The sequence below is a fragment of the Lactuca serriola genome, chromosome 9 (genome assembly GCF_051521515.1).
Source record: "Lactuca serriola cultivar US96UC23 chromosome 9, Lser_US96UC23_V15, whole genome shotgun sequence".
Taxonomy (NCBI): Eukaryota; Viridiplantae; Streptophyta; class Magnoliopsida; order Asterales; family Asteraceae; genus Lactuca; species Lactuca serriola.
The window spans coordinates 102277064-102349152 of record NC_136416.1 but is presented as its reverse complement, the minus strand read 5'-3'; the positions used below and the strand labels follow the sequence as shown (position 1 = coordinate 102349152).

At 38.3% G+C, this 72089-nt stretch overlaps 1 protein-coding gene across 1 annotated transcript; it reads left to right on the top strand.

The window, feature by feature from the left end:
- Window positions 1–50585: 50585 nt before the first annotated feature.
- LOC145074268 (DHHC-type zinc finger family protein) lies at window positions 50586–54045 on the top strand. The gene is made up of 7 exons (XM_079020676.1): window positions 50586–51010; window positions 51333–51425; window positions 51546–51647; window positions 51732–51803; window positions 51949–52047; window positions 52498–52593; window positions 53691–54045. Exons 1-7 carry the CDS (start codon window positions 50738–50740, stop codon window positions 53784–53786), a joined length of 831 nt encoding a protein of 276 aa, XP_078876802.1. The 5' UTR covers window positions 50586–50737; the 3' UTR covers window positions 53787–54045.
- Window positions 54046–72089: the final 18044 nt, after the last annotated feature.

The window sequence follows — 72089 nt, the reverse complement described above, 5'->3', positions numbered from 1 at the left end:
GTTCGGACTCCAAGTGGGGAGATGGGGAACTTACTATCTGAGGCGAGAGTATTGGAAATAATTCCACGTTTTGTTCTGCCTCAAGGGCCAAAAAATATCTACATCATGGGTGCGAGGTATTCTTATCCTACATCATGGAGAATGAGGGAACCTTGGTAAAAGTGCCAATAGTTTGTGAGTTCCCCGATGTATTTCCCAAGGACCTGCCTGGTGAGCCTCCAAAGCGTAAAGTATAATTTAGGATTGAATTAGTTCTGGTGCGGCACCTGTAGCCAAGGAACCTTATTGTCTTGCACCCCCATAGATGCAAATCGTCTAATCAGCTTCAAGAAATGATGGACAACGGTTTCATTCGACCAAGTAGTTCTCCGTGGGGAGCACCAATTTTGTTTGTTAAGAAAAAGGATGGGTCGCACAGGATGTGCATAGACTATAGAGATCTTAATAAAAATCACTGTGAATGAACATTATCCCTTACCTAGGATCGACGACTTATTAACCAGCTCCAAGGAGCATTGTGGTTTTCCAAGATAGACCTACATTCAGGATACCGCCAGATGCATGTAAAAGAAGAAGATATACCAAAGATTGCCTTCAAAACTCGGTAGGTCATTATGAGTTCGTAGTGATGCCTTTTGGGCACTGGAATGCACCCACCACATTCATGGACTTAATGAACCGAGTATATATACCTATGGTTGATCGATCATTAATCATGTTTATCGGCAAAATTTTGGTCTTTTTAAAGACCCAAGAGCAACATAACGAGCACATGAGGGAGGTACTCGAGGTTCTAAGAAAGGAGAAGTTTTATGAAAATTTCTCCAAGTGCTAGTTTTGGTTACGAGAGATCTAGTTCCTTAGGCATCTTTTCAACCAGGATGGTATTCTAGTAGACCCAGCCAAGATAAAGGCAGTAATGCAATGGCCGGTCCTAACTACTCCATCAAAAAATTGAAGCTTTCTCGGACTAGCCAAATATTATAGAAGATTCATTCAAGACATTTCCAAGATTGTTGTACTTATTGATAGATTATGCGCATAATATCATTCCTATGGTGTTCATGCAACCCTAATTACTTTGATCTAGGTTTTTCTAAGTAAACATACAACATTGAATACCAAAGAAAAAAACCCTAATTGACTAACATACAAATCTGAAAATCACATATAATTAAGGTTAGAAAGTTTACCTTGATTGTTATGTAGCAATAACAATCACAATCCTTCTTGATCTTGACTTCTGATATCCTAGTGCCTCAAATGTTGCACCTCTAATGGATTCACAAACACCACTAGCAACAAGATGACTTGGGAGAGGGAGGAGGAGGCACAAAATTCATCCTAGGGTTCTCTCTTAGAGGCAAGGGACAAATTTGGTGGCCTTTAGGGTTCCTTTTATAGTTAGGCTTCTAAGGTTATCAACTAGGAAACCCTAATCCAGTTGCTTAGTCCTTAAGCAGCCCAAAGATCCTTCCAGAAGGCCCCTTGGACGATTTCTATATGGACTCCCATATAGAATTCTTCCATTGCTTCCTTATGGATCTTAAGCCCAACTCTATAACTATCTTATAATTACAGTATCAGTCCCCTTGATTTAATTAATCTCTTTTAACTACAAAATTAATTCTAAATTAATTCTTTATCAATGTTAATTAAACAATATGATTTCTCTTTTAATTAATTATTCATATAATATATTACTAAATCATAATTAATCTTCTTTCTCCATTATTCATCCTATCAGTTGCTAAGGTGAAGGCAAACCAAAAGGGCCATGCTCATAATCGGGTCAAGTACATACCAAAATAGTTATGGGCTTATACACCTAATCCAACAGTCTCCCACTTGGATAAGCCTAATAACTATTTTGCAAGTATGACTTCAGAACCTGACTAGCAATCTTAGCTTTCAAAAGCCGTTGTCAACTCTGATCTTATCAGTAACAAGTCCTTTAGATTAGGTATCATATATTCCTCTATTCTAGATATCATATGAACTGAGACATGGATTTTAATCATACTCTTTGTTCATGTGTTGTTTCCCGATTTCCGATTTATGATAACTGACAACAGACTACAATTGAACACATCAACTTAGTCCAGGCTTGGCCAAGTGCTTAGGGTGTCATCATTAAATCATCGAGGAACCCAAAGATATCATTGTTATCCATCTTAGGGTAAAAGGAACGGATAAACTTCGACTCAAATGCTCGCTTGTACCTACTCATCAAATAACACACAACAATATGTTTTATAACACCAAGTTACTGGTGCGTTTACATATTATCAATGTGCAATCGACTTGCAAACTACAACCCACATGTCTCCGTTTCAAGAATATAAGATATTATCATCTCACTAATCACTTGTGATAAAATCCATGAAGTGATTCAAGTGAGCGTGGGTTTAATCCAATACTCAAATCTTATTTCAGGAGCACTCATGAACACTGCAGCAAACTTTTGCTATGTTTAAAACGCTTTAGACAATCTACAGTCGGATTCTTGACAGTCTTACCTCATTACCTACTTCCAAATTATGATCGACTGTGGATTGTTTGAATAACCTTATTATTCGGGAAGTCAAAACATGCAAAGTGCAACACAAGAATAATCGAATCCAATATGGTCTCAAACTTTTGAGTATAAATTAAACACTTTTATTTAATCACCATATTGATCGCACACTATTCATTGTATAATGTTTCGGATAATCAACTTATTACTTGAATTATAACAATAGTTGTCCCATGCTCCAAGCATGCACATTATGTTTCCCTATTGTCCTTACTTTGTGAAATAGATCAAATGAACACATTTCCAATGATGTTCATTTCACAATTCCTAATCCTTATCATAACTGTAAGAATACTAAATTCTTACCACTATTAGAATATGTTAGATTCTAACATTTTATGCAACGATCCTTTCGTAATGTCATAGCACCAAAGCCACCAAGACTTTAGAATAATATTATAAAGTGCTCTATGAAGTCTCACATTCAAAGTACATTCCTTTGAACAACCTTCTTGCATAAAAGTTTCTAATCTACATAGATTCTTAATATCCAACACCCATTATGGAAATATTTCCATATTTGCCATAAGACAACTCATTCTGAATAGAATCCTATTTCTTCATAATAATGTTGATATGGTCCATCCATTACAATACTTCCAACTGCCCACAAGTGACCAATCCTTGGCGAACCTTAGATAGTCTTCGACAGTTGTTTAATTAATTTTAGTCATATTCGGTTCTGGTCCTTTTCCCTCTTAATGCCCTAGGCATTTGGAAAATCAAAACGGACGAATATTATAGCGTATGCAATCGATCCTATAATCGAAGCGTATAGGATACGATACATAACGTCTTACATAAATACATGATACTTTACCAGTCTCTTGCTATCATATTGCCATATTTAGAATTTCCTTATGTTGAATCTTTTCAACATAACATTCATATATGTCCTTTGACTAAATTTAATTAAAATTTCTCAATCTAAGCTTTTAGATTTGAAAAAATGAAGTATAATATTCTCTCCCTTAATTATAGTAAACAACCTTTCAACCTCTACGACTTTGCGAATTGAAAATTTTGTTTTCTATAATTAATATTGCCAACTTGCAACACTTAACATAATAATCATGCTCCCACTAACATGATAATTATTTCCTTACCAGCATAACACTTATGCTCCTACTAGCTTCAACATGTATTCAGAAATCAGGTGGACTTCTTGAAATCAATACTTATTGACTTTCTTACCAAAGTTCATATTTCTGATACATGATGCTTCGGTAAGACTTTATCTAAGCTTCTCAAACTCATACACCTTTCCTTAGATAACTCATATGTATATCTAAACAATTCTAGAAATTACAAAAATAAGTCTTAATTGTTCAAATTAATTGCCAAATCTCACAATTCGAACTATGAATAGGGATGTCGTAATCATAATCGAATTTGAGAATACAATTAACACAATCACTATCTCCTTAAAATCTTCCTAGTGAAAGTGTTTCCTCACAATCAATTTCATGAAGCGGAGAGAAACCTTATCACTTAGATTTTTATGGTGTATGTGTCCTATTAATGTGTATTTTTCATAACCATAATCGTAAGACAATGTTTGTGACAAATCTAAACTCATATGACTGAACTTGTTCAATCTTAATTTCTTGCCACTCGACAGCACAAGGGCCTACAAGGTCTTCCAAGTTGTTCGGCAGCTCACCCATACAGATCAAAGTGCCTTCATTGATCAAGGTGTATTGCCTTTATGCATTCAAATGAGAACTCATAGAACTCACATGCATAGTCAACTCAACTGGAATGGCACAGAAAACAAGAATATGTCAACTAGTGATCAATCAATTCTTCAAGCTTTTCAAGATCATTAAGACTCCCACTGACCTCCTGACATATAAGATTCCCTTGTCAATAAAAATTTCTTGACAAAAAAATACTCAAGAGTTAGTGTGGATTCTTATCAAAACAACACTTCATACAATTGGTCTTAATCGGTCTTTGTCTTATCCAAGACATCACAACTTACCAATCTCAAATGTGCAGGAATAAGAAAACCTTTCCTACTCCACACTTGATGAGTGTTTTAAACTTACTAAAGACGTGTCACTCAATATCACAATATTGGAGTACAATTCTAAGACTTGATTTTGGAACGAAGTATGATTCACCTTTTGATTTAACCACTTCAACAATTCTTGATTCCTCTTCTTAGCCATACTAGTGCACTAAGATTTACTTAGAGGATCAATTGTGATATGGTTTCATAATCACTGAGACGATCATGAAACATGATACTAATGTACTCTCCCATCTTTTCAGATTGGAGAAACTTTTATCTTTCTACCCAATTGATTTTTCTTATTTGTTCTGCCATTCATTGAAGCTTTTCAATGATTCAAAATTACACTTAATCTTGTAAGCATAACCACATTTACTAGACTTTTAGTGAATCATGAAGAATCATCTTATTGTTATTTGTGGTGGACTTGACCAGTGTACAACATTGTGTTCTAGTCCTTTAGTCCTTCACTTAACTCACATACTTGTGTGATCAAGGAATTAGTCTTAATTTCCTAAGTACCAAGATTTCCATACATCACATGATTCAAATCATATGATTCCAAGGTTTTGTCTAAGTGACACTTGGGCGATGGGAATCTTTCCCTACTAAGAAGATTACGAAACTACCATAAATGACATAACTAAGAATCACATCCACTTAATAGTGCTTATAATAGAAACACACAAGCATCAATTTTCACAAATGACATTGCAAGGAGATATAAATAAGACAAAACTCAAAATTATTTTATTTATAAAAGGTGCAGAAAAATTGTCCTTACATTGTAAATTCAAATGAAAAATATGTTATCACATATTCCTAAGCAATCCATCATAACTCTAAGCAGCAGCTCAAAACTCCGATCATCGAATCATGCGATCAAAATCCATTTCTTCGCGATCAGACTCAGCTCACTTCTTCCTTTAAGCTTCCTTTCTTTTCTTCGATCCTACAACACATCAAAATGTAATCTTATCACATCATGTATTAAGAATCTACAAATAGGAACTTAATAGAGTTAGATAGTGGATTTTACCTGAAGCAGAGTCATACATCTTGACTCTCCCATCTCTTAGATCTCTCAGGTAGTTAGGGTAGCTTCGTAACCAATGCCCCTTCTCTTGGCAGTAGAAACATATGGACTCTTCTGGAATGGTACATGGGACTATCTCAGACTCAGCCCTCTTGCATAGAGAAAAATTTTCTGGACTTCTAATGTCGCCATTATCCATAGAAGGTTGGGACATTGATTTTCCAGAAAAATTTGCTTGACCAGCCCACCAAATCATTGTTGATTCAGCAGCAATAAGAAAATAGGTAAGATCAATGAGGGTCACATCATCGTCCATCATATAGTACTCTCTAATGAACTCACTATATGAGTCAGGAAGTGATTAAAGAACCCAGTCAACAGCTACCTTCCTTGAGACTTCGACACCCAACATTCCCAACCTGTCAATGTGTGACTTCATCTTTAAGACGTGTGCACACAAAGACTCTCCATCTTCATGTCTTTTTGCTAATAGGGCTTGAGTGACTTTGAACTTTTCAAGTCTTCGAACACGTGGGTCAAGGAGAATTATTGGAGGAGGTGGAGGAAGTGAAGCATGAATTCCATTTCCACAATCCAATCGTGGAACATCATCTTCATGTGGAAAACATTTTCCAAAGGATTCGGGAAGATCATAGTTGATATACTTTGACATCTACAAAATGGGAGAAATTCAAGTTAGTTGATTGAGTCCTTAATAAACACCCAAATGAGATATTAAGGCTAGGATCCAACACAATATTCTACAACTCGGAAGAGGGATACCCTAATCCAGTTGCAGAAAATTTGAAGGTAGTTAAATGACGATTTACCAATTTCCACCATAAAAAATGAAAAGGAAATTTAAGTTTTAAATGCATTGAAACTCTTAGATATTTTGAGATTCATTGAACTTTTCAATGGCATGTTTAATCTTGATTATGCCCTTCAAGTTTGTGACTGGGATGTCAAGGATCACAAACAAGGTATGGATAACCATGCAAATTAGCTTGGTACTCTCGGGGATGTATATCACCTAATCAATGTGTCGGTTAACCACACACGTTCCATTGATCTATGATAATCTACAAGCTACCCATTGCCATCCTTCATTGGTCCCATATTAATGTGTCGGTTAACCACACACGCTCCACTAACGACCAACAAGATGCAATGTGCAATTTCATGGATTAGCACCAACTCTACATTTTTTCTAAAGTAACTAAGATTTGGGAATTTATATAAAGTGTTTAGTTACTTCGTATTTCATTATACTTATAATGGAAGGTTGTGTCATATCCTACCGATTCGGCTAACGACCCTCCACTAGTCAAGAGTGTGGTGGGTAAGAGTGGATACCCATTCAATCGTCATTTTATAGGCAATTTCCTTAAACACCACCTATAGACCAACTTCGTGAATGAGGCCTACTAACGGTAAGACTGACTCTTTACTCATACATATATAATATTAGACATTTAATTTTATATACAGTATAAGGATGTATTTTACACTTTTAAAATACTATGTGGTTTTATCTATTAATAAATTAGACTTAAACCATATAATTATGGATTTATTAATTATCTCTTTCAATTAAACACTTAATTAATTTAATAAAACCATAAGGGTTTAATTTGAACTTTTTCAAAATACTAGGGTTTTAGAATTTAATATTTCAAAATTAAAATTTTTTAATTAAACTTTAAATTCCAAAACTTGAGGACAATTTTGGAACCTTTCAAAACATTAGGGTTTAGCTATTTAAATTTCAAAAACTAAAACCTTTAAGTTCAAATTTAAACTATAAAACCTAAGGGATGTAAATTGAAACTTTTCAAACTTACTAGGTCAAATATTTGACTCATAATAATCCTATATTATCCATATTTAACCAAATCCATTAATTTTGATAAGGATAATTATTCCAAGAATAAAAAAAAATCGATTTTAGGCAATAAAAATGAGTTTTGGTAATTATCCTTAACAAAATCTACTCAAAAAATCGAAAATCCCGGTAACAGCACCCTAGACTCATCGAGTCCACTGATGGACTCGCCAAGTCGGCTACGCAGACAACAAAAATTCAACTTTTTGATCCTTTGGTAGTTCACTTTTGCATCTATTCAACTAGAAAAATGACCTAGGCTCTAATACCATTGATAAATTATGCGCATAACATCATTCTTATGGTGTTCATGCAACCCTAATTACTTTGATCTAGGTTTTTCTAAGTAAACATACAACATTGAATACCAAAGAAAAAAACCCTAATTGACTAACATACAAATCTGAAAATCACATATAATTAAGGTTAGAAAGTTTACCTTGATTGTTATGTAGCAATAACAATCACAATCCTTCTTGATCTTGACTTCTGAAAGCCTAGTGCCTCAAATGTTGCACCTCTAATGGATTCACAAACACCACTAGCAACAAGATGACTTGGGAGAGGGAGGAGGAGGCACAAAATTCATCCTAGGGTTCTCTCTTAGAGGCAAAGGACAAATTTGGTGGCCCTAATGGTTCCTTTTATAGTTAGGCTTCTAGGGTTATCAACTAAGAAACTCTAATCCAGTTTCTTAGTCCTTAAGCAGCCCAAAAATCCTTCCAGAAGGCCCCTTGGACGATTTCTATATGGACTCCCATATAGAATTCGTCCATTGCTTCCTTATGGATCTTAAGCCCAACTCTATAACTATCTTATAATTACAGTATCGGTCCCCTTGATTTAATTAATCTCTTTTGACTACAAAATTAATTCTAAATTAATTCTTGATCAATATTAATTAAAAAAATATGATTTCTCTTTTAATATATTATTCATATAATATATTAATAAATCATAATTAATCCTCTTTCTCCATAATTCATCCTATCAATTGCTAAGGTGAAGGTAACCCAAAAGGACCATGCTCATAATCGGGTCAAGTACATACCAATATAGTTATGGGCTTAGACACCTAATCCAACACTTATGAGCCGTCTGAGGAAGAAAGTAGTTGCTTTTCATTGGGGACCTGAGCAACAGTTAGGATTCGAGACGTTAAGGAAAAAGTTATGCGGAGCTCCAGTGTTAGCCCTCGTAGAAGGTGTTGATGACATGGTAGTTTACTACGGTGCATAAATCATGGGTTTCGAAGCCATCCGCATGTAGGGAGGTCGAGTGCCTACAAGAGAATTGTAGGACATATCTTAGCTTTCGACATAGATGGTTGTGGGTTGTTGACTCTACATGGCAGAGTTTGGGTTCCATACTCGGGAGGAACTCAACAAATACTAATAGACGAGGTGCACAATTCCAAGTTCTTGATTCATCCAGGAGCTTCAAAGATGTACATGGACCTCAAACACAGTTATTAGTAGCCCTATATGAAAAGAGATGTACCATCGTATGTCGAAAGGGTTTTGAATTGTTAGAATGTCAAGGCTGAACACCAAATGCCACATAGAAAATTACAACCTCTTGATATCTTAATGTTGAAGTGGGAACAAATAATGATGGACTTCATCACCAAGCTGCCAAAGACTCCTCGTGTAATAGACACTCTATGGGTGATAGTGGATAGATTAACAAATAGTGCCCAGTTCGTGTATATCCAAGAAAGATCCTCAACTGAGAAGCTTGCAAAGATTTACGTTAAGGAAGTAATCCCTCAGCCCAGAGTACCAATCTCAATAGTCTCAGATAGAGATGTCTGTTTCACTTCCCGATTTTGGAGAAGGTTCCATGATAAGCTGGGCACCTAATTGCATATCAGTACATCTTATCACCCTCAAACCGATAGGCATAGTGAAAGGACTATTCAAACTCTTGAAGACATGCTAAAGGAATGTGTGCTTGATTTTAGTGGAATTTGGGATACATATTTACCATTAGCAGAATTCTCATATAATAGCAGGTACCATTCCAGTATTTGTAGACCTCCCTTCGAAAAGCTCCACGAAAGGAAGTTTCGGACGTTTATAAGATGGAGATAAGTTGGTCAACGAGTCATGGGGAGCACTGATGTTGTGATCAAGACCACCAAACTTATTCAATAAGTATGCAAGAGACTGCAGACCGCTCAAAGTCGGTAGAGATTTATGCAGATCGACAAAGGACAGAACTTAAATTCCTGGTAGGACATCTAGTACTACTTAAGTATTCACCATGAAAGGGTATCATCAGGTTCCAGAAGATGGGCAAGTTAGGCCCTATGTATGTCGGACATTTTCGAGTCATTACTCGAGTGGGCATGGTTGCCTATCATTTGGACCTCCTGGAAGAGCTCAGTCTGATCCATAACACCTTCCACGTCTCCCAATTCAGGAAGTGCATTATGGATGAATCGGCAATTGTACCTTTAGAAGACATTCACGAGACGAGTGTCTGAACTATGTGGAAAAACCATTGGCAATCTTGGATAAGAAGATGAAGACCTTGTGCAACAAGGTAATTAACATATTGAAGGTTCAATGGCAACCCCGGAAATGATTGGAATGGATGTGGGAGCCAGAAGAAGAGATGAGGAGCAACTACCCAGAGTTATTTAGTTAGATTTCAGGGAAGAAATCCTTGTAAGTGGGGGAGAGTTGTAACACACCATTTTACCATAGCTATAGATTGTAAGAAAACATGAAATAAAAATATAACACTCTTGTGTCAAAGTAATTATCATAAATACGTATGAAATGTCGATACAATTCTCCTAGATTTATAGAACATGTATATTCAACTTCGTAAGATGGAGTTATAATTCTTCGAAGTTTCATGATTAAACCGACACAAAACAGCGTATCGTAAAAAGTAAAATTTTGGTAACTTACTTTTTAGCCTAAGTGATCTAAACGGAAATCATAGCAGTTGTTAAACCGAGAGTGTGCATATAAAAAACATCTAAATTCGACTTCATTAGAGAAAGTTATGTTTTTCTAAGATTCGGCATAATAGTATGCTGCTCAAAAATTGAATTTTAGATCGGTCAATTTTTAGTCAAAACAATCTAAACAAGAATAGAAGATCTCGTTAATAAGAATTCAACAATATAAACACAGTCCAAAACGAACTCCATATAAGAAAGTTATGCTTTTTTAACGGGCTGTAACTGTCTAAGTTTGTGTGAAAAACATAAAGTAAATACTAGCCGACGGAGTCTAAATGAAAGTTGTAAATATCGTTGTGAGCTTTTTGTGGATATAAAGAACGTCAAAAAAAGCTCGTATGAAGAAGTCGTGCAAATTTGAAAATATGAAAAAGGTCTCGCGCGCACACACGTCGTATATAACTTGCGCCCGAAGATAGCCACGCTGCCCCACCCCTTTTTGGACATATGTCAATGAACCAGAGGATCCACCTCACCGTTATGCACGACATCCACATGGCCTTGAATGGCACGCATCCCAAGAAAATCTCCTATAAATAGGATTCAACTCTTCATTTGTTTTCCACACCCTCAGATCTCTCTCTCTCTCTCTCTCTCTCTCTCTCACGTTCTACCCTGTTTTAGCCTATTTTTCCTTCGTTTTTGGCCTACGACAATCTCCTATAAATACTTGTTGTGTTCTATATTAACATGCTTAATCCATGAATGATCTTACTATTCTAAAAGTTCATAGTGGCTTATAATTGTGAGAACAATTATGAAGTAATAGTAATATGAATTGGATTGGTTGACTCTCACTAAATGAAAATAGGCAATTGGTTGTAGCTAAGTTTCATAGATACTTGTCAAAGAATTAGTATTGAACGGACCCGCATCAAGATCAACTCATAAATTGTGGTTATAAGTGATACTTGATTAAAAGTTACTATCTTTGTATCCTTAACACCTAAAATACATAGTGGGACTTTAGTGTAGGGAGTGTTGTGCTTTGATATGGTCAAATATTAATCCTTAACTAGGCAAATATAAACGCCATATTCAGGTATGGTGTGAACTATGCAAGAGTCTTATGTAATCAAGATGGGATTTGTTCCTCTAATGTGTTGAGAGCTAGAAATCTAACACACATTACCCAAAGTTGAACACAATAAGAGATAGATTGCAATCAAAGTCTCATGTTTAAATGGATGTCCGTAACAAAGGGTAACTGATAAACTTACATTATACATCTATTGAAGCTTTGAGCTTTTGGGAATTGAATGATGATGAATGACATTCTTCGTCGTACGTTATTGGTGGAAGCGAAATGTTGCTAGACGTTCACCACTGTCAATATCAATCTGTGATGAGTCTTGTGCAAGTGAGAAATTGAAAGATATTATATGCCCAATATTTATTATACAATGATATTGCTAATAACATAGGATCATATATGGTCACACCTTATAGCAAGTTACCACTAATTTTATTCTGAATAAATATATCAACATTTGTATCTTAATTGGAAAAACATTATATTGGGAAATAATATTTTAGCAACATATTGGAAATTATTATTTCAATAAAATAATAATAAAAGGAACTAAACTAGTAATATATCATATGGTATGATTATTTATGTTATGTACAAAATATCAGACACTTTAAGTAACCAACTTAGTTCATATCCAACTACTAGTTAATGGATTGAGTGTAAGATACATCTTATGTCTATTTATCATCATCTGGAAGAAATTTGCTTATAATGGGCTTAAGATTATTTTTTTTCCATTAGTTTATTGTGTCTCCCATGCTTGCTAGACAAGTTATACCTCTTTTACTTTTTGGTCTTGGTTTTTTGTTACATGATTTGGTATTTAAAGAACACTAAACTAGTGAAAGGGTATGATTCTTCTTGCACTTCTTTTTCTTCTTCCTTTGGAGACCAAAACCGTGAGCTTGAAGAGCTCCTAAGGGCTGCCAAATTTCGAAGTTAAAAGCCTCCTCCTTCCCCTCTTCTGCTTTACAATTTTGTGCTACACGTGAATGATTAAATTGCTACTTCTCATTAAGCATATTTTGGAATATGTTTTAAAGCTTAAGAATAATATTTTACAACTGAATGACTAGCATCTAATGGTGATTTCATCTTGCTTGGTGGATATTTCTAGAGAGCTTCTTCGTTGGAGCTTAAAGTCATCTTCATCAACATCCCAATTGCCAAAATGAATCAAAGTCCTCAAAGAATTAGCAGTTTAAGGTCCCGATTAATACCTTAACCCCCCCCCCCCCCCCCCACACACACACACACACCATATTTTAATAATTTTAATAATTTGAAGAATTTCTATCTCAATAGAAACTATTTAAGGAATGATTATTGTTTTATTAATTCTATTAACCTATTTTAGTACTATATAAGTGATATTTACGAACTTTGTTATAATATTAGTCATATTTAATCTTTTAAAATTCAAAGAATTAGCAGTTTAAGGTCCCGATTAATACCTTAACCCCCCTCCCCCTAACACATACACCCACCCACCACCAAACTAGCTAACGTCAAACATTTTTTACAAACCTAAATAATTGTAAAAAATCTTCATAGCAAAACTAATACTCGATTATTTAATAAATTTTTTAAGATTATGCTTTTGGCAGGACCCGATTCGGGGGATAGAATGTTAAATTTATAATTTGTTAAAACTGTATAATAATTTTTAAACGATATAGAATATCTATTAATAATTCCTTGTGCGGTATGTAGTATATAATGAATAAGTAATTTATATTTTATATGTGGTCTAGATTATCTTATAATATTAATGAAGTATTTATTTGACATTATATCCCGAAATCGGGACTCGTAAAAAATATTACCTTAAAGAATTTATTAAATAACCAAGTATTAATTTATCAAATTTCTATTGTAAGTAGTTTTATTGTATTTAAAAAGTGTATTAAATTATGAGATTACTTAGTTGGATACAAAATGAAAAACAAAAACTTTTTAAAAGTATCTATATTTTTATCCTACTAATATATATATATATATATATATATATATATATATATATATATATATATATATATATATATATATATATATATATATAGGTTTAGGTTCATTTGAGATCATGTTAATTTTGTAAAACCGTAAAACGCAATCTAAAAAAAAATTTAAAATGCAAAATAGAAGGAAAAATCCAAAAAAAAAATTTGAATTATTATTTTCGTCATTTTCTATACCTTAAAAAGTTTAAAAAAAAAATAATTACCGTTTTTTTTTTCTGAAAAATACATGAAATATTCTAATAGAATATTACGCTGTAAATATTCCAATACGATTTTTAGAATATTAGAATATTCTAGTATTCTAGTAGATTTGTCAGATATGTAAAATATTCTGATATTCTACTAGAATATTTTATAAATATTTTTAAAAAATGGTAATTTTTTATTTTTTTATTTTTTGGATAAAAAAAAGTGACGAAAATAATATTATAAATTTTTTTTTCGAAATTTTACTATTATTTTGCGTTTTAAAAAAAAATTATCTACAAAATTAGTAGCTATGATTACATCTCTCCGTCTCACAAAATATAGTGGTTTCAAATGAACCTAACCCTATATATATATATATATATATATATATATATATATATATACACACACACACACACACGTCAAAAAAACTAATAAACAGAAACTTGAACCTTAGAGAAGTAGGGGTGAGGTGTAACAAGCCGAATCGAACTGAATATTGTCAAACATGAAGCTCAACTCGACTAAAATAGACCGAAGACTGATGCTGCTCATTTTTCTGTTCTTTCGGATTCTCAAATTCAATTCATCCTTACGCCTTTCTCCCGCGGGGAAATTAAACGGGCGGTTTGGGATTGTGGCTCCTCGAAAGCTCCCAGTCCTGATGGTTTTTCTTTTGGCTTCATTAAGAGGTATTGGTATCTTATTGCGGATGATGTGGTGGATTTTGTTGCTCATTTCTATTGCCATTCAGATATTCCATTGGGATCCAATGCCTCTTTTTTTACTGTCATCCCTAAAGTCAGAGATCCGAAGAATATCAAAGATTTTAGACCTATTAGTTTAATAGGTTGCCAATATAAAATTATTGGCAAACTATTGGCTAATGGGTTAGCTAAGGTTATCGGGTCGGTGGTGAGTTTGGAGCAGTCTGCCTTCATTAAGGGTAGACAAATTTTGGATGGGCCTTTTCTTCTTAATGAGTTGGTTTCTTGGTGCAAGGTTTCCTATCATTTGGACCTCCTGGAAGAGCTCAGTCTGATCCATAACACATTCCACGTCTCCCAATTTAGGAAGTGCATTATGGATGAATCGGCAATTGTACCTTTGGAAGACATTCATGAGACGAGTGTCTGAACTACGTCGAAAAATCAATGGAAATCTTGGATAAGAAGATGAAGACCTTCTGCAACAAGGTGAGTAACATAGTGAAGGTTCAATGGCAATCCCGAAATTGATTGGAATGGATGTGGGAGCCAGAAGAAGAGATGAGGAGCAACTACCCAGAGTTATTTAGTTAGATTTCAGGGAAGAAATCCTTGTAAGTGGGGGAGAGTTGTAACACACCATTTTACCATAGCTATAGATTGTAAGAAAACATGAAACAAAAATATAACACTCTTGAGTCAAAGTAATTATCATAAATACGTATGAAATGTCGATACAATTCTCCTAGATTTATAGAACATGTATATTCAACTTCGTAAGATGGAGTTATACTTCTTCGAAGTTTCATGATTAAACCGACACAAAACAGCGTATCGTAAAATGTAAAATTTTGGTAACTTACTTTTTAGCCTAAGTGATCTAAACAGAAATCATAGCAGTTGTTAAACCAAGAGTGTGCATATAAAAAACGTCTAAATTCGACTTCATTAGAGAAAGTTATGTTTTTCTAAGATTCGGCATAATAGTATGCTGCTCAAAAATTGAATTTTAGATCGGTCAATTTTTAGCCAAAACAATCTAAACAAGAATAGAAGATCTCGTTAATAAGAATTCAACAATATAAAGACAGTCCAAAACGAACTCCATATAAGAAAGTTACACTTTTTTAACGGGCTTTAACTATCTAAGTCTGTGTGAAAAACATAAAGTAAATACTAGCTAACGGAGTCTAAATGAAAGTTGTAAATATCGTCGTGAGCTTTCTGTGGATATAAAGAATGTCAAAAAAAATCTCTTATGAGGAAGTCGTGCAAATTTGATAATATGAAAAAGGCCTCGCGCCCACACACGTCGTATATAACTTGCGCCTGAAGATAGCCACGCTGCCCCACCTCTTTTCGGACACATGTCAACGAACCAGAGGATCCACCTCACCGATGTGCACGGCATCCACATGGCCTTGAATGGCGCGCATCCCAAGAAAATCTCCTATAAATAGGATTCAACTCCTCATTTGTTTCCACACCCTCAAATCCCCCCCCCCTCTGTCTCTCTCTCGTTCTACCCTGTTTTAGCCTATTTTTCCTTCGTTTTTGGCCTACGACAATCTCCTATAAATACTTGTTGTGTTCTATATTAACATGCTTAATGCATGAATGATCTTACTATTCTAAAAGTTCATAGTGGGTTATAATTGTGAGAACAATTATGAAGTAATAGTAATATGAATTGGATTGGATGACTCTCACTAAATGAAATAGGCAATTGGTTGTAACCAAGTTTCATACCCTTGAAGAAGAAGAAGAATTGGATCTCTCTTACTATGATCTAACTGGTGAAGAGTATGCCCTGATGGTTTCCAATCCAAGAAAGTTTATCAAAAGAAAGTTCCCAGCCAACAAGAACCGAAACTGGCAGGGAAGTTATAGTTCCGGAAAAGTGAAGGAGGAACCGAAGATGGGTTCAAAGTCAGAAGAATCCAAGAAGGAGAAGAAGATTGGTGGTGACTCAGGTTTTGATTGCCATTTTTGTGGAGGCAAGAATCACTTTGCCAAAGACTGCATGCTGAAGAAAAAGAATGAAAGAATTGATGAAGACGATGAGAAAGTGAACCTCCTGAGACGATTGGAGGAAATCAAGAAAAAGAAATCAGCAGCTAACAATAACACCATGAATGCTTTGATTGTACAGGATACAGGTGATAATGATGAATTTGGTGGAGTGCAGGTGTGGTCCACAGATTGAGAAGACGAAGAAGTGAGGAAACCCACTCATGGCAAGGTTCTGCTGGTGAAAGAAGAAAAGGTTAAGGGAAGATGTTTGATGGTGACGGAAGGTGTATCACAGATGCCAGGATACACAACAGATGGTGGGGTGGAAAATGAGAAGGAGCGAGAGGACAGGTGTTTCGCTGCGAAACCTGTCAGTGCACAGATCAACAAATGTGATGAGTTGATCAAGAATGTACAAAATATTCTAACTTCTCTGAAAATTCCTATTACTAACTATGAAAAGGACTGAATAGCTTAAAATCTAAATTTTCTAGTTTAAGTAGTAGTCTTACCCAAACTCGTGTCACAAACTCTAACCTGATTGATCAAATTAGCAGGATATCGTCGAAGAGTGAGGAAAGGAGGATCTAGATTGAGCAGAAGGTGAAAGAATTAATTAAGTCTAGGGATGAGTCAATCTATTTGCAACGATACAATCTTAAGATTTTAAAACAATGAAACATTTTTTGTTTGATTGCGAAAAGACTATATTTTAATATCACTCAGTTACATCTCGATTGTGAAATAGGAAAGAAGATACATCGCATGATTTTACCATTCCTTGAGTTAAAGGAGGATGAAGTCGATGCCGAAGCTTACAACTGTGAAAATGTTGTATCGTCTCACGAAATCTCTCCAGCCTACAAAATTGGTCTTGACAAAATAGAGTCCTACATAAAGTCAAAAGACCATAAGGACATGCTCAAAAATCTATTAGATGAAAATGATAAATTGAAACTAAGAACCGAAACTGTACATAAATTTGACTCGTTGAATGCCAAATTAAGTTCAGAAAATAAAATTGATGTTGAAAATGCATCTGAACTTAATGAGGATGATGACATGAGTGAAATCTCTGTATAGGACATGGTGGACTGTTCTGAATATGTCAAAAGAAAACCCGAACCTAATAAAAATATGATCTCTGAAAACTCTGTTGAGTTCACTCGCTCATCGACAGACAAAACCACAATCCTCAAGGCAAAAGCTGTTGTATATCAAAAGGTTCAAACCACTCCAAATCAAGTCTACACAGTTCAAGGAGTCACACCTCAACAAACAGCAGAACTGACAGCAATGGTAGAAGAAGATAATGCAAATGGATGTGAGGAGTTCTTCTGGTCAGCACCAATAGATAACGCTGATGAAACAAAAGGCCTATCTCAGAAAACCTCATGGAGAGTGAAAGGTAGGTATGTGTCGGAACCACTTAATGAACCTACAAGATATGATGTACCAAGCACAAGTGGTACCAAAACATCTTCGGGCGAACCAGTGATAACGTCCAGTGAGACGTGTTCGTCAAAGAGCAAAAGCCATGCTCAAGTACCGAAGAAAAAGGCCAATATTCATAAAAATCCAAAACAGGTGGTAGAACGAAAACACCAATGTAATATGAGATACAAGAAGAATCTCTCAGAAAGAAAACAGTTTTGGCGATCTCAGAATCCTCGTTACGTAAGGTATGAAAAGACACATAAGTCACGAGGGGAACCAAGAAGCAACCGAAAGGAAAGTTTCGGTCCTTGGCATGAAAGCAACCGAAAGGAGGGTTTCGGTCCTCAGTAGGTAAGCAACCGAAAGAAAGGTTTCGATCCTCAACATAATAGCTGCCGAAAGGATGGGTTCAGTACCAGGTTCAATCAGAAGAACCGAAGGGAAGAATGTTCCCGTTCTCAACCAAGGAAAAGAAATAATCGGCGATCCAATATTGCTTCTAAACCTTATTCTTCTCATTCTTATTCTATTTCTTCAAAAGATTCAAAAGGGAAAGGAAAGCTCTTTCCAGAAGACAACAAATGCCCAAAAGAGATCCAAAAGCATGCAGACGTCAAAATTTCAAATCCTACGTCTAAATCAAATGAATCTAAGTCAAACAAAATCAAAGTTTTTACAATAAAAAGAAAAGATGAAACAACTCTATTAAAAAGAGCTTATATGGTTGATGTTTCACTTACTATTCCCTGTCCTGGAAAAGGCTCACAAGGACCCAAGAAACTTTGGGTTCCTAAATTTGCTTGATATTTTGCAGGTTATACGTGACGAGCAGTATGACAAAGAATGGTACATTGATAGTGGTTGCTCGCGTCACATGACAGGACGAAGGGAAGAACTGAGGGAGTTTCGGTCTCTCAAGGATGGTGGAACAGTGAAGTATGGAAACAATTCATTTGGAACTATCAAAGGCTGTGGAATGATTACGAATGGTGATTTCTCAATCAGAAAGGTCGCATACATTGAAGGATTGCAGCACAACCTCATAAGTGTATCACAGCTAGTAGTTGGGACCGGATTGAAAGTATCCTTTGATGAAGAAGGCTCAGAGATTGTCGAAAAGAAGTCAAATAATATTTTGCTGAAGTCGAAGCGAAAGGGGGAAATGTACCCTTTAAATCTCAATCCAATTTGAGGGAAATCGGCAATTTGCTTGCTAACGAAGTCACACTCAGATGAAAGTTGGTTATGACATCGAAGGCTTTCTCATCTTAATTTCAAAGACATCAACAAGCTGGTACTTGGGGATCACGTTCGAGGTCTTCCATTTCTTAAATTCGACAAAGAACATCTATGTGCAGCTTGTGAAATGGGAAAGCAAAGCCGACAAAGTCATCCTTCTATTATCAACACAAAGGTGATAGAACCATTGGAGCTGTTACATATCGATCTATGTGGTCCCTCCTATATTGAAAGCATTGGTGGGAACAAGTACATTCTTGTCATAGTTGACGACTTCTCTCGCTTCACATGGGTATTTTTCTTGAAGCAAAAATCAGAGGCAACTCCTAAGCTCAAGCTCTTCATAAAGCAAGTAGAGGTTCAACTGCGAAAAGTGGTTCGCAACGTCTGAAGCGACAATGGCTTGGAATTCAAGAACAAGGATTTCGAAGATTTTCTAGCTGGGAAGGGAACGACTCACAATTTCTCTGCTCCATATACTCCACAGCATAATGGAATCATCGAAAGGCGAAACCGATCTTTGTGTGAAGCAGCTCGAACTATGCTAAGCTTCATTTCCTTGCCTTTATATTTCTGGCTCGATGCTATTGTTGCTGCGTGTTACACTCAGAATAGATCGTATCTAAACAAGCGATTCTCTGTCACTCCTTACGAGATCTTGAACAACCGCAAGCCTAATGTGAAGTTCTTTCACGTGTTCGGTTCAAGATGCTTCGTCTTCAACTCAAAGGAGAATCGAAACAAGTTTGATGTTAAGGCCGATGAAGGGATCTTTTTGGGCTACTCCTTGAACTCTAAGGCGTATAGAGTTCTGAATAAATTCTCAAAGAAGATTGAAGAGACATACTATGTCACTTTTGATGACAGTTATGTCAAGAAGTTGAAGACACCTGAAGGTGCAATGCAGGAAATCTTTCCAAAGTCTAGTCAAGTCACTGTGCCTATCTCAAATCTTTTTGAGCAATATATGCTTCTCTTTGATGAACCTGGAAAAGCTATTGATTCTGAATCCAAGGTTGAAGATAACAAAGTCGACAGTTTGAAGCAAATTATTGACGATGTTGCACAGAAGATGGCAGCTGAACAACCAAAGGCAAGCGAAAGGCCTGACTCAAGCGAACCTTCTGGTGACTGTTCTTCTATCCAGGGGGAGGTTTCGTCTCTACCAAATGATCAAGATTCATCAATTCAGAGGGAGAATTTATCGTCATAATCATCTAGCTCAAACGAAAGTCCAAACGAAGGGGAACGTTCTGATCCCGAAATTGAAATAGTGTCATCATTCGAGCGGGAGAATACAAATGTCAATGATGATGATACACAATCAAAATTGGAAGAAGAAGTCAATGCAGAATTGGATCCCTCTTGTGATCCAAATTACCCTCCTCTCATTAAATGGACCAAAGACCATCCTCAAAGTCAAATCATTGGGGAATCTTCAGAAAAAGGTATTAACTCGATCACAGATCAAAGCGAAACAAGCTGCACTATTCTCTCAAGTAGAATTTTACATGTTCAAGTCTTTTGTCTCCAAAGTTGAACCAAAGACCGTGAATTCAGCTCTTGACCATTCTGATTAGGTTCAAGCCATGCAAGACGAGTTGAACAAGTTTGAAAGAAACAAAGTATGGCGTCTAATTCCAACTCTAAAGGATGCTTCGGTTGTCGGTCTCAAATGGGTATTCAGAAATAAGATGGATAAGGAGGGGAATGTGATTCGTAACAAGGCTTGGTTGGTCGTAAAAGGATACTGACAAGAGGAAGGTATAGATTATGAAGAGACCTTCGCTCCAGTTGCAAGATTAGAGTCGGTTCAAATCTATCAAATGGATGTAAAGTGTGCCTTTCTCAACAGAGAACCTGAAGAAACTGTGTACGTTGAGCAACCGCCAAGCTTCGTGAACGAGAAGCATCCAGATCACTGCTACATTCTAGACAAAGCAGTATATGGCCTGAAGCAGGCTCCCAGAGCATGGTATGAAACTCTCACTCGATTCTTAAAAATGTCCAAATATAAACAAGGTTCGGTTGACCCAACCTTCTTTCGTAAGAGAGAGGGTAACCACCTTATGATTGTCCAAATTTATGTTGATGACATCATCTTCGGCTCCACGAATCCTAGCCTAACAGCTGAATTCAGGAAGTTGATGGAAACTAAATTTGAGATGAGCTCAATGGGTCCAATTAACTTTTTCCTTGGCTTAAATATTAGACAGGGACCCGAAGGCATTTTTATCAATCAGAAGGCATATACAAAGACATTGCTTTCCAAGTTTGGCATGATGGGAGACTCCAAGGTAAAAGTGCCTATGGCTTTTGGGACTAAGCTTACACCATCTTTGGAAAATCCAGCTGCTGACATGACGCTTTATCGTCAGATGATTGGGTCACTGATGTATCTCACAGCCAGCAGGCCAGACATCATGTTCTCAGTCTGCTATTGTGCCCAGTTCCAAGCTAACCCACGCAAACCTCACATGCTAGCCGTGAAAAACATATTTCGCTATCTGAAGAGAACTTCCTCTCTCGGTCTATGGTATCCAGCCAACTCAAGTTTCTTTGCCCAAGCATCCTCAGATGCTGACTTAGGTGGTTGTGGATTGGATCGTAAAAGCACTACTGGAGGATGCCAATTTCTTGATGGTAAATTGGTTAGCTAGAAATCAAAGAAACAAACATGTGTTTCTCTCTCCACGGCTTAAGCTGAATACATAGCCGCCGCCTCATGCACATCTCAGGTTGTTTGGATACAGAGTCAGCTTAGGGACTATGGGCCGAACATGAAGAAAATCCCACTATATTGCGACTCTGAAAGTGCAATTAGGATTTGTCATAACCCAGTGCAACACTCGAAGACAAAGCACATAGCACTGCGGTATCACTTCATCAAAGATCATGTGGAAGATGGTAATGTAGAAATTCATTTCGTTAGAACCACTAATCAACTAGCAGATATATTCACTAAGGCTTTACCTGAAGCAAGTTTCAACAAGATCTTACAAGGTCTAGGAATGATGGAGGCAGAATCAGTACCAAAATCGCCTTCGCTTAACTAAAGGTAAGAAGCGAAATAGAGCGAATGCTTGGTCTATTTCGGGTTCGGTTCACCCGACAACCGAAATAAACCGAACGCTCGGTCTATTTCGGGTGCGGTCCTTCTGAACTCGTTCGCTTCTTTTTCATTAAAAGGGATTTTGATTGTATTCTTTTGTATACTCTTCTCCATACTCTTTTTTATGTTTTTCTTTTCATTTTTTTATTCTTTTCATAAAATCCAAAAATATTTTTCTTTTTTGTTTTATTAAAAATTTTCCACAAAATACAAAAATATTTTTCCTTTTATTTCATTTTTCTCATGATTTTATTTGTGTAAATGCTACTCTCGATTGTGAAGCTCAAGCAGGTATAAATTCTTTTCGATGAATTAGTTATGTGTCCCTAGATGCATGTTGACCAAAGCCTCTACAGATTTTGAGTGAAGCTTTAATAATGTGATATATACAAATCATGTTTTCCCAAACTAGGTTGTTACATTCACTTTAATCATGAGCTACCTTATTATTCTCATATTGAGTTTAGAGTTTTCTGCTTGGTCCTTCTTTTATAGCAGAGGTACATTCGCTTCTTACACCACCTATATCATTTTTCTTCATTACACTTCATCTCATTAATGTAACCCTTGAGACTCTCAGCACTTACCACTGAGGTTTATGGTTACACAAAAATCTGTGTTCATGATCTTAGTCTCGTGTCACTACGTACTAAGTGAAACCCACAATTCAAAACCCTTAATGCATTGATGGTGAACCATTACCATGGTCTAGCTCTCATAAATGAAATCTCTTTTTATTTTGATCGATCCTTCTGAAAATGTCTATCACCAAGACTTTTCTTCCCCAAGGATCTAGTTATATTTTTTTTTTACATTTCTCAGCTTTTCAACAAGTCATTGAATACGTTACCCACCTACTTGTTTAACAGGCCTCATTGGCCTCACAAGTACTTCTTTCTGTTTCGGTCTTATATCAAGTACCGAAATCATGAATTGAAGCGAAAGCCACCCTTTATAGCTTTAATTAAAAAGATGCCTTTCAATGCTTCTTAACAAGTACTTGATCGTAATTTAACGGGAAGCCCCACAAGCACTTTGAAGTCTCTCTTGACTTTGAAGGAAGAGATTCGTGCCCGGGATCAATCGCTTTATGTCTTAACAGACATCACAAGTGATGGGTTTTGAGCATTCTAACACTTACTAAGTGTACATGCAACCCTAATAAACCTTGGATCTATGTTTGTCTAAAATACACGCAAAATATGATTTCCAAGGTTCATAATCCTATCTAGCATACATGGGGAACTTTTATCCTAAAAGGATGACTAGAATTACATACCTTGTAGTTGATTTGATTCCTTGAAAACCTTGTGAGCCTAGCACCCCAAGTGTGATGCCTCAAATGCTTCACACAACACCAAATGTTTTTGGAATGACCTTTGAGAGAATCCACACACTTGTAAAATCGGCCTAGCCCTCTTATTTCCTTAGTGTAGCCGATTTTGGTAGATAACATGTTCCTTATATAGTGTGACACATCTAGGGTTACACCATGTAAACCCTAATGTGTCATGAGTCTTCATTTCCATGACCATGGGTTTGTAACTCCCATGGAGCATCCTATGGGTTTAACCCAACTTGATAATCCATGGAGCCTTTTAGCCCACTATACAAGTTATGGATGATTTACATAATCAAACCATATATTTAATTAGTCATCTTTTGATCACTTAATTAATTCCAAATTAATTCTTGATCAATACTAATTAAATAATACTATTAATATATTAGAACTTATAATATATTAATAAACCACAAGTGTTATTTCTCTCATTTAGTCTATCCAAATGCATGATGCCATGCAACCCAAATGGACCATGTCGGATCGGGTCAAGTACATACCAGAAATGGTTATGGACTTAGACACCTTATCTAACAATCTCCCACTTGGATAAGTCTAATAACTATAACTGTAAGTATGACTTTAGGAACCGATCAACAATCGTAGCTCTTTCAAGGTCTCTCGGAACTGAGAAGATGATGATACGCCATTTAAGATAAGTGATCATATAATCCTCTGTTCTAGATATCAGCCGAACAAATACATGGAACAATGTCTTACTTATTGTCCAGCAGTTTGTTTCCCGATTTCCGATTTGTTTGACATAGAACTAAATTGAACACATCAATTCGATTCTGACCGGGCCCGGTACATAGGTCAAAATAAAATCATCGAGGGGCCCAGATATCAGCTTCTAATCCAATAAGGAATAGATAAACTTCGACTCATATCTTTGCTCTACTACTTGTTGAATTATACATAAAAGCACGATTTATAACATCGAGTTACTAATGAGTTTTCGTACAATCAATGCATAACCAACTCATAGGCAACAACTCATATCTCTAGGTTTGAAGACTTATATGATGTTACTGTCTCACGATCACTCGAGATAAATTCCATGAAGTGATTCCAATGAGCGTGGGTTGATTCCAATGCTCAGAACTTATGAATACTCATGAGTGTTGTAGCCATGTCCAACAACATAGACCTCTACAACCATCTCATGACAGTCTTGATTCATACCTACTTCCAACATATGACCGACTGTGGAGATTCGAATAATATGATATACCAAACATAATTATTCTAGAAGTCAAAACATGCAAAAGAAATATAGTAAACGATTGACAAGAGATAGCAACACTTTACTCATAAATAAACACAACTTTTATTCATAATCAAATGTCAATTACGCTCTACAAATTTCAAATTATCTAACTAGTAAAACTAATATCATCCTTCAGCCCTATGCTCCGAGCATGCTGGAGATGCTTAACCCGAGTCAGTACCTTCGTGAAGGGATCTGTTGGATTCTCATCCGATGATACCCACTTTTCCATGAGGAGTCCTTCTTCTATTCGATGTCTGATCAAATGATATTTTCTGTCGATGTGTCTAGATCTCCCATGATCCCTTGGTTCCTTGGCTAAGGCAACTGCACTTTCACTATCACAGAAAATTTCCATTGGCTCCTTTATAGCTGGTACAACTCCAAGGTCTCCAATGAAGTTCTTCAGCCATATCGCCTCCTTTGCTGCTTCGCTTACTGCTATATACTCTGATTCGCAAGTTGAATCAGCCACTATTTCTTGCTTGGAACTCTTCCAAGAAATTGCTCCTCCGTTTAAGGTAAAGACTCAGCCTGACTGAGAGCAAAAATTATCCCTATCAGTTTGAAAGCTAGCATCACTATACCCTACAACTCTCAAGTCATCACTCCCACCGAGGGTAAGGACCCAGTCCTTAGTCCTCCGTAGGTACTTGAGGATATTCTTTACCGCAGTCCAGTGTTCCTTCCCAGGGTTCCCCTGATATCTACTAACCATGCTTAAAGAAAACGCTACATCAGGTCGAGTACACGTCATAGCATTCATGATCGATCCTACAGCCGAAGCATAAGGTATTCGACTCATTTCTGCTATCTTAGCCTCAGTACTCGGGCTTTGTGTCTTACTCAATCTAGTGTTACTCTGGATGGGAAACTCTCCTTTCTTGGAGTCCTACATGCTGAACCTCTTCAGCACCTTATCCAAGTAGGTACTCTGACTAAGTCCAATTAGTCTTTTACTTCGATCTCTCAATATTCTTATCCCTAGAATATAGGCAGCTTCTCCTAGGTCCTTCATAGAGAAACACTTCCCAAGCCAGGACTTAACTTCCTGCGGACTTGGGATGTCATTTCCTATGAGTAGTATGTCATCCACATACAGTACCAAAAATCTAACTATACTCCCACTAGCCTTGACATATACACAAGATTCATCTTCACTCCTAGAAAAGCCAAACTCTTTGACTTTCTCATCAAAGCAAAGATTCCATCTGCGAGGTGCTTGCTTTAATCCATAGATGGATTTCTCAAGCTTACACAATCTATTAGGGTAATCTGTACTGACAAAACCCTCTAGCTGACTCATGTAAACATCCTGAGCCAACTTTCCATTAAGGAAAGCGGTTTTGACATCCATTTGCCATATTTCATAGTCATTAAATGCAGCTATGGCTAACATAACCCTAATAGACTTAATCTTGGCTACTGGAGAGAAGGTCTCATCATAATCAACTCCCGAAGTTTGAGAGAAGCCCTTTGCAACCATTCGTGCCTTATAAGTGTGTACATTACCATCCATGTCGGTCTTATTCTTGAAGATCCACTTGCACCCAACTGTCTTACGGCCTGGTACATTGTCAACCAAGTTCCAAACTTGATTGCCATACATAGACTGTATCTTGCTATCCATTGCCTCTTTCCACTTGGCTAACTCAGGACCTGCCATGGCTTCCGCATATCTGTTAGGTTCATTCAGACCTATCAGTGTCTCATCACTGATAAGTGTATCACCTTCCGCAGTAATATGGAATCCATAGTAATGCTCAGGTGCATTCCTAACTCTCATGGAACGCCTCGGAGGTACAGACTTGTCAATTCGCTCAATAGGAGTTTCCTCCTCAAGTTGAGTGCTAGGGTTTGAAGTTCCTTCACCACTTGACTCTTGAATTTCTTCAAGGTCAACTTGTCTCCCACTGTTTCCTTGGCTTATGTACTATCTCTCTCTCTCGAAAGATAGCCATCCTTGCTATAAAGACCACATTTTCACTAGGTCTGTAGAAGAGGTAACCAAAGGATTTCTATGGGTAGCCGATGAAAATACACCTCTCACTTCGAGGTTCGAGCTTATCATGAGTCTCGCATCTCACGAAAGCCTCGCAACCCTAAATGTTGATGTGGTCTAGTTTGGGTACTTTTCCAGTCCACATCTCATGAGGAGTTTTGGCAACTTTCTTTGTTGGGACCAAATTAAGGATATGGGCGGCAGTCTCTAAGGCATATCCCCGAAATGAGATTGGTAGCGAAGCTCGACTCATCATGGAACAAACCATATCCAACAAGGTTCAATTACACCTCTTAGCCAAACCATTCAACTGCGGTGTCCTGGGAGGTGTCAATTGTGAGACAATCCCACACTCCCTAAGATAGTCGAGGAACTCTAAACTAAGATACTCACCACCTCGATCAGATCGAAGCATCTTAATGTTCCTGCCCAATTGATTCTCGACTTCCTGTTTAAACTCTTTAAACCTTTCAAAAGTCTGACTTATGCTTGATTAAGTAGACATATCCATATCTGCTGTAATCATCAGTGAAAGTCAAATAATAACAATTAGCATCCCTTGTGGCATGTTTAAAGGGTCCACACACATCCGTGTGTACAAGATCCAATAAACCTTCACCCCTCTCACAAGAACTTATGAAGGGTGACTTTGTCATTTTTCCAAGTAAGCATGATTCGCAACTATCATCTGACTTTAGGTCAAATGACTCGAAGACTCCATCCCTTTGGATTTGGCCTATGCGTTTCTTGCTTATATGTCCATGAAGACAATGTCATAATGATGCTTTATCCAAGTTATTATCATTAACAGAATCAACACACAATACATTATTTCCTAAGTTATCAACCACAGATACAGTTTCATACACACCATCACAAGGTAATGCTTTAAAATAAAGAACATTATTAAATAAAGCATTAATCGAACCAACTTCATTATCAAATGAAAAGGTGAAACCTTGTTTATACAATGCATGAAAGGAAATAATATTTCTTGCCATTTCTGGCGAGTAACAACATTTATTCAAATCTAAATTAAACCCACTACATAGCGATAAAGTATAAACTCCAATCTTGGTGACAGGTAAAGCTTTCCTATTCCCATGATTAACTTTATTCTTCCATGCTCCACATTCTCACTTCTTCTTAGTCCCTGCAAATCAGAACATATATGAATACCGCAACCGTTATCAAGGACCCAAGAGTTAGAATAGGGTGAGTTATTAGATAAGATAGTGTAAATACCTGCATGGTTGGGTTTAACTTTCCCATCCTTCACATCTTGCTGGTACTTTGGGCAGTTCCGCTTCCAGTGCAACTTTTCATGGAAATAGAAGCATTCAGCCTCTTTTGGGTCAGAAGAAGGAGTAATGAAACCTTTTTTGGTTCCACTTGAAGAAAAGCCATCAAGGGTCCTAGCCTTGGTACCCTTCAAATACCTCTTCCTTTTCTTCCCTCTATCTTTCCTGATTGACAAGACAGGGGCGGAGTTTGGAGTAGGAGTAGGAGTGTTAACAACCGACTTACCTTTAAGACCTATTTCTACGGTCTTTAAGAGTCCCTGAATTTTGCTGAGTGTGACTTCTTCCTTATTCATGTGGTATGTCATGCGGAATTGATCATAGCATGAGGGTAAGGAGTGCAAAATGATATCTATCGCAAGCTCCTCAGGGAAGTTCACATTAAGCTTCAACAAACGATCCACATACCTTTGCTTTTTCTGCATGTGGCTCGTGACGGAGTCTCCATCCTTCATCCTGGTTGTTATCATGGAGCAGATTATTTCATACCGCTCTTGACGAGCACTCTGATGGTATCTTTCCATCATATCTTGGTGCATCTCAAAAGGGTAGTAGTCCTCATAGGACTTCTGGAGTTCAGCTGTCATAGTGGCCATCATGATGCATGCCACTTTGGTGGCATCTCTTTCATGAGTCCAGAAGTCAGCGATCTCCTGTGGAGTAGCAGTGGTCTCATCGATCTCCTTCAACTCCTTATCGAGGACGTATTCCTTGTCCTCGTAGCGAGTCAGCATCATGATGTTCCGAATCCAATCCATAAAGTTGGAACCATCGAAGATGACCCTCCCACATAGGTTCATGAGGGAAAAGGAGCCAGTAGGGTTTGAGCCATAAGCAGTGTTGTTGGAAGACATCTTAAAAGAAGAGAACAAGTTTAGTTTAGATATTAAAATAGTCCTTAATAACCAAATGTAATATTAAGGCTAGGATCCAATCATAATATATTATGACTTAGAAGAGGTATGCCGTAATCCAAGCTATAAACATATTTGAAAGGTAGGTGAATGACGATTCACCAATTTCCACCATAAAAAACGAAATATAAATATTAGGTTTTTAATTGGTTCTTAGAAATTCCTAAATTCTTTTGAGATTCAATGAACTTTTCAAAGGCATGTTTCAATCTCGAGTGTGCCCTCCAAGTTTTGTGACTGGGATACCAAGGATCACAAAATGAGGTGTGAAGTAACCATGCAAATCACTTGGTACCCTTAAAGTTCATCACTCAATCGATGTGCCGGTTAACCACACACACTCAACCGATACTATGATAAACCTTAAGTCACCCTTTACCTACCTTGTTAAGTCCAAGATAGTGTGCCGGTTAACCACACACGCTCCACCAACAACTTAAACAAAGTGTAAAGTGTAATTTCATGGATTAGCACCTTATTCACATTTTCCTAAAGTAACTAAGATCAGGAATTTAATAAAACATTTAGTTACTTTATAATATTCATCATACTTTTAATGAGAATTTATAAGTCCTTGTCTTACCCGTTCGGCTAACGACCCTTCACCGATCAAGGAAGCGGTGGGTGAGAGTGGACACCCATTAAGCTGCCATTTTACAGGCAATAACCTTATACCCCCCCTTATAGACCGACTTCATGAATGAGGCGTACTAGCGGTAAGACGACTTGATCTTATACATATATATATTATTAACTTATAATATTATAAAGTATAAGGGTGGAATTTTAACTTTTAAAATTCTAAGGGTTGGAACTAAAGTTTATTAAGTGGCTTTACATGTTCCAAAACTTGAGGGCAAGTTTTGTAACTTTACAAAACATTTCAAATTCATAACTTATGAGTCATTAAAATGAAGACTCTTCATTTTATAACTATTGTGTTCTTTTAATGGCTTTTAACATAAAGAGACGTTTGGTTATCCATAACTTGAGGACAAGTTATGGACTCCATTAAAACACATAAAGATTATTAATTAATCATATAAACAAGTAACTCCTATGATCTATCAATAACTCATAAGAACATGAATATTCATATCAAAATTTCAAGAACATATGAACACATATAATCATGAAAAATTGATATTAGCCATTGTAAATGGATTAGAACAACCATTACATCATCTAAAACAAGTTTTATAACACCAAAACAGTTTAGGGTAATGTTTCTAGTCCATTTCCAGCAGCACGAATCGAATTTCTACATTCTGCATGGCCAACTCGTCGAGTACACAAACTGACTCGCCGAGTTGGTTGCATTTTCACTTGGACTCGCCGAGTCCTCCCCACGGACTCGTCGAGTCCCCTGAGCAGACAGCAAAAAATCGATTTTCAACACTATTTTGCATCAAGTATTCACAAACAAGCCTAGGCTCTAATACCACTGATGCGTTTTGAGCATTCTAACACTTGCTAAGTGTACATGCAACCCTAATAAACTTTGGATCTATGTTTGTCTAAAATACATGCAAAATATGATTTCCAAGGTTCATAATCCTATCTAGTATACATGGGGAACTTTTATCCTAAAAGGATGACTAGAATTATATACCTTGCAGTTGAATTGATTCCTTGAAAACCTTGTGTGCCTAGCACCCCAAGTGTGATGCCTCAAATGCTTCACACAACACCAAATGCTTTTGGAATAACCTTTGAGAGAATCCACACACTTGTAAAATCGGCCTACCCTCTTATTTCCTTAGTATAGCCGATTTTGGAAGATAACATGTTCCTTATATAGTGTGACACATCTAGGGTTACACCATGTAAACCCTAATGTGTCATGACTCTTCATTTCCATGACCCATGGGTCTGTAACTCCCATGGAGCATCCATGGAGCATCCTATGGGTTTAACCCAACTTGATAATCCATGGAGCCTTTTAGCCCACTATACAAGTTATGGATGATTTACATAATCAACCCATATATTTAATTAGTCATCTTCTGATCACTTAATTAATTCCAAATTAATTCTTGATCAATACTAATTAAATAATACTATTAATATATTAGAACTTATAATATATTAATAAACCACAAGTGTTATTTTTCTCATTTAGTCTATCCAAATGCATGATGTCATGCAACCCAAATGGACCATGCCGGGTCAGGTCAAGTACATACCAGAAATAGTTATGGACTTAGACACCTTATCCAACAACAAGTTCCCACAAAGACTTTGCTTTATTTCTTTCTCATTTACACCCTTACGCATACACATTCTATATTCTCAAAGAGGTCCTGTTCAGTTCTTAATCAGTTATTGCAGATGGTTTTGAAATTAAAAGCGATGGTTTGGTGTAACGTCTTTGCATTATTATGGTAATCGCACTTTATTGAAGATTCATCCGATGACTCAGTAGGCATTTTAAACGATTGATGATTTGAATTATGGATAAGTTTTGAAGGCGCCATAATTTGAATTGGTCAGCATGCGTCATCTCTACTTTATCGGGGTTGAAAACTATCAAAATCACGCCTTTTCAGCAGTTGTTTCCAAGATTTCAGCAATCATCACTTATGATTTTTCTCTCTCCATGATCGTATATAAGGGCTAATTTCCGTGTGACTGTTCCTTACCACACTTCTATTCACTAGAGCAAAAGCAAGTGATCAATTTCTCACTGTTCATCTTCTTCCTCGACAAGCTTCATCAATGGCAGAATCATCCTCAGTTCAAGAAACTACTGCTCGCTCCACTCTTCTTGCAATCAAACCTAATCAAAACCTACCGATCGATCTCTCCCCTTTCTTCTATGATACGTAAATGTATCGAGTGGTGGAATGTCTGAAATATTCCCCACTCACCAAAGCCCTAACCACAGTCGAAGTTGTTCCAATGTCCTGTCTCTCTCAAATCTACTCCACTACAACGTACGACAAAGGGGCAGATAAAATTTTCTTCAATATTCTTAACCAAAAAGCTTCAATCTCCAAGAATCGTTTTTGCTCTCTTCTAGGGCTTACATATGAAGACTCCATGGTTAATCCTGAGACAAGACCGGGAACCTGGTAGGGTATGGTTGGTCTCGCATCCGTGATGAGTATTCTGATAGTGGTTGTGTTATACGTTTCAGCATGGTGACGTTGCGAAAGAGACCAACGGGCGGTTCAGGTGCTGGAGAGGGATCAGGATCGGGTTTAGGGGCCGAGCAGCTCGAGGAGCGGATGAGAGAGTTGATATCATCTGAGGTTACGCGCAGTATCCTAGCTCAGACTCCTGTGATCTTTGGCACGGTCAAGGAGGGTATACTGGAGATCTTGGATGAGAGGCTGGGAGCCTTCCGTACCGAGATGATGGCGTTTTTGGGAGCGCGTACCTTGATATTTCGAGAGTTCAGGGCTTGCGGGGAACCATATTATCATGGGGCTAGGGACCCCATTGCTAGAAGCAGATGGTTGGCTGATGTTGCCAACGCTTTTCGTACGAGCAAGTGTCCCGAGGGGGACAAGGTTAGGCTCGCCTCCTGTCTTCTGAAGGACAGAGCGAGGGATTGGTGGGAGGAGATTGGTCATGCTTTGGGGGATGATGCCGCGTTGGACGCGATGACTTGGAGCGATTTCTCGGCCAGGTTCAGGGCGAAGTTTTCGCCGATTATTGAGGTGTAGCAGCTGGCACGAGAGTTTCAGGATTTGACGCAGACCACTGAGACCGTGGCGGAGATCACCGCCAAGTTCAGGGAGAGGGATCTTCTTGTACCGCAGTATGTCGCGGATGAGGAGATGAAGAAGGCCCGATACCATGAGATGTTGAGGGATGACATCAGGGAGTTCGTGAGCAGATCCAGCTGTAAGACGCTGGAAGATATGATTTCTCGGGCTAGAGAGAGGGAAATTGATTTGGAGCAGATCCGGAAAAGGAAGTTGGATGAGGTTCAGGTAGCTGCGGGTTCGGGCAAAAGGCCCAAGGGATCGGATTCGAGATCGAGGGATCATCAGGACCGCAGTCGGTGCGGAAAGTGTGGCAGGTCGCACGGGGGCGCGTGCATGAGTGGTAGCGGTGGTGAGTCTGGCTGTTTCAAGTGCGGTTGGATTGTACTGTTACCGCCGCGCAGGGATCAGACTTGATAAGTTTTCACTGCAACCAGTGGGGCCACAAGAAGGCCCAGTGTCCCAGTTTGTTTTCAGCAGGACTGGTGATGGCACCCACCCCTGCAACTTTGAGGATCACGGATGGCCGTCAGGGCCGGGTAGAGGCACCTGCGGCAGGGAGCAGGGCTTTTCAGATGACGACCTTGGAGGCGCGAGCAACGCCGGACGTTGCAGGTATGCAATTTCCCATTTTCAGTTCTTTTATTTGTGCATGATTTTATGGATATGGTTCTGCATCATTATCGGTAAAAGTATTTTATTTTGAGTGGTTGGATGTGATCGAGTTATATGCCATCTGCATACCTCGGATATTTTTATGGTAGTTAGGGGATGTGCTTTATTGGAGAAGGTTGCATAGGATGCAGTAACTGTAGCATGAATGGGAGGGACTTGGTATGTCTCGCTAGATTGGAGTTGTGTAGTGTTAGAGATGGGTTGGTTAGATCCCTAGCTATGGTAAGCTTGGGGTTCCTCAGCAGATTGATTATGGAATGGTAGCAAGGATTGGGATTTCTTTTTGAGTATTGAGCAACAAGGGGTAAGCAGGATCGAAGTGGGGGAGAATTCTCTGATTGTGCAAAGGTAGGAGCACGCAGACCCAAAATGAGTGCGCAACCTCCGAGAAGAAAGGGAAGTAGTTCAGCGTTCGATGGATTGAGGATTTCAGGGTTGGGAGTTTGAGATACTCCCCATCAGCTAGTGCGCGTGATGGTAATGGTCCGTTTATGGTTGAGAATTCTGGTTGTGGATCGCCCGTAGGACTCGAGGGAGTCGGAATGAGGATCTTGAGAGCTAATGGCACATGGGTGCCTTCGTACTAGCAGTCAGCAATGGATGGTGATGTAAGACTATGGGTAAGCCGTAGCATTCCTTAGTAGTTTTGTTAGCGGAGTTGGGGCGAGGCCCTTATCTCCTAGTGATCAGATTGGGATCAGGAATGGGTAGTGGATGAGAATGATATGGAGTTTGCCTGTATAGCCCTAAAGAGGTGAGACCTTGGGAGAGGCCGCTCCAGGATATAGTTGGGTGAGACCCGTGGGCGAGGCCCGTATGAGATTAGCAGTGTAGATGAGACCTGGGAGCAGGGTTGCTCAGTAGTATGGTTGGTTGAGACCCGTGGGCGAGGCCCGAGCGAGAGTGATTAGACTAGTGGGAATAGAAGGATAGAGGCGGGTGGGACCCGTGGGCGAGGCCCGTGAGTTTTAGCAGCACAGGTGGGAGCTGGTAGGGACCTTAGTGTCAAGCTAGGGGATCGGGGATCCCAGGTTAGTAGTGCCTAAATGGCAAAATAGATTGAGCAGTTATAGGTAGTCGAAGTTTCTTCGGAAGCCGCTGGGAGCGACTAGAGGTGGTGTTGGGACTAGCTACCGGTGGGAGCCGGTAATCCAGACATTGATAGGTTGGTAGGGACCAGGGTGGTCTCAGTTCATCCGGAAGGCAGACAATGAATAGCAGAATTTTTCAGTCAGCAGTAATGTGGGAAAGCAGTGTATGGTGGAATTCAGTTAGTTGAATCGAGGAGTGCTCGGCACCAAGTTTTGGCAGAAAGGAGTGTCAGTGATTACTGACGGTGATGAACCGTTCTGGGAATAGCGGGGGTGATGGAGTCGGTGAAGGATACGACCTTCACAATATCAGTGGAAATAGTTGGTTATGAGGCTTTGCCTTGGGAAGGCAAGGAAATTGCGCAAGGAAAAAAGTGGAGAACCCCTTTGGGTTCAATGTAGTACTCAGTGAGTACGAAAAGGAATGTCGGTTGAGTAAGTTGTGCTCCAGAATGTTCAGGGTCCGGGTTGACCCGAGATGATTATCTACAAGGATTAATGTTAGTCGGAATGACCGAGCGGAAGGCCAGCGAGGGAAAGCAGCGGGTGTTGGGATAATTTGTGGGTATTGGAGGTAGATCGCAGGCGGTGGGCCATGGTAAACTTCGAGGACGAAGTTTTGATTAATTGGGGGAGAGTTGTAACACCCAAAGTTTTGAAGACCAAGAAAGGAAAGAAAACCCTAAGTTTAGGGGTCGACTCGGCGAGTCCAAGGAGGGACTCGGCGAGTCGGAGCGGGATCCGGGTCGAGAAGTAAATGACCAACTCGGCGAGTCGGCCAAGTGGACTCGGCGAGTCTGGTCTGTGCGAGGAAAACCCTAAATTCGGGACTTGGAGCCTTTATAAACGCCTTAACCTCCTTCCTAGGGTCCCTTTACTGCCTCTTGCACCTAGAGCATCGAACCCCAAACCCCATTGTTGCCCATTCAAGCTCCCAAGCCATATTGAGTGATTTGAAGGAAGAAGAAGAAGGGGAAATCATTGAGGCTTCAAGAGGTGGTCTTGGGTCTGAAGATTTGGGGAACATTTCTGAGTATCTGAAGGTAATAAGTTGTTTCTCTCTTTTAGACCTTCTATGGTTGTGAGATTTGAGGCTTTTAAGCCATGGTTTGCCACCCAAGTGAGCTAGAAGCCGGATCTGGAGTTGTTACTTCAGATCCAAGTGTGTTATGGACTGGAGAAGCATAAAGTATCAGCCCTTGAGTCGATTTTGAAGCCCCTTGGCCTTAAACCCTAGTTTATGGTGCTTTTTACCTAGATCTCCCTCTCTACACGTAAAGTTTGCAACTTTACGTGGGGGATAGGCTTAGGAAGGGTAGATCTACAGTTTGGAGTCCATGCATGACTCGAAAGTCCTCTGCATGTATGTACATCTGAATGGACTCGGCGAGTCCTTCGAGTGGACTCGGCGAGTATCTTGAAGATGAGGAGGAACTCGACGAGTGGGATGAACAACTCGTTGAGTCAGATGAAGATGGGCATGAACTCGGCGAGTTGGATGAACAACCCGGCGAGTTGGATGAAGATTGCCTTGTGCTCGGCGAGTCTGTTCTTACTCTCGGCGAGTCAGGTCGCGTAGTCCCAAACCCTTCGAGTTAAGACTCGAGTCAGCGAGTCGAGCAAGGACTCAGCGAGTTGGACAGGTCAGGACCCGGAGTATATGAACTTGGCGAGTCATTAGGTGGACTCGGCGAGTAGGGTTGACCTGGAAGGTTGACTTTGACCAGGACTTTGACTTTGGCAAGAGTTGACTTGGTTGACCTTTGAAGGTCACTTAGACTAAGTGTTATGTTGATATTGGTAGCTCGGGGAGCTAGTGGAGCAGCAGTTCGGAGTCAGTGGTCAGGTAGCGGTCAAAGGGATTAGCAACAGCAGTTCAGCAGTATCAGGTGAGTTTCCCTTTGTATGAATGGGTCTACGGCCACAATGTCGACCCATGTAGTTATGAGTAGAAGACCCGGGGGTTAGCCCTAGGCACAGTATGCTAGTATGATATTCGGACGAGGTCCAATGATAGAGGGCGGGTGCCCAAGGAATGGTTTATGTGATAGTTTATACTTGTTGTCTGTGTGATACTTGTATGTGCCTGGTAGGGAGGTGAGTGTGGGCGAGGTCACGTATCTCACCAATAGTAGAGTGTGGATGGTGTTCCACATCTCAGTAGCAGCAGAGCAGGGAAGAGGCCCAAGTTAGGGAAGGAGTGAGGGTGGGCTGGGCCCGTACCTCACTATCAGCAGGAGTATGGACGGGGTTCCATGACTCATCAGTAACAGGACAAGGGCGGGGCCCAGAGATAGGCGAGGCCTTAGGACAAGATCTGTTAGTATGTGTTTCGATTATGTGATGTGATGTGATATGTTATGTGCTATTATATGTTGGTGGGCGAGGCCTAAGTGAAACAGATCTGTATCCGAGCGGGGCTCGAAGCCAGGCGGGGCCTGGAGCGGCGGGGCCATTGTAGCGGGCGAGGCCCGAGGTAGGGGGCGAGGCCCAGTATGTGCAGTACGTGGTTATGCATGGTACGTGGTAGGGTGGGGAACTCACTAAGCTTCATGCTTACGGTTTTCAGTTTTGGTTTCAGGTACTTCCGGTAGCGGATGATGGAGCTCGGGATGATGGCATGGCACACACCATAGATTAGTCAGCCTGGGAATGTTTTACTCTGATAATGAATATGTGTTTTGAAAGCTAATACTTTGTGTATGTTTTGAAATGATGATTTTACTTTAAGTAATATCTTATTAAAAGAAATTTTTAGTCTTGAATTTTGGGACGTTACAAGTTGGTATCAGAACCTTGGTTTGAGGGATTCGGACATGCTCTCGGGTGTGTCTGAACTCAAACTAAGGAATTGGTATAAAAGTTTTCAAATGAAAAGACAGTTTTGTAAAAAGCGAGTTTTTGAGAAAGAAAACGGTTTTGAAATGCAAAAAGAATTCAGAAATAAAAGAACCTTGAAAAGAGAAAAGAGGTGTGGTGCATGCAATCAGCCGAGCTCAAGTAAGTACCCCAAAATACCCATACAAGTTTATGCTATGATTATCAGATAATAGAACAATATGCTAGAATAGGACTAAGGATCTAGGGATGATGCCTTATGTGCCTGTTATTTGTGCTTTTGAGCTGCATGATAGTGCTGATTAGACAGTAGTAGGATAGCCTGTTTAGGTTATGCCTGAGTTTATGAGTTTGTGGTGCATGCTAGTTCAGATTCTTGCTATGTGGATATGATTGCTTGAGTATGTCATGGTTAGATTTTCCCTTGTCCGAATGCTGCTTGCTTTGTGCATTCTGGGATTCTGAGTGATGGGAGTTAGCCATTAGGTGGATACGACACGCTACATGTGATCAGGGTTGAATAATCTCAGAGTTTTGGATTTGGTCCGATTGCGCAGCTCTTGTTTGAGTCCAACCGTTGTAGGAACGAGTCTTTTACTTGAAGGATTATCTGAGCCACGTCGCATGTGATGGTATCCAGGTGATGGCTAATTGGCATCACAAGGAGACCTTCAGCAGCTGAGGACTGGTTTGAGTTGAGTCAGAGGTTTCCCTAGGGTAAACCTAGGATGAGATAGTGCTGGGAGCAGCAATAGTGGTTAAGGGACCTGGTGGAGTCAAAGCAATTCCTAAGGAAAGTACGGATAGATGTGGAAGGTAGTATGGGCCGGTACTACTGAAAGCAGAGGATCCGTACTCAATTCGGGAAAGACTGAGACAAGACCGGGAACTTGGTAGGGTAGGGTTGGTCTCGCATCCGTGATGAGTATTCTGATAGTGGTTGTGTTATACGTTTCAGCATGGTGACGTTGCGAGAGAGACCAGCGGGCGGTTCAGGCGCCGGAGAGGGATCAGGATCGGGTTTAGGGGCCGAGCAGCTCGAGGAGCGGATAAGAGAGTTGATATCATCTGAGGTTACGTGTAGTATCCTAGCTCAGACTCCTGTGATCTTTGGCACGGTCAAGGAGGGTATACTGGATATCTTGGATGAGAGGCTGGGAGCCTTCCGTACCGAGATGATGGCGTTGTTGGGAGCGTGTACCTTGACATTTCAAGAGTTCAGGGCTTGTGGGGCACCAGATTATCATGGGGCTAGGGACCCCATTGCTAGCAGCAGATGGTTGGCTGATGTTGCCAATGCTTTTCGTACGAGCAAGTGTCCCGAGGGGGACAAGGTTAGGCTCGCCTCCTGTCTTCTGAAGGACAGAGCGAGGGATTGGTGGGAGGAGATTGGTCATGCTTTGGGGGATGATGCCGCGTTGGACGCGATGACTTGGAGCGATTTCTCGGCCAGGTTCAGGGCGGAGTTGTCGCCGATTATTGAGGTGCAGGAGCTGGCACGAGAGTTTCAGGATTTGACGCAGACCACTGAGACCGTGACGGAGATCACCACCAAGTTCTGGGAGAGGGCTCTTCTTGTACCGCAGTATGTCGCGGATGAGGAGATGAAGAAGGCCCGATACCATGAGATGTTGAGGGATGACATCAGGGAGTTCGTGAGCAGATCTAGCTGTAAGACGCTGGAAGATATGATTTCTCGGGCTAGAGAGAGGGAAATTGATTTGGAGCAGATCCGGAAAAGGAAGCCGGATGAGGTTCAGGTAGCTGCGGGTTCGGGCAAAAGGCCCAAGGGATCGGATTCGAGATCGAGGGATCATCAGGACCGCAGTCGGTGCGGAAAGTGTGGCAAGTCGCACGGAGGCGCGTGCATGAGTGGTAGCGATGGTGAGTCTGGTTGTTTCAAGTGCGGTCGGACTGGTCATTTCAGCAAGGATTGTACTGTTACCGCCGCGCAGGGATCAGACTTGATAAGTTTTCACTGCAACCAGCAGGGCCACAAGAAGGCCCAGTGTCCCAGTTTGTTTTCAGCAGGACTGGTGATGGCACCCACCCCTGCAACTTTGAGGATCACGGATGGCCGTCATGGCCGGGTAGAGGCACCTGCGGCAAGGAGCAGGGCTTTTCAGATGACGACCTTGGAGGCGCGAGCAACGCCGGACGTTGCAGGTATGCAATTTCCCATTTTCAGTTCTTTTATTTGTGCATGATTTTATGGTTATGGTTCTGCATCATTATCGGTAAAAGTATTTTATTTTGAGTGGTTGATTGTGATCGAGTAATATGTCATCTGCATACCTCGGATATTTGTATGGTAGTTAGGGGATGTGCTTTATTGGAGAAGGTTGCATAGGATGCAGTAACTGTAGCATGCTTGGGAGGGACTTGGTATGTCTCGCTAGATTGGAGTTGTGTAGTGTTAGAGATGGGTTGGTTAGATCCCTAGCTATGGTAAGCTTGGGGTTCCTCAGCAGATTGATTATGTAATGGTAGCAAGGATTGGGATTTCTTTTTGAGTATTGAGCAACAAGGGGTAAGTAGGATCGAAGTGGGGGAGAATCCTCCGAGTGTGCAAAGGTAGGAGCACGCAGACCTAGAATGAGTGCGCAACCTCCGAGAAGAAAGGGAAGTAGTTCAACGTTCGATGGATTGAGGATTTCAGGGTTGGGAGTTTGAGATACTCCCCATCAGCTAGTGCACGTGATGGTAATGGTCAGTTTATGGTTGAGAATTCAGGTTGTGGATCGCCCGTAGGACTCGAGGGAGTCGGAATGAGGATCTTGAGAGCTAATGGCACATGGGTGCCTTCGTACTAGCAGTCAGCAATGGATGGTGATGTAAGACTATGGGTAAGCCGTAGCATTCCTTAGTAGTTTTGTTAGCGGAGTTGGGGCGAGGCCCTTATCTCCTAGTGATCAGATTGGGATCAGGAATGGGTAGTGGATGAGAATGATATGGAGTTTGCCTGTATAGCCCAAAAGAGGTGAGACCTTGGGAGAGGCCGCTCCAGGATATAGTTGGGTGAGACCCGTAGGCGAGGCCCGTATGAGATTAGCAGTGTAGATGAGACTTGGGGGCAGGGTTGCTCAGTAGTATGGTTGGGTGAGACCCGTGGGCGAGGCCCGAGCGAGAGTGATTAGACTAGTGGGAATAGAAGGATAGAGGCGGGTGGGACCCGTGGGCGAGGCTCGTGAGTTTTAGCAGCACAGGTGGGACCTGGTAGGGACCTTAGTGTCAAGCTAGGGGATCGGGGATCCCAGGTTAGTAGTGCCTGAATGGCAAAATAGATTGAGCAGCTATAGGTGGTCGAAGTTTCTTCGGAAGCCGCTGGGAGCGACTAGAGGTGGTGTTGGGACCAGCTACCGGTGGGAGCCGGTAATCTAGACATTGATAGGTTGGTAGGGACCAGGGTGGTCTCAGTTCATCCGGAAGGCAGACAATGAATAGCAGAATTTTTCAGTCAGCAGTACTGCGGGTAAGTAGTGTATGGTGGAATTCAGTTAGTTGAATCGAGGAGTGCTCGGCACCAAGTTTCGGTAGAAAGGAGTGTCAGTGATTACTGACGGTGATGAACCGTTCTGGGAATAGCGGGGGTGATGGAGTTCGTGAAGGATAGGACCTTCATAGTGTTAGAGGAAATAGTTGGTTATGAGGCTTTGCCTTGGGAAGGCAAGGAAATTGCGCAAGGAAAGAAGTGGAGAACCCTATGGGTTCAGTGTAGTACTCGGTGAGTACCAGAAGGAATGTCGGTTGAGTAAGTTGTGCTCCAGAATGTTCAGGGTCCGGGTTGACCCGAGATGATTATCTACAAGGATTAATGTTAGTCGGAATGACCGAGCGGAAGGCCAGCGAGGGAAGGCAGCGGGTGTTGGGATAATTGGTGGGTATTGGAGGCAGATCACAGGCGGTGGGCCATGGTAAACTTTGAGGACGAAGTTTTGATTAAGTGGGGGAGAGTTGTAACACCCAAAGTTTTGAAGACCAAGAAAGGAAAGAAAACCCTAAGTTTAGGGGTCGACTCGGCGAGTCCAAGGAGGGACTCGGCGAGTCGGAGCGGGATCCGGGTCGAGAAGTAAATGACCAACTCGGCGAGTCGGCCAAGTGGACTCGGCGAGTATGGTATGTGCGAGGAAAACCCTAAATTCGGGACTTGGAGCCTTTATAAACGCCTTAACCTCCTTCCTAGGGTCCCTTTACTGCCTCTTGCACCCAGAGCATCGAACCCCAAACCCCATTGTTGCCCATTCAAGCTCCCAAGCCATATTGAGTGATTTGAAGGAAGAAGAAGAAGGGGAAATCATTGAGGCTTCAAGAAGTGGTCTTGGGTCTGAAGATTTGGGGAACATTTCTGAGTATCTGAAGGTAATAAGTTGTTTCTCTCTTTTAGACCTTCTATGGTTGTGAGATTTGAGGCTTTTAAGCCATGGTTTGCCACCCAAGTGAGCTTGAAGCCGGATCTGGAGTTGCTACTTCAGATCCAAGTGTGTTATGGACTGGAGAAGCATAAAGTATCAGCCCTTGAGTCGATTTTGAAGCCCCTTGGCCTTAAACCCTAGTTTATGGTGCTCTTTGCCTAGATCTCCCTCTCTACACGTAAAGTTTGCAACTTTACGTGGGGGATAGGCTTGGGAAGGGTAGATCTACAATTTGGAGTCCATGCATGACTCGAAAGTCCTCTGCATGTATGTAGATCTGAATGGACTCGGCGAGTCCTTCGAGTGGACTCGGCGAGTAGCTTGAAGATGAGGAGGAACTCAACGAGTGGGATGAACAGCTCGTCGAGTCGGATGAAGATGGGCATGAACTCGGCGAGTTGGATGAACAACTCGGCGAGTTGGATGAAGATTGCCTTGTGCTCGGCGAGTCTGTTCTTAGACTCGGCGAGTCAGGTCGCGTAGTCCCAAACCCTTCGAGTTAAGACTCGAGTCAGCAAGTTGAGCAAGGACTCAGCGAGTTGGACAGGTCAGGACCCGGAGCATATGAACTCGGCGAGTCATTAGGTGGACTCGGCGAGTAGGGTTGACCTGGAAGGTTGACTTTGACCAGGACTTTGACTTTGGCAAGAGTTGACTTGGTTGACCTTTGAAGGTCAGTTAGACTAAGTGTTATGTTGATATTAGTAGCTCGGGGAGCTAGTGGAGCAGCAGTTCGGAGTCAATGGTCAGGTAGCGGTCAAAGGGATTAGCAGCAGCAGTTCAGCAGTATCAGGTGAGTTTCCCTTTGTATGAATGGGTCTACGGGCACAATGTCGGCCCATATAGTTTTGAGTAGAAGACCCGGGGGTTAGCCTTAGGCACAGTATGCTAGTATGATATTCGGACGAGGTCCAATGATAGAGGGTGGGTGCCCAAGGAATGGTTTTTGTGATAGTTTATACTTGTTGTCTGTGTGATACTTGTATGTGCCTGGTAGGGAGGTGAGTGTGGGCGAGGTCCCGTATCTCACCAATAGTAGAGTGTGGATGGTGTTCCACATCTCAGTAGCAGAAGAGCAAGGGCGAGGCCCAAGTTAGGGAAGGAGTGAGGGTGGGCTGGGCCCATACCTCATTATCAGCAGGAGTATGGACGGGGTTCCATGACTCATCAGTAGCAGGACAAGGGCGGGGCCCAGAGATAGGCGAGGCCTTAGGACAAGATCTGTTAGTATGTGTTTCGATTATGTGATGTGATGTGATATGTTATGTGTTATTATATGTTGGTGGGCGAGGCCTAAGTGAAACAGATCTGTATCCGAACGGGGCTCGAAGCCAGGCGGGGCCTGGAGCGGCGGGGCCGTTGTAGCGGGCGAGGCCCGAGGTAGGGGGCGAGGCCCAGTATGTGCAGTACATGGTTATGCATGGTATGTGGTAGGATGGGGAACTCACTAAGCTTCGTGCTTACGGTTTTCAGTTTTGGTTTCAGGTACTTCCGGTAGCGGATGATGGAGCTCGGGATGATGGCATGGCACACACCATAGATTAGTCAGCCTGGGAATGTTTTACTTTGATAATGAATATGTGTTTTGAAAACTAATACTCTGTGTATGTTTTGAAATGATGATTTTACTTTAAGTAATATCTTATTAAAAGAAATTTTTAGTCTTGAATTTTGGGACGTTACACGAACCTCCGGTCACTACCGAACCTCCAGTAACTACCGAACCACCATCACCTACCCCATCTACTGAAACCAACACTGTTCTTGGAGGTGAGGACTTGGAGTTTGATTCATCTTACTTCAGTCCCTACTGCGTCCAAAGTGATGATGATGACGATGCTCCAGTTACCAAGCGCCACCTCAAGGCTGTTACTGATAAGCTTTATCAGCTACTTTCTTCCTCCTCTACTAGTGATTACTCCGAAGCTGCTCTTAAGGCCTTGTTCTCTTCGGTTGTTCAAGAGCATGATGCCTCTCTCTTTGTCGCAGCAAAGGCTATCGATGCTTCTACATCTCAATGTCAGAAGGCCTCGCTTGTTGTTGAGGCCTCAATGAAAGAATGCAAAGATGCGACCGTAAAAGTCGAAAAACTAATTTCTGAGACTCAACTATTCCTAGATTCTTTGCAAGCTGCCGCTCAAAAGAACTCTCAGACTGTGAATGCTTTAGTTGATAATCTCTAGCGTTCTCTTGAAACCGAAAGGACTAATCTTGAAGTCGCTCGAAAGGCCATTGAAGCTGCCAATGAAAATCTTCATGCTAATGTCAATGACCGTCTGACTCAGCTGGAAGCCGAACTGGCTGTTGAAAATCGAATCATGGATGAGCTTGACAAACGTACTTCTCAGCTCAAAATTCAAAATCTTAAGCTTCGTTCTGCCACAACTGAGCTTAATGATTTAAAGTCTGAAAGAGAAGTAATTAAAAGCTCCATGGGTGACGTTCACTCCATTCTGCAACACCTTCTCGACCATCATGACTCTATTCTGACTATATCCATTAGACGCCATTTAGCTACAAAATTCAGACCTGCGTTGGATATCTTGAGTCAGATAGAGGGTATTCCGGTGACTTCTGTCAAGCTGCAACAAGGGGGAGAAAAAGTTACTCAAGCTGGCAAGGATGATACTTAACCTCTTCCCAAATCCAAATCAATAGCTGCACCAAAGGATAATGTAGCTTCAGGCAGCAAAAGGGATAAGAAGAAGAAGAAAATTGTTGAAGATGATGTAGATGATGATGATGATTTTGAAGATACCTTGGGTGAAAATCCTTCTATGCCTTTTTAAAAAACAAAACTCTCTGACAAGGAGCTTGTAGAAAAGATTGAGAAGGAAACAGTTGAGCTCGAGAAAAAGCTAAAAGAAAAAGAGCTCTTGGAGAAAAAGAAGTCCATTTTTCCAGAATGGACCATTGATTCGCTCCAGAGAGAAGCTATAGATGAACCAAGTACTCATTTGTAACGCCCGTAGATCCGGGCTAGTCAATTTAGAGATAATAGGGGTCAAAAACGACTTTTCGACAAAAGATTATTTAGAATAAATAATCTTAACCAAGTTTTATAATATGTCTCAAGGGTTCCATACATATAAAGAACGTCGAAATCCGAGTTATAACAAAGAGGTTATGGCCCGTCAAAGTTTTACGGAAAAACCAGCACGGCACCGGGAGACGTAAATAGTGAATTTTTGATAAAGGACTTTTTAGCCTTATCGATCCAAATAAAAGTTGTAGTATATGTTAAACCGAGAACATACAAAAAAGAACGCCCAAATCTGACTTCGTATGAGGAAGTTATGAATTTTCTAAGATTTGGCATAGCAGTGCACGACCCGAAACTCGAATTTTAGTTCGAGCGGTTTTTGGCCTACGCGACCTAAATGAGAATTGAAGATCTCATTAATAGGAACTCAGCGGTAAAAAGACGGACGAAAACAGAGTCCGTATGTAGAAGTTATGAATTTTACGCGGACATTTAACAGTATAATCTCCTCAAACTGTTAAATTTAAGATCAGTTGAGAACTAGCCGACGGAGTCAAAATGAAAGTTGTAGATCTTATTTTTACCTATGCGTGGATATAAAGAACGTCAAAAACGGAGGTCGTATGTGAAAGTTACAGATTTTAGAAGTCAGAAGTGTGTTGTGCGAAAATGGGTGATGTGGCACAATCTTGGTCATTGCTTTCTCTCCAAGTCTTGCCACTAGATGGTGACATGTGGCACCAAGTTCAGCCATTTTCACCCTATAAATAGAACCTCTCCCACCCTCATTTTCTTCACACCTTTCCCATTCTTTCTTCTTTTTACTCTCTCTCTAGCACCTCTCTCTAGCCCCGAAACCCCCCGAAAAGTCGTATGTGAAAGTTCAGGAACGCTGCTCCAAGCAAAGTCCGGTTTTCTATAAAACCCGCTGTAAGTGAGCTACGCCTACGCTATTTTTAATATATCGTTTATTTAATTATAGTAACGTTATTAGGAACTTATAATAAGTACTTGGGCTATTATTATGGGTTATATAAGTATTGTTTAACGCTTATATAATAGTAATAATAGCTAGACTATTAATTAGTCTCGACAAATAATAGACTAAACTCTAGTGGTAATAATACTAGGTTTCGTCGAAGGAAATTATTTTTAAGAAGCGAAGCGCTGTCTGAGTTCGGAATCACCACCTTTTCAAGTGAGTGTATAGTCCCTTTCATGAACATGATTTTAATATAAGTATCGATTGAAGTATTAAATATATTTTTATGTGCGAATTATTTGATGTTGCCTGAGATACTTGTTAAAGAACATACCTGATTAGATATGTTGATTTAGGATAAAGAGTAAACCTAAATTAATTATGAAGAATATTAGGTAGCGTTTTCTTACGAGTACGAGTGAATTATACTCAGAGAATAAAACCTTAGTATATGTCATTGATCCGGGAGCATGGATTAGACATAGTCATTGTCCCTAGCCCAAGAGTATGGATTAGGCATAATCATTCATCATTAATCCGAGAGTATGGATTAGTCATTCGTCCCTAGTCCGAGAGTATGGATTAGGTAAAGTCGTTCATTTCTGATCCAGGAGTATGGATTAGGTAAAACGGCTAATCTTAGGTCCGAGAGTATGGATAGTCTCGTTGTAAGGATCGACGGGGTGGGATAAGAGTTGTTTATATATATGGTGAAATTGTATATTTTGTGAGTTTTAAACTATATACATGGTATAACATTGTGGGATTGAAATCCCTATGTACTCACCAGGTTTCCCAACCTGACCCACTCAGTTTATTTATATCACAGGTGTTGATATGAAGTTACATTACATTGAGAGATTAAGGAGATATAAATCACTAGTGATAATAAATGTAAGTTCTGTTGATGCTTATGTTTATGTATTAACGATGACATCCCAAATGTTTAAAAATAAATAAAAATACTTTTCTTCGGAAGTGCTTTGATAACGTATTTATCATGTTTTACTGGGAACAAATTCCTCAACATTTTTATTAAAAGAGGTACTCTGATTTTCATAAAGCATAAACAAAAATCGGTATTTTCTGGCCGTGAAAATGGGGATGTCACATCATTGGCTCGAACCTGTTATGTCGTTCGGCTTGAAAACTCGAAGGATGCGCAATTTGATATGCCAATCAGTCGAAAGGAATTTATTTTTCATTGCTTCAACTCAACTGATGTCATTCCCTCTCCGGACCCGAAGGAAGATCGGGATCTGTTGGAGTTTTATCTAGAATTCGCTCAGCCACAGTACTTGACCTGGAGCTCACAGAAGATTACTACTGTCAAGGTACTGAAGCCTTATTCAGCCGGGAAATTTGTCAACGTCAAATTTAAAGTGACCCGAGGCTCTGAAGGCTCGGTTCATAATTTTTCACTGGCTGATCTACCGAACCTTAACCCTCACGACTGGATACTCCTTAACAACATTCTGTTATCCAATCCTCAGGAGTATCAGCCGATTATAGACCATATCAAGCGAATGCTTGTTTGCTACATTTATGAAGTAGCGAAAATGGATCAAGAAATCGCATCTGCCATTCACAAGCAACCAACGATCAAACTGGCAATGTGAACGTGATGGTCAAGGGAAAAATCGACCCCAAATCTCATACAGTGATGTTTGTTAGGGGTGAAAATCACAAATGTCTTTTTGCTCTTTGTGATAAGCACCTGTTCTCAACTGCTTGCTTGGAGCATATTTTGGAGATCATTCACAGGTGTAATCAGAATTCTGCATCTGACAAGAAGTTGTTTACTGACATGCTGCGATGGTATATTCAATTTTGGCAGACTCTTCTTGCTATCATTCCTCGGCTGTTCAAAGTTGTGAAGACAGTGAAGGCTACTCAACAGACATAATCTCTCGCCTCATTTGACGCAAAGGGGGAGATTGTTGGGTTGTATAGTGTTGCGTCATGGGCTCGGTCCTTAGCCCAGTTATGTAGCCGGTTTAGGCCTGTCTAACCGTGCATTATTTTATTCTAGGGTTTTAGTATTTAAGGTGCATGCATGCATCCTTAGTAAGTAATGCTATAATCATTTTCTTATCAAAGTATTGTATACCCTAGCTCGCCTCTACAATGGAAGTTCTTTATCGAGCTCTGCTGAGGCGTGACTATATTTGAATCATAAGCTTCATATTGATTCCATATTGTGTTCTTAATCGTATTGTGATTGAATTGTTTGTTCTTTATCAATATACCTGTGAAAGATCTAAACGGTCTAGAGATTTATTCTCATCATGTATGATTCACTATCATGAGACTGTCTTATTGAGATCATGCAGATTATGGGTTTTGGTCCTAAATGGTGTGAGTGGATTTTAGAGTTATTGAGGTCTGCGTGAGCTTCAGTTTTGGTTAATGGTTCCCTTACTAAAGAGTTCCAAATTCAGAGACGCTTGAGGCAGGGAGACCCTCTGTCTCCTTTTCTTTTTATTTTAGCTATGGAGGGCTTACATGTGGCTTTAAAGAGGACTCGAATTTCTAATGCTTTCAAAGGGATCTTTATTTGTGGAATTGAGATTTCTCATCTCCTGTATGGCTTCCGGCTTAAAAATTAATTTGCAAAAAAGCAAATTGATTGGAGTTGGGGTCTCTTCCTCCCAGATTTTGAATATGGCTAGTTATATGGGTTGTGCTTCTAATTCTATTCCTTTTATACATATTGGGTTTCCGGTGGGTCAAAATATGTCACATGTTAATGGGTGGTCTCCAATTGTAGATAGATTTCGTTCCAGATTAGCAGAGTGGAAGGCTAAATGTCTTTCAGTGGGTGGTCGTCTGACCTTGATTAAGTCAATTCTTGGTTCTGTAGGTAGCTATTTGATGTCGGTATTCCCTACTCCGATCACGGCTCTTAGATCCTTGGAGTCCATGAGAGCCAATTTTTTTGGGGTGTTGATTTGGATGAGAGGCGGTTACATTGGATTAGATGGGATATAATCTTGGCCTCTAAACGTATTGGAGGCTTGGGGAGTTGGTAGCTTGTTTGCTTTTAACAGGGTTATGATTTTTAAATGGAGGTGGAAATTCTTTCATCACCCAAATTTATTGTGGGTGAGAGTAGTTAAAGCTATTTATGGTTCGGATGGTGGTTGTACTTCTTTAAAGCCTCGCAGTTCTTTCAATGGGCCTTGGAATAATATTATTCTTATGCTTTCTAGTTTGCGTGACCGTGATATTGACATAATGTCTATGTATCATATTAGAGTAGGGGATGGGACTTATATGTCCTTCTGGAAGGATAGATGGGTGAGCGCTTTACCTCTGGCATATACTTTTCAGAGGATTTTTGCTTTGAATAACTATAAATTGGAGATTGTCAGAGATCATTTTTCCATTGGGTGGGGTCCTGATACCTTCCGCCGATTGCATAGGAGAGGAATTGAACAGACTCAGTGGGACGATTTAATGTTTATTGTGCAGGATCTTCAGCTTTAGCCTAGACCTGATAGACTGGGATGGACCGATGATGTTTCTGATACTTTCTCCGTTTCGTCGGCTCGAGATTTTATTGACAGTAGTATGCTTGATGTGACTGGTTTGGAGACAAGATGGAATAATTGGGTCCCCATTAAGATTAATATTCTTATATGGAGAATCAATCATCTTGGTATTCCTATATGTGGAAAGATTATCGCATAGGGTTATTGATGTAGAGTCGATCCTCTGTCCAGTTTGTCACAATGCCTTGGAGACGATTGACTATGTTTTCATTGTGTGTATGGAGCTAAATGATATTTGGAGACGAATTTCTATTTGGTGGAATGTGCAATTGCCTGATCAATTGACCATTCCTTCTCTATGTTCTTGGGATGATTCAATTAAAATGAAGGAAGGTCAACGTAAGGCTTTAGATGCAGTTATTTTGACGACTTTCTGGTGTTTGTGGAATTTTTGTAATTTCATAGTTTTTGGAACTGCTAATCCTAGAAAATCTATTCTTTTTGATGATACCATTGATAGATTGTTTTTTCTGGATTTCTAATAGAAATAGTAAAGCTGAGTTAGGTTGGACCCCCTGGCTCCATAATCTCGTTTTAACTTCTATTATCCTTTCTAATAAATAAAGAATCTTTTGTTACATGTGACACTCATTGATTTGACCACATGACATTTTGTGGTTTTTTTTTTCATTTTATTAATTTCCACATAATATGTAAATGTAATAATTGCAATAAATGTAATAATAAATGAATATCAATTTCATTAATTGACTTTTTTCTAATTTCAAATTTTCTAAATTAAAGTTTCATTAGTTTCTTTTGTTTATTTATCCAAATTATTTGTTTAATTTTAAAGAAAAACAAAAACAATTTAATTTTAATAATTCAATATTTTTTGTATTTTTTTCTTATAAATTCAAATTTCTCAAATATTTAGAATTTCATATTTTTTTTCTTTAAAATGAACTCATGTAATACACGGGTTTTACACCTACTGTTGTAATAGATTCTTTCTAGCTCATTGCTATTTTTTTTATTAACTTTTTGCCGTTCAAAAAAAAAAACTCGACTAAATTACTTGCGCTTAAAGCTTGATTCGAGCCTAAATTTGCCAAATCGGTCTCAAATTTCTCGTGCGTTAACTCGTCTCGTTTACGCCCTAAAAAATCCGGACATATTTTACAAACATCTACAGGATTTTTTTTTTTTGCTTAATTATAAATAAAAAGTCAAAAGATTTTTATGTTAATAGGATCAAAGAAGATTACAAAGTTATTACTACAATTTTGTATTTCATATTTGAATGCAAAGTTAATACAAAATTGACCCGATTACAAACTTTCTCTTTCATTTCAACAGGCAAAGGGCATCTTGACTGGAAACGGAATTCCCGGCACTCACTTTCCTGGGCCTTCGATCGAAAACCCATTCCGACTCAACCCTCTACTCTTCCCCAAAATCAAGCAATCAAGAGAGATGAAATGGCGAAGATTTGTATCGTTCCCTATTCTAGCAGTTTTGGTACTAATGGAAATGGTCTATTACGGTACGGTTTTCGTATTTCTTGACGATTGGTTAGGGTTACAGAGCCCAGCAGGTTGGATAAACGCCGTGATCTTCACTTCGTTGGCATCGTTCACTCTTTTCTCGTTTTTCGTCTCCGTTCTCACTGATCCTGGTGGTGTTCCATCTGGGTATTTCCCTGATATTGAAGACAATGATGGCTCAGATCAAGAATCGAGAGACGCTGTAAGATTTACGTTTTATTCATACCCCCTTCGAATTCTTCATACGTATTTTCATCAGACCCATATCGGTTTTCTCTTTAGAACAGCTTATGTTAATTGAATTTGGTGATTATTTGTGTTTAATTGGACCCAAAGGGTGATGATCAATGTTAAAAACTTTGTTCAAGATACCGAATCATCTATGAATACATTGAAATATCCCAATTAGTTTTATTGCTGTAGAATACTTGTTAGAATACTTTCTACCTAATCAAAATCACTAGGAATTCAACCAAATAAATACTTCATATCTTTTTCTTGATACAATGCGATGCGTATTTCAGGAAGCACTTAAAAAGAGATGTGACAAATGTCCTGCATACAAGCCTCCAAGAGCACACCATTGTCGAGTTTGCAGAAGGTGTGTCTTGAAAATGGTGGGTATGAAAGATTGAAATCACAATAACATAATCTATGTTTTGACCTAAAAAGTCAAAACATACCTCATTTCTTATATTTTGTTCATGTTATCTTCTCATTCTTTAATTTTTGTTTAGGATCATCATTGCACATGGATAAACAATTGTGTTGGTCAAAGGAATTATAAAGCCTTTTTTCTTCTAGTGGCATATGGAACTATCTCAAGTTTATATTCTTCGGTATGTATAAACTATAAAGTATAAATCTTTCTTTATTTTCAATGAAATATACATATATTTTTTTAAATAGTTTCGATTTATTAGGTTATAATCATTGGTTGTGGGATTCAAAAGGATTGGGATTCCACAAGAACAACTCACATCAAAACCTTTTATGTAAGAATATACATTTGTTTTCATTTCTTTTGTTTAACTTTTTCATATTTCTTGTTAGCATTGAACTTACAACAATTTTACCTTTTGAAATGTTTTTCATTTTCTCTTATATTTTAAAGGACTCTCATGAGTTTATAATTATCAGATTACATCAGGGGCAGTGATTTCTCTCTTAAGTTTGACTCTTGGAACACTTTTGGGGTGGCATATGTATTTGTTGACCCATAATATGACCACAATAGAGGTAAAAAAATTGCTTCCTTTTTTAATTTATGCAAATATGTTTCACTTGTTTACTAAATTATGCAACAATGTTTAATCTATTTACTAATATACGCAATAATGTTTTACTTTTCGGAAAATATCAATGTTGTTTTCTATTTTTTTACAATATAGGCGAAGTAATTTCATTTTTTACTCATAATAGCAAGCAATTAGCTTACATTTCTTCTCCCATAATAGTAATGCACATATTTTTTTTTACCAATAATAGCAATACGTTGCTTTTAAAGGTAAAAAATAAAGTATATTATTAATATCAATAGAGAAATGTAAGTATGTTGCTATTATAGATATAAAATATAACTACATTGCCTATATTGGTAAAAAGAGTAAAACATGTCTCTTAAACTATGTGTCTAATTAAATATATTCCAATTTGATGAAAAAGAATGGAATATTTTTTTTAAATCAGTATTATGAAGGGACTAGGGCAGCATGGTTGGCTAAAAAATCGGGGCAGATTTATAACCATCCTTATGATGTTGGTGTATACAGAAATATCACTATGGTACTTTTCTTTTTCTATTTTTTTTTTTTTTACTTTTTCCCTTACGAATTTGAAATTTTAAATTTTGGGTACAAGTCTTTATGCACAAAGTACTATCCTGGCATTATGATTAGAGCATCTCCAATGGTAAAGTTATATAATAGCTTAAGTTATTGCCAACTCATCATTTTGTTAGTTTAAGCTCTAATTAAATTGCATCTTCGGTTAAACTTCTACAATTGTTTTTTTTATAAGTTTAACTAATTTATCCGCATCTAAAACAAAATGCAGGGGGTAAAATGAAATATTATTAAAGAGAAAGGGGTTAGGCCGGTTTATTATAACAAAACATAACAAAATCGGTTGTACTTGCATTTACCCTGACACTGTGATTGAGACTGATGTAAATGAGACAAAATCAACAGTTTTTGTCCCATCAAAAAAGGCGGGACAAGTTGTGTTTCTGTGCATAGAGACAATTACTTTTTATTTAGAGAAAATTACTAAACTAGCCAACAACACTAATAATTACTTACTCATTTTTAGCCAAAAATTAGCAATTGTCCCAAAATAGCCACCAAAACAGTAGTCAATTATGGTCACCTACACTGTCGCCCTAAAACCTTCGGTTTTGGTTTAAGTATAAATTTTTTTTTTCAATTTTGAAATCATAACCGTAAGTTTTTAGAAACCTACTGTATGCTCTCGATGGCTTACGGTTTCCCAAACCGTAGGTATATAAAAAATACGGTTTCGAATGAAACCTATGTGTACAAGTAGACAATGCACAATCTTTGCACTGTCTACTTTTACACCGTAGGTTTCGTATGATGCTTATGGTTTCATATTTAAAAAAAGAAAAAAAACACAAACTCTATGTATAAAACCTACTAATAATCAATTTACTTTTTTTTTTTGTTGACCGTAGACGATCCTAATCGTATACGGTTTCAGTGGCTACTTTGGGATAAATGGTATTTTTTTTTTTGGCTAAAACTGGATATGTAATTAGAGTTTTTGGTTAGTTTAGTAATTATCTCTTGTATTTATGTTAATATGCAAAGGTACATGTATTGATGCATGGAGTACAAATAGTAATGAGTTTTTGTTGTTTATAGGTTTTAGGCCCAAGCATTATAAAATGGCTATGGCCAAGTTCATTGGGCCATGTTAAAGAGGGAACAAGCTTTCCTACAGTTCGAGATACCTTATAACATCATTTTCAGTTTCACACATCAATTTCACAACAAATGAGGTAAATATCAAGCATTTTGGGAGGATATTGTTTAAATGCTTTTCTTGTATTTATTTTAATTGATTGTTACTTAGATTAGATCATCAAGATTGTTTATTCTGAAAGCACAGTTCTTGATATCGTTGAGATTTATATTACGTTGTAACTATAGAAGGTCATAAACCATGAAAGCTTTAAGAAGGAAATGAAATAGGAAGAAGAGTCCATTTTCATGTTAATGTTAATGTTCATATTCAGTTTCATTTTTTTTGTTTGGGTAAATAACACCATTCGTCCCTCGTGCACATGCTAGAAAGCGTGTTTGGTCCCTATTTTCAAAAATTAACTCGGACCGTCCCTCGTTCGTTTAAAACTTTCATGTTTCGTCCCTCTGGGCATAAAAGATCATTTTGCCCTTATTTATTTCTTTTTTAAGTTTCTTTTTGTTTGTTTATTTTTTTAGATTTAAAAAAAAAAGAAAAAAACAATAAATATACATAGATGAACCCACCCCTCCCCGCTTTCCCCTCCTACGTATTCCTCTACCTTTGTCCCCCAATTCTCAACCACTCCCGACGCCGGCGAAGCCCCGTCACCCCTACCTTCACCTTCACCCCAAAGCGATAAACCAGAATCGGACCAATCGATCTACATCCTCCTCCAATCTCCTCTATCAAACCCTAGCACTCAAAAAGGAACTGTACATGGAATTATCAACAGCACCACCATCGTCGGTGGAATCATCAACAACACCACAATAACCACCACCATCTCATATCTCCACTCAACCTTAAGTCGCATCTCGTTTTTACTGTTCTCGATTTGCAGCAAATCGGAAGATCGAAAAGAGAAGTAATTTGCGATTTATCCTTTCCCTAATTTCCTTTCTTCTTCTTCTTTGAATTCAATCGGTCATCTCACTCTGTTTCACAGACCGCCAGCACCTCTTGTAATCACCACCAGTCATTACTCAAACCTCAAAAAATGAACCCTAAACCTGCAAATGAAACCAAACTAAACCCTAAACTTATAAATCAAAGACGATGGAGATTCAGATCAGAGAAGCGGGTTGGGTTCAGAACGAACCCAAATCTTCTCCATCGACAACGGAGACGGAAAGGTGATCACATTCCATGCGGTGTTTATGATGGTTTTCAGGGGTTGATTTTGTTGTTGTTCTATGCGGTTTTGGTAAAATAAAGTTTAGAAACCGGAGGGATATAGACGGTTGGCTTTGAGGATGGTATAAGGCAGGTGGTAATTGTTGTTTGGAGGCAATGAACTGATGATGTTCGAATGGTGCAGGTTGTACGAAGGTGCTTCCGACAGATGTAGGTTTTTCGATGTTGAAGGTAAGGTTTAAAGTGGGTGTTGGTTGCGGTTTGTGACGATGAACATGAGTGCAACAAGGGTGTTCCGATGGTGGTGCAACCCGACAATAGGAGGAGGTAGGAAGCTGCTGGTGGGTTTTAAGTGGTGTAAGGTATATGATTGAAGAAGAAGAGTGGAATTGTGAAGGTGGCGATGGAAGTATGGTGCTTGAGAGATGCACGTGGTGTTCATCTGATGATCTGTTGAGGTGAAGGTATGAAGTGGGACCATATTGTTTTTTCTTTTATTTTTAAATTAAAAATAATAGTTATAACATTAAATTAAATGGAAAAGAAATATAAAAGGGCATAATAGTCATTTTATGTCTCGCAAGGGATGAAGCTTGCAAATATTAACCAAACAAGGGATGAAGCGTGCAACTATTAACTAAATAAACGAGGGACGGTCCAAATTAATTTTTGAAAATAGGGATTAAACACACTTTTTGACATATACACGAGGGACGAATGATGTAATTTACCCTTTTTTTGTTAGGATCTTGAAAGCAAAAAGGTAAAAAAAAAAAAAAAAAAAAAAAAAAAACAAATGTAGAACAAAGTAAGTTTAATCTTTTAATCTTTATTATGTTTTAATCTATATATATGATAAAAATGTTTATTAAGTTTTATTTTTTAAATTTATTTTGTTCTAATCTATTTGTATGATAGAAACGTTTAATATAAAAAATTAAAGCAAATATACCTAAAACATATGTCTTTAACAAAGTCTGATTCGAACTATAAAATGAGAATAAAATTTCTGCATATGTCAACTAAATTTTTAATATTCATCTAAATTCGTAATTATTATTAGTATAATTTTATAATTAATTTTCTTTTACAACTCAAAATAAATATATAATAAAAAATAATGAGAATTCCAATTTGCTAAGACGATTCGGTATGGGCAACGAGAGTTGTCGTTTTTTTGGCGTGGCTGCCTAATAACTCCGGTATAATGGGAGGAACACCGCCCCTGGTCCCCGTTTTTTTGGCGTTACGTTACCGATCGTTATTGTGGCAACAGGAGGAAATGCGTTGATATTTTTGGCAACAGTCAAAAAAAGAACCGTTGAAGAACTGTCGAAACATTTTTTTTTTCAATTTTTACTCACTATATATATATATATATATATATCTTCACTTCATTTTTTTACGTATCTTCATTTCTCACTTTATTTTTTACATACAAAATAATATGGATCCAAGCTCCAACACTCTTCCTCCAAACATAAACACATCCCTTTCTCTCGGTTTTGAACAATATGAGGTGTACGCAAACATCCTCAACTCGCAAAGCTCATTGCAACTTCCATTTTCCAGCAACTTTTTCAATCCCCTTACTATCACCATAATTCCTTACAACCCTTCCTATAAACCTTTTCAACACATTCGCTACCATGCAACACATTCGGAAAAAAACGGCCAACAAAGGAAGAGCAAGAAGGAAAGGGAAAGCGGTCGCAGTGGAGCAATAAGAAGAACCTCCAACATGGTGGACTGTGTAGGAAGAATATGCGTTGGTGGTGTCGTGGTGCGGGACATAAGAAAATCGAACTCAGGGAAACGATATGAGAAAGGTCGCTTTTTGGGAAGTTGTGATCGACAAATTTCAGACTATTTTGAATAAGGATGAAAATTATCGCAATCACAATATATTGAGTAGCAAGTGGACTGAAATAAGCAGGAAGTGCACCAAATTGGTGCGACTGAAATAAACAAACTTTACTCTCACAAGCAAAGTGGTGCGACTGATTTTGATGTTTTTAGATCGACGAGTAATCAATATCATGTCAAGACGGGTCACGTTTTCGAGCACGAAAAGATTTGGGAGAATGTTAAGGAAGACCCAAAATGGAATAAAACAGACACATTTTTGGAACAACGATCCAAGAGGTCTCGCGGCTCAGGTTCGGTCTACGTGTCGGACGCACGGACGAACATCGACCTTAATGCAAACACAGATGAGCTACCGGATGACCTCAACGACATCGAAGAGATCTCCCCACCTCGACGTCCAATAGGGGCGATAAATCGAGGCGGGCTCAACAACATGTGGAGAAAAGCGAAAGTAGAATTTGAGAGCAAGCGGAAATGAAACAAAAATTTTACGCCCACAACGAAATCGCACTTAAAAGATATGAGTTGCAACGTGAGCATTTGGAGTTCCTTCGTCGAGAAGCCGAAGAAGATCGCATGACAAATGATTTGACAATTCTTCAAACTAGCGAGGATAATATGCCACCAAGATGGGCGGAAGTGCTTCGAAAAATGAACGCAAAAATCGAATGGAAATATTTAGGCGAATAATAATATATCAGTTTTATGTTTTAAAAATTATTAGGAACATCATATGTTTTTTGTCAATGCTTTTTCTTCCTTTGTAATGTCGTTTTTATTTTTAAAATGGTATGTTTAATTAAGTATTTAATTTAATTATGTTTTATTAATTTATTGTAACGCCCCGATTATCAGGTATTGAATTAATATAAACATTTTCTTGTTTTCAAGGTCTACTCGACGAGTTGGTTGCCCTACTCATCGAGTAGCAGCGGGATGGTCCGCGTGTTTTAGTGACCTACTTGCCGAATCCAATGAGGGACTCGACGAGTAGGAGCTGACTGATGAAACCCTAAATTTCGGGGATTTGCACCCTATTTAAGGACAACTTATTCTCCATAGCCTCTCTTATTGCATCCTTCAAATTCAGAAACCCTAATTTGTGCATTCCCTTTAATTTTGTGTGTTTCTTACCTTGAAAGAAGATTCTTGGAGTAAGGGCTTGGGGTTCAAGAGGTGTGAAGCAAGGGGCTGTTGTAGATCCAGAATCTTCTCTGTCTTGGCATCATTTTGAAGGTAACAAGTTGTTACCTTGACTCCCCTTTGGTTAGATCTCTTCATTTATGGGTTTAGATCCCTTTTTGGGGTATTGGAGTGGATATCCGATTTGGATCAAGATCTGAGGTTGCAATCTTAGATCTGGACTCCTTTAACCCCTCTTTGTCATAAAGTTTCAGTCTTTGTTGATCTATGGTCTTCCCCTTACCTTAAGCCACTCCTTTAGCTTGTTTTGGGCCCTTACCATCTTGCATACACGTAAAGTTTGCAACTTTACGTGATAAACATGCCCTAGGAGCTCAGATCTGTAGTATGGATTCTTTGCATGACCTGAAAAGCATTTTTATGGATGAAAGATTGAAGGGACTCGACGAGTCGCAAGGTCGACTCGGTGAGTCATATGAAGATGGTCATGAACTATTTTGGAAACAAAGTTGTAATGATTATTGTTTTAAAGTGTTTTTGAAAAGTTTAAATTTGACTTAAATTTTTGGGTGTTACATTTATATGTTTTTTAAAAGTATTATAAATTAAAAAAAAATAAAACAAATTAGAAAAATAGAAATAAAAATATAAAAAGAAAATAGAAAATATAGGTGTTATTCCATTTCCATATTAGATGTTATAACATCAAAAATATGACTAAGATAATAAAGTGGACATTTTTGGATGATATATGTAGCTAAATAACAAACTACTTTTATTTTTTTCTATTTTTTATGACATGATTTAGAAGAGACAATTTAGTTTCTATTTAAAGTAAATGGATTATAAAGTCTACTAACCGGATAAAATATGAAATGAGGTAGTTTTAGTTTCTCTTTCAAAAGAAAAACGTAATAAGAATTTAACTATCTTAAATTCCAAACAATAAGCCAATAACAAAGAAAACAGGAGATTTCATTACAATAACTAAATTTGAAGATAAACATTTCCAAACAATAAGCCAATACGGCTTTTGCATAAATATACATAGCTCCTTATTTTTCATTTTTTATTCGGTTCTTGATATACCCAATCAACAAACTTCACCAGATCATTGTTACCGGAAATCTCTTTAGAAAAGTACATGAAGGAAACATTCTGAATATCACCAGAAGAAATACCCTTCAATTTCAAAGTCTCGAAATGTTTCTCTATATTGATGATCTCTACGAATGAATGAACTCTAATTTAAAATCTAAGATCATGTATTTTCCTTTATCCATGTTGGCATGAAAAGACCTTAAGCTGGAGGGAATCATTCTCTTCTAATTCACTAATTCAATGTCATATCAACTCCACATCAACTTTTTTCTCTGACTCTCTTCTATCTTTCTCAAACCATAATACATGAAAAACCTTATCTTTCTCAACTCACAATTACATCAGTATTTTTAATAATTAAACACATACAAATTAATTTATAATGCTTTTAATACTGCAATCCAAATACTTTCTCATAAAATGCATGTTAATATCAGATAAATTTATGAACACTTATCTTAAAAAAAACAAACTATCTTAAATAAATAAATTCAAACACCAAAAAACCTTTCCGTGATTCATGAATGTACAACTATTCGATGCACGTTAAAATTTGGGCTCATAAACTTATTTTCACAAAAAGGCTATTTGATAAAATTTAGGCCCAGAAAGAAAGAAGAACCAGAGACTTGGATCAAATCCCCTAGGGCTCTTTTTCTTTTTTGTCATTTTCAATCGGAAGCTCAAGTAGATTGAAATAGATTCTGAGAACTCTTTGATAAGATCGGAGCAGTCGATGATGGGGAAGATTCTAAGGCCATCTCCGATGGGAATTTAATGGTGAGTTTAATGGGGGAAAAGGGAGTTGAATACATAAACCCACCATTATGGGTGGAGTTCAATGAAGTGGGGTTTAATCCCATTGAACGGTGGTATGCAATTTTTTTTCTTTTTTTTTTAAACCATTTCACCAATAAAACTTTTTATTTAAATAATTACACCCTACATATATACACAAGGTATATGTCATTATTTTCTTATTTATAATATTTGTAGTTTACTTTATGTTATATTGAATAATTTAAATCATCAAGGTAATTTATATTATAATATTTGTAGTTTACAACAATCATTAATTAATAATTTACAATTTGTAACTTTTAATTTCTAATTAATGTAATATTACAGTTTTACAATATTATTTATAAAAAGATATAATTAAATGTTGATGTGGAAATTCATTAAACTCTTAAGGGTTTAATAGAGTGTAGAGTTTAATGGATAAAATGATATAGTTAGTGGAATGTTGATGTGGCAATCCATTAAACTCTTAAGAGTTCAATGCATTGGAGATGGCCTAATGAAAGTAAAAGTTGTGACGTACGCCCTATCTATTTTCCAAGCCCTAAATGGACGAGGAGTAAAAGGTTGTGTAACATTCGTTTTCATAGATGAATCAAATTAGGGTTTCAGAGGGTCAAAGCCCACAAAGTTTCATAGAGGAGGGCTGCATGAATATTTCATCTGGGAATGAGCTCACGACGTAAGCAATAAGTGCTCATGACGTGAGGAGTGCTGTAGCCTAAGCCCACAAAGTTTTAGGGTTTCCCACATATTTAAGCCCTCTTATTTCGGTTTTAGGGTTCATTTCTTAGCCTTCACCTTCCCCTAACTCATAAAACCCTAACCCTAATCCATATTGGTGATTTTGGATCCATTTTAGTGTTTTGGTGGATAAAAGAAGAAGAAGAAGAAGAAGAGGTTCTAGAGTGTTGGTTCATCAAGGAGGCTTCATCATCATCATCTTGTGCACATTTTGGACCATTGTAAGTATCCAAGATCCAATCTTTATGAGCTCAAATTGCTAGATCTATGTTCTAAGCTCCTTTTTACATGTTTATGTTGGATTGCATGCTCGGGATCCATAAAGTTGGCAGCTTAATAGATCAATGAGTCATTCTCTATGATTTAGTCTTATAGATCTGGAGTGTGGTTGTAAATTATGAATCTTGTTTGAGATTTGGGCCATTTCTTGTCATTTTGACCTTAGATGGGTTTAGGACATGCTTGGGGCATGCATGTCCATCAAGTAATCGTTTTTATTGGCCTTTGGGTCCTTATTAGCGTCTGAAAGCAATAGGATTGAATGCTTAATGGATTAAGGACTTAAAAGTTGGATTTTAGCATCAGACTATTCTCACGACGTGATGACACATGGTCTCACTAAGTCAAAAGCGTTGTCCCATTTCTAGTCACCTACTTGGGGCTCACGACATGAGAAAGGATTCTCACGACGTGAGGGCAACCACGTTGACTTTTCCTTGGCTAAGTTGAGTCGTGATGAGTTGTGATCTGATTGAATGAGCTCTCATGACGTGACCAAGGTTGTTCACGACGTGAGATGTTGTTTTGGGGCCTTGTTGGGCCCTAGTTTTCTGTATATGGGCCTTTTTGGTGCTTGGGCCCATTTGGAGGTTTGGGTATCTTTTAGGAGTGTGGGCCTCCTTGGATTAGGCTCAAGATAGGTTTTGGGACGATTAGGAAGTTGGGCCTCAATAGGCTTTTGATGCTATTGGCGGGCCTCAGATTTTAGGCCAAGTGAGGAAAGGGTAAAATTGACTTTTTACCCTAAGTGTTGAACAATCGGACTTGAACTCTAGTTTTGGGTTGTAGACCAATTATTAATTTGGTATTATTTGTTGATGCTAGCGCGTGGGGATTTTCGGATTGGCAGTCTGAGCTTTTATCTGAGATATTCGATAGTTTGAGGTGAGTTTCCTCACTATGTTTAGCGGGTCGAAGGCACCAATTCCATCCCATGGTTTGTTATGTTAGAAGGTTAGATGTCTGTATGACTCTTGCATGTGTACGTGCTTGTATGCGAACTGAGTGGGGCCCAATGATTATTCTGCATATTATCATCCTTTTATGCTTGTATGATTTGTATGTTAGGCGGGGCCCGTTATATGATTTTGGGTGGGGCCTGTTATACTCAGTGGGTGGGGCCCCTTATATGAGTTTGGGTGGGGCCCATTATACTCAGTGGACAAGGCTCGCTATATTCAGTAGGCAGGGATCGTTGAGTTTGGGCGGGGCCCGTTATACCCAGTAGGTGGGGCCTGTTATATGTATGATATGTGGTATTTTGGGGAACTCACTAAGCTTTGTGCTTACGGTTTTTAGTTTATGTTTCAGGTACTTCTGGTTTCAAAGGAAAAAACACAGGATGCTTGCAGAGCACGCACCACTCAATTCCGCATTTTTGTGATTTACTCTGATAATGATAATGTACTGATAAAATTTGATTACCGTGGTTTTATGACAATGACATGGTTTACTGTTTTATGAATGTAAAAATGAAAAATTTTGGGTTTTATTTTTGGGATGTTACAACTTGAAGCAGGTCCACCCACCAATACAAGAGCTCCCACCTCCATAAACCATTAGAACCCGCCATTGAAGGGGCCATGACATGGCGGTACTGCCCTAAACCACCGACAAAACCAACCTCGACTCTGTCCTCCCTTACAATCTCAAAAACAAACCATTGAAGGGTGACATCAGGCATCTTACTATTGAAGGAGGGTGGAGGGAGGATAGGATGAACCCATAGAAAACTAAATTTCTTAAATGCTAAAGATATAAAAATGAGGTAGTGGTATAAAAATCATGTAAAAATATATGTATATCTATAATAAACTAAATGTTAACTTTTATAACTATATAATAGGGTTTTTATTGCCTTAATTTAATATCATACCATTTGTACAAGAGTTAATGACTTGAGAGGGTAACAAACTATTCAATTTTAGTCACTGATTTTTTTTTCGTGTTTAATTTACCCTTAAATTGTTTGAAATTGTTCACATTTTGCCCTTTTGACTAGTAACAATCGGTCGTAAGGGTAAAATGTCAAATAATTCAAGGGTAAATCAAGAATGAAAAAGTTCAATGACTAAATATGAACAAAATTAAAAGTTTGTTACCATTTTAAGTCATTATCCCGTAAATGGTTCTAAATGTTATTAACAATGAGCACAAGCGGAATATGGAGCTCACAAAAGTGAGGATGTTGTAGTAATCGTGTTATATACCTTTATTGTATAAGGTACCAAAAATGACACTTAGAAATGTAGCAAAATTGGCTTCAATCACATAAAAACTAATGGAAAAAAGATTATGGTGGTTTCAGACATATACTTACGACATATGCGACAATTTTCACTCCAAATGGTGGAGACGGTTGTTGTAGATCGTGAAAATAAGAGAGAACATAAGATAAAGAAGTGTGAAGATAATGTGGGGCTAGATTTGAATGTATTTTTTTCTCTTTACAAGGACACGTGCTTTGATTAAAGTTTGTATATGTATAAGAGAAGTCTAGATGCTAGCTTCCTTTACATTGTTTGTGTATTTCACCCAGTTTTCACTGTTTTACTTTTAACTTGTTTTGTCGATGCTTTTCTTCCTAGTTATTACGTGCATCTATCTTTTCTATTTGTATGTTGGTTCAATATATACTTCATAATGTACTCATTTTGATTTTCGATCTTATTTTTAGTTTTATTCCTTGTATATTTATCTTTTTGCCTTTGTGAAACTCTCCTCATTATTTATTTTTTGTGGGTTGGCGTTTCACTTATAGGTGAATAAAAAACTCTAGTTAAACATTTATCTCTTAAATTAGGATTTAAAGTCATGAACTAAAACATGGTTATGTGGTACATATTCTATTCTATAATGCTGCTTACAAGCACAACACAAAACAAATTGTAATTAATGAAATCAAAATTATTAATCTAAGTAATTGCTACCAACAGACAAAATATAGTACCAAATTATTAAAAAAATGGATAATGACTTGAAAGGGTATAAACTTTCAACTTTGTTCATATTTAGTCACTAAACCTTTTTCGTGCTTAATTTACCCCTGAATTATTTGAAATTGTTCACATTTTACCCTTATGGTCCACCATAAGGGTAAAATGTGAACAATTTCAAATAATTCTAGCGCAAATCAAGTATGAAAAAAAAATTTAGTGACTAAATGTGACCAAAATTGAAAGTTCATTACCCTCTCAAGTCATTATCCATTTGAATCGTAAATGGTTGATTTTAATAATCTAATAGTATATATTTGTTCTTATAATGGCAATAGTTGAGAAAATAGACTTGTTAGACTAACTATTTAGTTCTTAGGAAATATGATTATAAAAAAGAATTAAATTTGTTCTAATCATTTTTACCAGCATTTGTATCACCATGTTTACCAACATCATTTTGACGTATACGGGCAATGTTGTCACGTTTAGCAACATAAACATCATGAATGTACTTATTATTTTTTGTCTCAACATAATGAATTTTTCGTTGTACCAAATTGCATATACAATATATCCATGAATTTATGGTTGTATTGGATCGACATAGTTTGTTGTTGTACAAGTGTTTCATATACAACATCTGAGGAGGATATTGAATAACAACTTGAGAAATAAAGATACATGTTTGATTGTTGTTACCTCTCCCATTAGACCAATTCTCACAAAGCCATTTATTCTTTTGCTAAATCGTTTCTCACTAGAATACTTTCTGCTAAATCGGTTCCCACCAACAATTGATTGAACAGTTAGAGCCTCTTCAATTGGAGCACTATCTACTAGATATACATATACAACATCAGAGACTTGCTAAATAACATTTTTCAAGTGTTTCACGCCATTCTAATCGACTATGTCTGTAAAATACTTTAATGTATGATGTTGGAAAGACATACTGATACGATGCTTGTATTCCAAACATGTCTTCAATTGACCAAGCTTAACAAATTTGAGAAATTTATATTTTACAAAAGTTCTATGCATATTTTTTAACAAAAGCCATAATGTATTGATTTTCATCATTTTACTAACTTCCATGAATCACTAACACAAACAACAAAATATACATATAGGGAAAAGATGAATTCATGTTTTATTTTTCAGGGAGAACTAATATAAGACAAGTTTTTGTTAAATTTTTTTATGTTCCAAAAGTAGAACTTATAATATAATCATTATTTAAAAAAAATTCACAGTATAAGTGTTAGATTTTGCAATAAGGATGTCAGATTTACATGGATAACATAAATACATGGTTTTGAACTACAATTTCTTAGAAGATATCTACAAGGTTGCAGATGATATTTGAGATTTAATGAGAAAAAAGATTTTTCAAGCCAATTTAACATATAGATGTCAAATGATTTTGCAAATTTTATTTACAAAATCCTAAAGTCCTCCTGGTGAAATTTAAGATAAATTACATCAATCGTCCCTCGTGCAAGTGCCAAAACGCACGTTTGGTCCCTATTTTCAAAAATTAACACGGACCATCAATTGTTTGTTTTATACTTGCATGCTGCATTCCTGAAAGACGAATTTGTTCCGGTTTTAGTCTGTTCCAAATTAAAGTAACCATAATTCCCTTATGTATTTATTTATCAATTAATCTAATAATATTTATTATTATTTTTAATTTAAAAAGGAAATTGGCCCCACTGCAACCACCCCTCATCCTCTACTTTCACCTCACTTACCCAAGTTTGTATCCCCTTTTCTCTCTTAACCTGAAGAACACTACACACCATCGTCACCTCCCAAAATCCTGCAACCACTACCTCCCTTATGATGTCAAAATCCAGCCACCAGATGTACATCTTTATCTAAATTCGTCACCACCGGAGGTACATCCGACCTCCAAACTACCATCGTTGCCTCTAAGCTACCGTCACCTCCTCACTTGTGCGTTGCCAACGATATTCGTCAGCTAGGGTTTTGTCACATGTACACCACCATCTATGTCGGTTAGGGTTTCAAAAGATCGATGTTCAAAACCTTTGTCTCCATAGTTGGATCTACACCTTCTTCGTCTTAGATGTATCGTCCCAAAAGTACTAAGTAAAAACTTTTATTTTTAAACCACCAAAAACCATACAACCATTTGTTCAAAGCCAATATATATATATATATATATATATATATATATATATATATATATATATAATTTTCAAAACATTAGAGTGTATTAAATAGATAATGCGGAATATATCTTCAGAAGATGTTATGTGATCAAGTTGGGCCCTTCCCTTTCGAATCAGAAGTACCTGAAATATTTTAAACAAGAAACTGTAAAAACAAAGCTTAGTGAGTTCCCTAAAATATCGCATATCATACATAACATAACGAGTCTATTTTAACCCCAAACGAATGTTATGGGCCAAATCATAGTCTTACTTCCTGTTATGGGTCAAATCATGGTATTTACTTATACAAGTGCCAGGGGCCGAATCCTGGTCTTCCATATAACTGCCAGGGGCCAAACCCTGGTCTTTCATGTAAATGCCAGGGGCCAAAATCCTAGTCATCCATGCAATTGTCAGGGGTTAAACCTTGGTCTTCCATGTAAGAGTCACAAAGACAACTAGCATCCTAAATAGCAGTGTTGTAAAAATCCCGACTAGGTCCCGTTTAATCTCTGATTAATCCCTAGACGCTACTCAACCGATCAGAAGGCGCCTAATGATTAATCCAGGCATACACAATAAGTGTAGTAGTAGAACCCGATAAAATATCAACATTTTGAAGAAGTTATATCTCAATAGAAACTATTTGAGATATGATTGGTGTTGTATTAATCATATTAACATATGTTGTTATCATATTTGTGACAACCGTTAATTTCCAGTCAACCAAAGTCAACAAGTCAAACCGGTCAACTCATCTAACCCTTGTATACTAGGGTTTTCATTATGTTTCTTATTAAACAACTCGCACCCTTAATGCAAGGTATCACTGAGAGTTTTCACGTGTTCGGAAACTCTAAACCCTAATCAGGGCAAGTGATGAAACTACTCGATAAAACATTATTCCTTAACCCTCGGGGGCATATGACAATCATAACAAGACTTAACGAGGTTTACGAACCTTAAATTACAGAGCCAAACACTCAAAAAGGTCTCAAAAGAAGTCTCTCTCAATCTCTTTCACTCTATCTCTACCAAATCTCTCTCTGTATGAGAAAGCTCTCCAAGTATGTCAAATCTCTCCCAAATCTCTCCAAGAATGTGGAATCTCTCCCAAATCTCTCTATATATGTGAAATCTCTCCAAGAATGTGGAATCTCTCTCAAATCTCTCTCCTAAGAAATTTCTCCAAGTGTGTCAAATGTCTCCCAAATCTTTCCAAGAATGTGGAATCTCTCCCAAATCTCTCTCCATATGTGAAATCTCCCTAAGAATGTGGAATATCTCCCAAATCTCCCTCAAAACCCTTTTTGATTTATTTTGATCATTTGGGGGCATCCCGACACTTGACTTGGTGAAAAACCACTCGAAACGGGAAGATTCCTTGGAAAATAACCTTTTAGGGCCGAAGCCCCTCTATAAGGACCAACACTTCTCAAGACCGAAGTCCCCTTGTCTAGCCGCAGCCAGCTAGCCGCAACCAGCGAGCCGCAGCCACCGAACCGCAGACATCAAACCGGAGCACCGCAACCACCTTCGCTTCGGACCCTCCTCGGACCATAGTCCCTTCCCTTCGGATCCACCTCAGCGGCCTAACCCCACTTCGGATCTAATGCTGTTAAGGCCGGAGTCACCCTCTTGACTTCGGATTTGCCACTTTCCACCCGGTTTTCGACCACGGCTCCGTTTTAAGCCTGTTTTTAATTATTTTAACGCGGGATTTTCTCCAAAAATCGTATTTTAACATATAAGACCCTAAATATTCATAATTTAAACATATTTTTATGGAAATATTTATCCAAGAATAAAATCTAGTGGGTGAATATTTGAGGTGGAGTGTTGACTTTACCTTAGTGTGTAACATAAGCAACCACCCGCATGCCCACTCCATGACCAGCTATTGTCCTTCCACCATACCTGCTCATTCAAGAGTATTTTCCCCACCATTTGACCAGCCATACTCTTGGTCAAGGCTGAAATCTATCCTCTCTCCTAACACTCTCTCTCATTTTCTCATTCTTCCACCAAAGATTAAACACATTTTTCTCTCTCAAATCCTCTCACTAAAATTCGAGATTCAAGGGCCTTCTTCCAAGCTTTTCTCCCACTTTTGGTAAGAATATTCATCCTCCATATAATTATTTCACTTCCTTTTTACTCAAAATCATAGATTGCTTACACAAATTCCATCACATTAGTGTTAGATCTTTGAACCTTCAAGACATCTTCTTAGTGTTCTTGAGTGGAACACTACCTTTCTCCATCATCCATCTACTGAAATCACTCAAGGTGAGTTCATACCCCCATATTTTCATGTTTTCTTAAGTTTTAAGGGGGGGGGGGGGGAAATACAAGTTAAAACACCAAGAACACAACTAAACTTTTCCAACAACTTTCATCAAGAAAGTTTAATTCCATTCATGGACTGTTTTGGTCAACTTAAACATTTTAGTTTTCAAAACTGTATTAGATTCAAATAGTTCAGTTTTATAACTTTAAAATGACTACTTGCACATCCCCATACGATGTTTCTACGATTTATGGTGATTTTTACAAAACTGCATATCATTTCAAAAAAACATCTGGACCAGTCTGTGATTATGGTCTGTTTCACCCAAGTTGGAGGTTACTAAAAATCATGATAAAATTTATGAAAAAACTAGACTCATTTTCCACACTCTCAGAATTTACGGATTCTGATTTGGACCTTTAATGATTTTTCTATGAATTTTCTAAAAACAGAATATACATGGTAATACTAGAAAAATGCTTTCAATTTTATTTACACCTTGTAACTTGTTGAGCAAGGTGTGTAACCTTCATGTGATGATATGTTACTACCATATATTTCATTTTGTCTTGTTATATAGACATACATCAGTTAACAAATGGATTTTTGGTATATTAAGCATAGTAATTGATAAATTGTTATAAACAAATTTACATCCATTACATACAAACATTTGGTAAGCTAAGACAAATATAGTTTATGAATACTACAAACTACCCTTATTTTGATAAACTATAATAGATATAGTTTATGATTCATTTACATAATAAACACATTACTAAAGGTATTACATATACAAAAAAGGGGTTATTACCACTACGAATAACTATGATAAACTATAATAAGTATAGATAAGTCTATTACACCCCCACAAGTAAGTACACTAATTATAATCGGTATAATTTGGTTGCATATACATTACAAACAATGTAATAAACTATAATAGGTATAGTTTATGTTTCATCTACACTACGAACTTATTACAAGAAGGGATTTCACTATCACCACCACTTTTGATAAGCTATAATATGCATAGTTAATGTTCACTACCACTATCGCAATTTGATGAACTGTGATATGTATAGTTTATGTTCACCATCACCATCACATTCGATAAACTAATATGCATAGTTCATGTTCACTACCACTATCACTATTCGATGAACTATGATATATATAGTTTATGTTCACAGCCACTATTATTATTTCATACACTACACTAGGATTTGGTTTCGGTCTTTGGTTTTAAGACTACATCCCATCTAGAATTGTTAGTTTTTAGCTATAATTTCTAAGTGTATATGCTAGAGTTATATAGAATCTAGTCGTGATTGACTTAGAATTGGTGGGTCCGCTTTATTTCCTGTTCCTTGTTTGGTTGTGGGCCTAGGGCAGACCCATTACATTCGATGTTTTATCTAACTTTAATTTTATATAACTTATATATACCTGGAGATTATGGAAGGAAACTATAGGGAATTTTAGGATGCACTATTTCATAACATAGAAACTTTCAATTCACTCTTTAAGGAAAATATCGGATTTTCTGGAACAACTTAATTGCTTTTACAAGGAAAACAATTTATTTCTCAATTAAACCTCTTATGAACTCACCAACCTTTGTGTTGACACTTTTTCAAAACAACTTGTATTCTCAGGAAATCACTAAACAGGTAATCAACTGCTTTCGAGGACGGGACGCTAAGGCGTTAAATTCAAAACTTATTTTGTCATCATGATGTAATTGATTTTGAAACATGTAAACTTACTCTATGATGTAACTCTTTCAATTATATTGATGATGGTTGTGTTTGCTTTCTTCACTATTATATTCGTTGTTATGATACTATACATGAAGTCATCCACCCCCGGACGTTTCCGCCGTTCTGGTTTGGGGGTGTGACAGATTGGTATCAGAGCATTGTTTATAGTGAACTAAGTATATCGAACCATATAAGATATACAAACTATAAATACATTGGGACTGAAAGTATCTGATTTAACGTTTTCCAAATAACTATACTTTTAGAAACAAATAGTTTCTTGTTAAAAAGTATGAGCACATGCATACACACTATGGTCAGTATCATGGTTGGATGGGACAAAAGTGGTGATTGTTGAACAGTACGAGTAGCCTTGGGGATGTATGGTCAGGTCTGGGAATGACATAGCCTGATCAACTATTTCTCACCCAGAAGGGGATTAGCATATGCCCAGGAATGGTCGTGGTGTTGCAACAAGTCTAAAAACTTACCAACTCTATCTACAAAGAAACATCGAGAACATAAGACAAATATTAAAGTACTATAGAAGTACTTTGAGGTACTATAACTAACTTATGTGAAAACTAAAGACCCCTATTAGTAGGTCTAAAATGACTAAGTGCATACGCTAAGGTTATACATAATCAAAGATATTATAGACTCAGAATCTATGACTATTGCTCTACTTCATGTTCCTTGTTTGGTTGTGGATTTAGAGTAGAGTCATTTATTCGAAGGTCTATTTTATCTCAGATTATGTATAACTGGTATGCACTATGTGATTATAGAAGTGACTAATAAGGATCACCCCTATAAGTAATTATAGGATTAGACGTCTATTAAGTATCTCTTCTACCCTTGTTCTCGCACGAACAATGTGGAGGAAACCCAACTACTGAGAGACCTCTATTCTCCTAACTGGGACGATGGTGGCTAGAACAAAGATAATCCTGAAGAGGATCCTAAAGAAGTAATAGGCAAAGAGCCCGAAGAGGATCCGGAAGAGAATCCGGAGAAAGCGAAACCGAATGAAGACGAAGACAAAGGGGAAATAGGAGAAGACTCTGACGAAGAACCCGAAGTCTGCAACACACCCTCCAGTGTCCCCCACCCCGACGAAACTTCCATGGTCAGACACCTCGATGAACCGTAGATTTAAAGAGATAGAACCTGGAACAAGATCAAACACCCCCTCTGGAGTATAGAAAGATGCTTCTACAACCTCAATAGAGAAGGATCAGTAGACAGGGCCCTCTTTCCATAGTATACCTCATCGCTCGCCGGAATATATAAATACGAGCATCGGTTAGCCGAATCATGAAGGTAGGCACTACCACCAGGATCACCACAACTTGCCTTCGTCACCGGGATGGAGGCCATGAACAAATCAGGAGCCACATTCAATCCTTCAGAGAGAAGTAACCGCGACTCGAGCCGATACTAAAGAGTATCACGGACGTCAAGCAGCGTTAGAGAAAACGCGTAATAAAGATAGATCATCGAATGACAGAAAGCAGGGCAGAGGTTAGAGCAATGTAGACTTTCATGTCTTTACTCTATGACCCACAGAGCATCACCTGCCACAAGTAGGGTGTACACCATTGACATATCGGTATAGACTTGGTCTACTAGCATGCATCTAACGACTACCCCCATATATGTATAGAGACATTCGAATCCTTCAAAATCCGAAGACTACATTATTCAAGGGAATCGTGGCACTGTCAAAATTTTTCCTTACATTAATGAGATGTAGACCTATTATAAGGACAAATTTCCTCGAACCCTATACACTAAATTATATTAAAGAAATTGGCTCATATTAAAATTCATTGAGAATTTTCCACGTATTTCATAACTTAGTATTACAAACAATTTACTTATGGTAACTCCAAGAATTCTTAATGTATACCTCAAGGTCGGGTGTAATTAAGAGATAATCGACTTAAAAATGGTGACTCCGCCTTGGGTCCTGTTCCTTGTTTGGTTGTGGGCCTAGGGCAGACGCATTAAGTTCGACGGCCTATTGGACCTTAATTATACACGACTGGTA

Coding starts and splice junctions, on each gene's coding strand:
- LOC145074268 (XM_079020676.1), top strand. CDS start 50,738: ATGAAATGGCGAAGATTTGTATCGTTCCCTATTCTAGCAGTTTTGGTA. Junction 51,804..51,948: donor CTCACATCAAAACCTTTTAT/GTAAGAATATAC, acceptor TATAATTATCAG/ATTACATCAGGGGCAGTGAT. Junction 52,594..53,690: donor TATACAGAAATATCACTATG/GTACTTTTCTTT, acceptor TGTTGTTTATAG/GTTTTAGGCCCAAGCATTAT.